General features: G+C 43.1%; 10 protein-coding genes across 13 annotated transcripts in view; 6 read left to right on the forward strand and 4 right to left on the reverse strand.

Annotated features, from left to right (window-relative positions):
• Nucleotides 1–202, forward strand: part of LOC310822044 (thiosulfate:glutathione sulfurtransferase-like) — a gene marked incomplete at its 5' end in the record, with an annotated part of 3,350 nt that extends 3,148 nt beyond the window's left edge. Inside the window, one exon of the mRNA XM_083694333.1 lies at nt 129–202. Coding sequence (XP_083550459.1) covers nt 129–183 — 55 coding nt within the window. The 3' untranslated portion in view covers nt 184–202. The remainder of the gene's footprint in view (nt 1–128) is intronic.
• Nucleotides 203–250: 48 nt separating this feature from the next.
• LOC310819838 (uncharacterized protein) lies at nt 251–3,336 on the reverse strand. Its single transcript, XM_083691248.1, has 4 exons — nt 3,264–3,336; nt 1,435–1,773; nt 1,072–1,157; nt 251–811 (listed from the first exon to the last, which is right to left on the reverse strand). The coding sequence occupies exons 2-4, from the start codon at nt 1,631–1,633 to the stop codon at nt 644–646; spliced, it is 453 nt and encodes a 150-aa protein (XP_083547374.1). The 5' UTR covers nt 1,634–1,773; nt 3,264–3,336; the 3' UTR covers nt 251–643.
• A 1,708-nt stretch (nt 3,337–5,044) lies between these two features.
• On the reverse strand, nt 5,045–10,612 carry LOC310818995 (palmitoyltransferase ZDHHC23-A-like). The gene is made up of 5 exons (XM_083690155.1): nt 10,323–10,612; nt 9,030–9,177; nt 8,232–8,912; nt 6,582–6,749; nt 5,045–6,272 (listed from the first exon to the last, which is right to left on the reverse strand). Exons 2-5 carry the CDS (start codon nt 9,146–9,148, stop codon nt 5,996–5,998), a joined length of 1,245 nt encoding a protein of 414 aa, XP_083546281.1. The 5' UTR covers nt 9,149–9,177; nt 10,323–10,612; the 3' UTR covers nt 5,045–5,995.
• Nucleotides 10,613–13,165: 2,553 nt separating this feature from the next.
• LOC310818551 (uncharacterized protein) lies at nt 13,166–15,085 on the forward strand (the record flags this gene model as incomplete). Its single annotated transcript, XM_083689534.1, has 3 exons — nt 13,166–13,239; nt 13,896–14,378; nt 14,952–15,085. The coding sequence occupies exons 1-3, from the start codon at nt 13,173–13,175 to the stop codon at nt 15,083–15,085; spliced, it is 684 nt and encodes a 227-aa protein (XP_083545660.1). The 5' UTR covers nt 13,166–13,172.
• A 1,050-nt stretch (nt 15,086–16,135) lies between these two features.
• LOC310824577 (V-type proton ATPase catalytic subunit A-like) lies at nt 16,136–21,722 on the reverse strand. Its single transcript, XM_083697240.1, has 15 exons — nt 21,614–21,722; nt 20,995–21,094; nt 20,540–20,668; nt 20,128–20,342; nt 19,874–20,011; nt 19,588–19,739; nt 19,244–19,406; nt 18,972–19,080; nt 18,657–18,779; nt 18,439–18,553; nt 18,032–18,095; nt 17,707–17,910; nt 17,498–17,592; nt 17,205–17,376; nt 16,136–17,055 (listed from the first exon to the last, which is right to left on the reverse strand). Exons 2-15 carry the CDS (start codon nt 21,074–21,076, stop codon nt 16,963–16,965), a joined length of 1,854 nt encoding a protein of 617 aa, XP_083553366.1. The 5' UTR covers nt 21,077–21,094; nt 21,614–21,722; the 3' UTR covers nt 16,136–16,962.
• A 729-nt stretch (nt 21,723–22,451) lies between these two features.
• Nucleotides 22,452–25,071, forward strand: LOC310822056 (protein shisa-3-like; the record flags this gene model as incomplete). Its single annotated transcript, XM_083694346.1, has 3 exons — nt 22,452–22,767; nt 23,288–23,632; nt 24,980–25,071. 3 exons carry the CDS (start codon nt 22,452–22,454, stop codon nt 25,069–25,071), a joined length of 753 nt encoding a protein of 250 aa, XP_083550472.1.
• Nucleotides 25,072–27,037: 1,966 nt separating this feature from the next.
• wasf3a (WASP family member 3a) lies at nt 27,038–30,893 on the forward strand (the record flags this gene model as incomplete). The annotated part of the gene is made up of 8 exons (XM_083688256.1): nt 27,038–27,170; nt 28,217–28,351; nt 28,571–28,724; nt 28,905–29,022; nt 29,344–29,525; nt 29,662–29,916; nt 30,130–30,443; nt 30,736–30,893. The coding sequence occupies 8 exons, from the start codon at nt 27,038–27,040 to the stop codon at nt 30,891–30,893; spliced, it is 1,449 nt and encodes a 482-aa protein (XP_083544382.1).
• Nucleotides 30,894–38,020: 7,127 nt separating this feature from the next.
• On the forward strand, nt 38,021–40,995 carry gtf3aa (general transcription factor IIIAa). 2 transcript variants are annotated; one of them, XM_083688116.1, is made up of 9 exons: nt 38,021–38,364; nt 38,666–38,766; nt 38,852–38,948; nt 39,318–39,409; nt 39,641–39,714; nt 39,815–39,898; nt 40,064–40,293; nt 40,492–40,542; nt 40,787–40,995. In XM_083688116.1, exons 1-9 carry the CDS (start codon nt 38,158–38,160, stop codon nt 40,982–40,984), a joined length of 1,134 nt encoding a protein of 377 aa, XP_083544242.1. In that variant the 5' UTR covers nt 38,021–38,157; the 3' UTR covers nt 40,985–40,995. The 2 variants fall into 2 exon arrangements, with proteins under 2 accessions (XP_083544242.1, XP_083544243.1); XM_083688117.1 differs by having other exon boundaries at nt 40,497–40,542; nt 40,787–40,924.
• A 212-nt stretch (nt 40,996–41,207) lies between these two features.
• mtif3 (mitochondrial translational initiation factor 3) lies at nt 41,208–43,414 on the reverse strand. Of its 3 annotated transcripts, none has more exons than XM_083688138.1 (4): nt 43,284–43,414; nt 42,482–42,960; nt 41,898–42,049; nt 41,208–41,452 (listed from the first exon to the last, which is right to left on the reverse strand). In XM_083688138.1, exons 2-4 carry the CDS (start codon nt 42,957–42,959, stop codon nt 41,210–41,212), a joined length of 873 nt encoding a protein of 290 aa, XP_083544264.1. In that variant the 5' UTR covers nt 42,960; nt 43,284–43,414; the 3' UTR covers nt 41,208–41,209. The 3 variants fall into 3 exon arrangements, with proteins under 3 accessions (XP_083544264.1, XP_083544265.1, XP_083544266.1); XM_083688139.1 differs by having other exon boundaries at nt 43,176–43,414; XM_083688140.1 differs by having other exon boundaries at nt 43,166–43,414.
• Nucleotides 43,415–60,268: 16,854 nt separating this feature from the next.
• Nucleotides 60,269–61,305, forward strand: gsx1 (GS homeobox 1; the record flags this gene model as incomplete). Its single annotated transcript, XM_083686118.1, is given in 3 exon segments — nt 60,269–60,373; nt 60,377–60,791; nt 60,953–61,305. Coding segments are annotated over 3 exon segments (873 nt in total).
• Nucleotides 61,306–61,957: the final 652 nt, after the last annotated feature.

Here is a 61,957-nt window from a genome sequence, read left to right on the forward strand (position 1 = left end):
GAACGTTCTCATAAATCATGTAGCTGTCGGTGGGAGCCTTGCACCAAAGTGCTCCCATATGAAGTTATGATTCAGGCCGAGGTTGATACATATCTCTGTAAATCTCATTCACTTCCCCTCCCTATTAGAGCTCGTCACTTTGCTGGAGGATACATTGATTGGGTTCAGCGTGAAGATCATTGAGGGGTTCAGCGTGAAGATCATTGAGGGGTTCAGCGTGAAGATCATTGAGGGGTTCGGCGTGAAGATCATTGAGGTGTGACTTTGTGTTTATAAGTGGCTGGCTGGCAGCCCCATTGCATTAATTTGAGCCAAACTGAAAACCAAAATTCAGTTTCGAAGAGCACAAGGTAATACAATGAACAGTGGAACACCTGAAACACTGCAACACCCTCGCTGGAATTCCAATATCTTATGATGATGATTATGTCATTCATGATTTGTTCATTACTTTATTTGTTATCATATATATAATCAACAACAAATAACATTATTAAACATATTTGATCACAATTTATCTGTGCTAATGTGTAATGTTGGTGTTTTTAATGTGTGTGTGTGTGTGTGTGTGTGTGTGTGTGTGTGTGTGTGTGTGTGTGTGTGTGTGTGTGTGTGTGTGTATGTGTGTGTGGATTAGAGTAGATTATGGCCCCTGGATTATGGCCCCAATTCTGGGGAGGTGAAGTGGTGTGACATTCAAGTAATCCATTCCACTGTCCTCTTCCTCTTCCTCCTCATCACTACTCATCTGCTGTGGTTGAGCATGAGCCTGGCTCTTCTGAGTGTCCTTCTGAGTCGGTCTTCTACATCTCTATGGATGTAAAATTGTGTCAGTAAAAAGCTTAGTAGGGAAACGTGGTTGCATAACAAACAAGCATCACACGCTGTATCAATAACAGCTTTCAAGCTAAACTGCAGTTCAGAGTTTTAGCCACCTGAGGGCATCAGCGAATGTTATCTCTAGACCGTTCTGTGATTTATTGGGGGGTTTCAAGCCATGTGAAAAAAAAGCAATACTCATTATGTTACTATGATGTTTGATTATAGGCAGCAGCTGAAAGACGTTCTCACCTTACAGACCACCAGTGTTGCTATAGCCAGCAATGCCACTCCCAGAATCCCACTCAGAATCGCCACAATCAGAATAAGAGGGGGTTCTGATAAGACAGACAGAGACACCTCATAAAAAATAGTTTACAAAATGTTTACATTCTTGCTACGACAGTTAGATTAGCTGAAATGTGGGTTATTGTGAGAAGGAAGTAGGACGTATCTGTGGGTGTCATTTTGGTTCAGAGGAACTGTCCTACTGTCTGAGGAAACAATAGAAGTCAACAGATATGTGCAGTGCATGCCGTTTTTTTTGTGATGGAATACCTGTGTCCTCACTCAGATTCAAATTATGTTTTGTCGTCGGTTGTAAGTGGCCAATACCTGTGTCCTCGCTCAGATACAGATGAATGTGCCCCTTCAGGTTCCCATGGGGGAAGGTGTTGAGAGTACAGCAGTATGGTCCGCTGTCATTTTTTTGTGTGTTCAGTAAAGTGTATCCATGAAGAGTTACAGCAGAGACACGGCCCATGTATTTCTTCTCCACATGTTCTCCCTTGTCTGCATTCCAAACGACAACCATACGTCCGTCACACCTGGACCATTGCGTCTGGACAATAGTCCCCTTCACAGACAGCTCACAGGACAGGGTCACAGCAGAACCAATCTTTGCTGTGATGTTACCAGATGTTGTAACCTCCGCTGACAGAGCACCTGAGGGAGCTGGGCAGGGTTATTCAATTAATTCTAATATATTGATATGGGATTTGGTCTTACACCAACAAGCCTACAAATGTAATTGCAATAATTTGTCTCTATGCTCAGAGGAAATTAGAGAATAGTTATACGAAAAAAAGATTCAATAAATGGAGCAGTGAAATGGTCCCCTCATGAAGATGCTTTTTGAGAATGGAAGGCTGTATAGGCTGTTGTTTTTTACCCGTAGACAGTTCAGCTGTAGTGTTCCAGTCTCTTTCGCATACTTACTTTGTTTTCTGTGGACCGTGTTACCTAATGAGACCTCCACTTCCATTCTATGATACAACTAATTCTACAGTAGACATACTAAGAGTACACAGGGAGTAATGTGGGTCAATTTAAAGACAGGCTGATTATTAAACTGGTCTGAAAATATGATGAGTGTGAGAAATACAGCTTGGCTAAATTTGTGACCGCTATCTGTGTTTATGAGCCAAAGGAATCGCCTTGATCAACTGTTATCACTTTACAACTCTTCTGATTCATTGTGTCACAGGAGAGTGGGCGCCTGGACAACGTCTTGCTGGCGACTGAATCATCATGACCTTTTCACATCCTGCCTCATGTAGTTGTTCCAATTATGACATTTAAATGTTTCATAGATGTGTGTATAGTCATTATTTTAACGTGTGTTTCACGAGTAGAATTTTTATGTTATTTTCATTATTGTGTGATATTTCGTCTAGTATTTTGCTGTGTCTTTGATTATGCTCCACGGGAATTCAGTCAATCAGTTTTTACAACGGTCATGGTATCACACCGCCCAACTGAAGACCTGTGGAGGACTCTGTTTATGAATGCCTACAAAGGTGTGTTTTATATTTTATGTATTTCCACTTTTGATTGTATGACATGAAGTAAACAGAATTGCTTACGTTATTGCTTGTCTCTAATTTGATGGGACGCTTTTATCATTTGTCCGAAAATACAATAGATATATCTGTGTGCTAGGATAGTCTGGTAGAATCTAAGTATGCAATATAATTGACCAGGTTAAGCCTAGAAATGACTTTATGTTCCTTAGTTGTGATTTATACACCGGTTGGTGTTCAAATACTTGCGATTCCTGCAAATAGAATCTTATAATCTAATTAGGAGGGACATTTCCGACGTACATATAGCATGACGGGGAATGACTCTTCCTTAAACTAGTTATTTGCATATTGATTCCCGACTAACGTAGACATTGAAAGAGTCTAGTGAGGTGCTCTCGTTATAGGCCATAACGTTTTAAAGGTTGTCCCGACTATGAACCTCAGGCTCATTATATTTGGCTAGTTACGCAAGTAGAGAGCCAGTCCTATTATATTTATTAACATTGCTTACTAACTATCTTACGCTCCTTGATCGATCTAAGATGCAGCAACTTTCAAGCTTGGACAGACTAGACATACCAACTCAGAACATTATAGTGTTATCATAATGAGTCTCTCCAGTTGTATTGAGAGTCTTACCAGAGCAGAAGAGCAGGAGAAGAGGTGCTAAGAACCAGCAGTGGAGATGCAGGGACCTGTGAGGTGGACTGCCACTCATGATGTTCAATGTGGGGTAATGGAAAGAGTCACTTAAGAATAAGTATAAACAGGAAACCATAGACAGGCCAGACATGAATATGATACACCCAGAAACCACTAGCAAGGTTACAGCCAGCTCTGAATCCTTCCACAATCTTTTAGTTCCTTTTAAATCAAAACTGTGTGTGTGCGCGCGCGCGTGCGCGTGTGTGAGCTGTCAATGTCTAGCATTGATTCTGTCAGCATGAGGACCAAAGACACGTCAATGAAAGTCAAGAAAGTAGCCCTCAGCCATCAGAAACATAGCCAAAACCTTAGGCTTGTCAAAATCAACAGTTTGGAACATCACTAAAAAGAGAAAAAAGCACTGGTGAGCTCAGCAATCGCAAATGGGCTGGTAGGTCAAGGAAGACTTCTACAGTGGATGACCAAATTCTCACCAAAGAAAAACCCAAACTGATGTGAATGTGTCAGAGACTACCATCTGCAGAATACATCACCAGCCGAACTACAGAGGCTTCTCTGCAAGGAATAAACCACTAGTTATCCGAAAAAGGAGGTTAGGTTACAGTTAGCTAAAAAGTACATAAAAAGCCTGCAGAGGTCTGGAAAAAGGTATTGTGGACAGATTAATATTATCATGTGTGAGTGATTGCAAGAGGAAGTTTGGAGAAAAAAGCAACTGCCAAAGATTTACAGCATACCACCTCATCTGTGAAGCATGGTGGAGTTGTTATGGTTTGGGCATGTACAGCATACCACCTCATCTGTGAAGCATGGTGGAGTTGTTATGGTTTGGGCATGTACAGCATACCACCTCATCTGTGAAGCATGGTGGAGTTGTTATGGTTTGGGCATGTACAGCATACCACCTCATCTGTGAAGCATGGTGGAGTTGTTATGGTTTGGGCATGTACAGCTGCCACTAGAACTGGCTAACTTGTCTTAATTGATACAGCAAAATGTATTCTGAAGTGTACAGAAACATATTGTCTGTTCAAGTACAACCAAATGCCTCCAAATTCATTGGATGGCGTTTTATCATACAGTAAGACAATGACCCAAAACATACTGCCATAGCAACTAGGATGTTTTTCAGGGCCAAAAAGTAGTAATGTTCTTGACTGGCCACGCCAATCTTCAGATTTAAATCCAATTGATCATGAATTTCATTTCCTGATGAATGAGATTTTAGGCAAAAAGACCACAACATTCAACCAGTGAAGGTGGCTGCAGGACAGACTTGGTAGAGCATCACCAGAGATCATTATTGCATGCAATGGATTGTCGACCGAATACCAAACATGTGTGCATTATATGGTGCCCTGAAATAGGGGGACTATGTATAAAAAAGTGTTGTAATTTCTGAATGGTGAAACCAACATACAAAAATACCCTTGAATAAAAGCTGACAATATATACAGTACCTCATAGTAAGTGTTTGAATTCAAATCCAAATTTTTGGAGTACTGTCCCATTACTTACGGAGGGCACTGCATGTTAATACTATTCATACACGTCAATACGAAGCCTGCTGTCTTCACCTGGTGTTAGACACATTGTCTCACGTTGTCAAGTTGAGCTTTTTTGTGGTGACACAGTTTTGAGATGAGGCGTTCTCTCACCACTTCCTGTGAGAACCGAGCAACTACTTCTCTATCATCAGAGTTGTATTTTGCCCACCTCATCAACATTGTGTCTCACTCTATTCAGTTGGACTTTATTAACTTTATTGGCATGAGAAACAAACACGATTCAAAGACTGAGCATGACAAGTATTGATAGAATTCAAGAGCTGTACACACACACTTAACAATCACATAACAGTGTGGCACCTTATCAAGCATTTGTATGTGTGTGAGAGTGAATATGGGCGTCGGTGTGTTAGAGAATGTGTGGTGTGTGCCTACGTGTTTGTCTTTAATATGAAATGTATCAACTTATTTTCACGGTGCCGTAGCCTACACTCAACATTTAAAAACATTTAAATGTCTTTTTTGTTTCCTGACATGATCTGTTATTTTTCAATCATTTATGTTTCCTGACATGATCTGTTATTTTTCAATCATTTATGTTTCCTGACTTGATCTGTTATTTTTCAATCATTTTTGCTTCCTGACATGATCTATTATTTTTCAATCATTTATGTTTCCTGACATGATCTATTATTTTTCAATCATTTATGTTTCCTGACATGATCTGTTATTTTTCAATCATTTATGTTTCCTGACATGATCTGTTATTTTTCAAACAGTCCTATTTAGTCGACCATGGTTGAGTATCTGCACCATTTTGGTGAGAGAGAGGAACAGTGAAATTGAGCAAATATTTGTCTCTGAGGGAGAAAATATCCATTGCATGACATTCACCCCATGTCATATATTATATCAATGACAACCTGAAGTCATTTTCTCTACCTGAGGTTTTGGAATGTAGAGGTCTCTAACATTACAGTAATGATAACATACTGAACATATGTCTGTTCTTCAAAGAGGCGTTTGTGATCGTGGGCTTTGCAGACGCTGATACAGTAGCAATAGCAATTGAGAGTTAAAGTGTGACTCGCAGTCCCTAACCCCGTACCCCCCATTAACATTGTAGAGAAGAGACTCTGCCAGTTGAAAATGAGCAGAGCTCACAGGTGGGCAGGGTGATGTGGCTGAACACCAGGGCTAAACCAAGTCAGACAGGCTGGAGGAGGTGGGTCTCTCTGCAGCCTCACCCATGGTGAGGAACTCTGCCCAATTCTGGTAGAAGCCACGTGAGTAGACCCCCGTGTCGACGAGGAGGCCACACAGACGAGTCTGGCCGGTTTTGTTCCGCAGGGCAAGCTGTGCTTCACGCTCCGTCACGTTGTAGCTGATATTGACTACTTGCAGCAACAGCAGGTGTAGTAATCCCCCGGTGACCATACTGCTATACCAGGCACAAGTGAAGCACAGTGCGGAGCTAGAAAGATATCGTTTATAAGCTGTTAAAATACTAAATTAAAGTACTAAATACAAACATAAGTCTTACTTTACAGTGCAGATTTTTCCAGAAAAGATACGTTCATACAAAAAATACATGGTCATTTTCCGAAATAATAATTTGACACAGTTGATAACTATCTGGTGCCAAATAATATACAGTGGTGGTGCTTGTTTCCATGACTCCCTGATGAAGATGATGATGTTGATTATTATCACTATTACTGTTATTATCATGCAATTATGTCATTACCATTTTTCCATGTACTGTATGTATGCTTGGGTGTACCTGTACTGATTGTAGACCCCAGGGCAGTAAAGCAGGGCAGTCAGCAAGTATTGTCGAGGACACACGCTGCGCAGCACCAGACTGATCCCATACAGAGAGGTCAACAGGAAGATGAGGAGGGTCAGCAGGAAGCTGCGATGATTGGCCTGGCCCACGCAGCTGTTTATCCTGCCTCAGCAGTGACAGAAACAAAACACACACACACACACACACACACACACACACACACACACACACACACACACACACACACACACACACACACACACAACACACACATACAGAGGGACAAGACACTGTAGTGCCAGTCTTATATCCCCTCAATAGTACCACCCTCAGTACATCTTTGCATGTCTGCAGGTGGGAGAGCAGATAGTTGTAGATAGTCTAACTGTGTATGGTTGTTTTGGTGTATGCTACAGTAGCTACTAAATACCATACGTAACAGATTGTCCTGGTTTGAGGTCAGGTTGCTTCACTCTGCTGAATGGTGAACCCCTGTGGGCTTTGCACATGTCTCTACAGCCTGGTCAGATCTTGTGATGTCATTTTGGCCTGAAAGTGTGAGAGTTCCTGAGATGGTCTAGTGTGGGAGAGAATTGTTTGTGCTTAAAATACCCAATTAAACCAATTAAACTGTGGTTATGGTAGTTGTGGTTATACAGTATCTAGGCTAAATCCTGTCTTTCGGTTTATGAGTTTGCAGGATAGATATACTGACACAGTGCCCTCCATAAGTATTGTAAAGAAGAAGAATTGTGTCTTCTTTTAGCTCTATCCTTCAACAGTTTGGATTTGAAAACAATTAATATGAGGTTAAAGTAGATATTCTCAGCTTTAATTCAATGTTTTCTTTTTTCAGATTGGTTTCACCATTTAGAAATTGCAACCCTTTTTATACACAGTCCCTCTATTTCAGGGCACCAAACGTGTTGGAAAATTGGCTTGACAGGTGTTTCTGGTTTGTCAGGTGTGCTCCGTTACATCATTTGTAAAACATATTGCCATACTAGGGAGTTTTTCATGCCCAAAAAGCGGTAACGTTTTTGACTGGCCAAGTCAATTATCAGATTTAAATCCAATTGAACATGCATTTCATTTTCTGATGATAAGATTTTAGGTAAAAAGTCCTCAAAACAGACCTCAAAACAAAACAATAACAACTCGTTATTGTATGCAAAGGATTGAATCAGCCAAATACTTAACAAGAGTATTTAGTATTTCCCAATACCTTTGGAGCCCTGAAATAGGGGGAATATGTTTAAATGTTGTACTTCCTAAATGGTGAACCCAATCTAAAAAAAAAAAACATTGAATTAAATCTGAGAATCTCTACCTTGACCCCATAGAAACTGTTTGATTTAAAATCCAAACTGTTAGGGTTAGAGGGTTAGGGTTAGGATTAGGGTTAGGATTAGGGTTAGGGTTAGGGTTAGGGTTAGGGTTAGGGTTAGAGCTAAAAGAAGACAAAATGCTTCCTCTTTCCAAAACTTATGGAGGGCATGATAAGAAAGACACATTTTCCATGGTCTAGTTGTTGAGTAGTCTGAATCAATCAGTCTGGTCATCCTGCCTCCACCAGACGAATGATGTAAGAAATGATTCACAAATGACCCCCCAAAACAGACAGAGGTATTTAATGGCACCCACCAGATACAATGGTGGTCCAGGCGCTGGACACAGGCTCCACAGATTCTGCAATGTCCTGCCCGTGGGGGGCGCGTCACTCTGCACACAGGACACCTGCCCCCTTTCATGGTCCGAAACCCTGCCTGCCTTTCCGCTGCTCTCTCAGAGGTGGTTGACACCACTGGCTGGCCAGCTCCACTATGGTCAACAGAGTCTTTGTCGGGCAGTTCGTTATAACTGGTGATGATGCTTTTGTGTGAGTCAGCCAGGGATGGCTTCACAAAGCCTGGCCGCCTCTTGGTGTGTACAAGGCAGACCAGAGTGAGAACCATACCTGCTGTCACGGTCAACAGCTGCAGGTGAGTGACGTCCCCGCGAGGTAAGACCTCTGTGATGAAAAGGAAGTACATGTAGGCTAGGGAGAAAAGGGCCAAGGTGAGGAAGAATAGGGTGCGTCTCTTCTTCCGGTGTGTGGCGTAGTAGTACCACAGCACCAGGCCAGGCAGTGCTGTCAGAGTGACTATGCCCAGCAGGAAGTGTAGTGCTGCCACCCGCAGTAGAAGAGGAAGAAGCACCAAAGCTGGGACCATAGAGATCTCCACCTGCCTGTCCCCTGACAACAATGGCACCCTCAGCCGGTCCATCACTGCAACAATCCCTGGAGACAGTGAATGAAGCTTCTGAGGCTTGCCCTTTAGCCATCTAAAAAAGAGGGTGATAGAGAGAGAGAAAAAGAAAAGAAAGAGGGAAGGGGGTTTCATTTTAAACATGGAGTGTACCTCTCAGTCTCTGATCCTCTTCTCGACCCCACCCTCTCACCTGTTGCAGGCTTCGTCCAGATCCTCACAGTCACAGCAGGATCCATAGTGATTTACATCACACTCACAACAACACATTGGGTCACCAGGCTCAGGAGGTTTAAACTTCTCCCACTTCATTCTTGGTTATTCAGAACCGCTTAGACTTCCTGTACAAATAAACAGTAACAGTAAAAAGAAACAGTCAGGCCACATAACAATCAATGTGACATGATGTCACCTTCCATAATACTTGAAGTCAACTGCCGCTTCTGTAGCGACTTGCTTCTTGCTCTAGAATTGTGTGTGCGTGTGGGTTGTGGCTTGAACTAAACCAGTCTAGACGGCTAAATAAGTGTTCAGGTTGCAGGCAAGTTTACACATCATCTTAGCATAGTTGAGCAAACTACGGTTCAATGTTTTGTCCTGGATGATGCATCTCTAAGCATCATAATAACTTGATTTACTAGAGTAAGCCATTTACTGGTAGCTTGATCTCCCACAGACAGTTCATCATCATGAAGACAGCATTTCACTTAAGTTATCTGAAGGTCTCCATTACTTGCATGAACTCACCCCCCCCCCCCCCCCCCTCTCTCTCTCTCTCCGGCCTCTTGCTCTCTCTCTCTCTCACACACACACACACACACACATTTTCGGTTTCATTAAAGTGGCAGAGGGAAATAGATCTTTAGTTAATTTAATAATTTTAAATGGCTTTTAACAAGTTCCACAATGCAATACATTCCCCTCAGTACTATTATCACATTTAGAAACTAGGCCACTATGTCCTCAGAGACGACCTATCTGGGCCAACCCAACCAAGGTCCCCAACTCACGTAGCAATATGCATTGATGGAATGTACAGCTCTGAGCGGCTGATTGCGTTGTCATCTGATTAAGCCTACTCTATTTCAAATATAGCTTTGTGACCTTGAGTAGATTAAAGTTGCCCTACTGTTGCGCTTACATATGGATTGACTATACATTCGCCCTTAGTAAGTGAATTTAAAGTAAAATATAATGCCGAGCGCATTTGAAAAATAACAGGTTGAATTAATAATTGGACGAATAAAAGTTGATTCATTATACTAAACATAATTAAAATGGGCAAATCTAAAACCAATAGGCCTATGAACGCAATTTTATTGGATGGTATGTAGATATCTAATAATTTCTGGGGGATGTTCAAGTGAGATGCACAAGCACGTTCCATTATAATTAGCATATACAATTAATTATTAACTATTAACCATTCACGTTTGTAATGGACTGAGGCTTTTCATAAATAAAAGTCTTCTCGAAGATAACCAACCTTTTGTTTTCCAGGCAAGCTATTCGATTTCTTCTTTCATCTATGTCCCAATGTAGGCTATTTGTTCAGGAGAGTGACCGTTAACTGGGATCACTCCATGGCCGTGCAGTCAGGTTGATAGGATTAACCTATAAGGTCGAACATTCCTTAGTCAAGAGTCCGAAGTGGCTGCCAACTGCAAGAACCTATCCCAAATATCCCAGTTGAAGAACTTTTTCTCGCAATTTTCCCGGTCGATTTTCAAAAAATATAATTTTCTTCAGGTCCTCCTTATTCCGTTGGATAGTAGCAATATGTCATCGAAGTACTGTTTGAGAGAGTAGTCAGTTAATGACTGGGTCCGGTGACAGTGTTGAAAAAGGAAATTGGCATGCTTGCCGTGGTGGCGACAGTGTTTCTGGCAGCGGGAGAGATGGTGGTGCGCATTTCACGAATTCCCACAGGGACTGTCACTACAACGCTTTCGAATGACAACTTAAATCCCCCAAGGCAAACGCGTAGCTCATTCGAGTTGTTATCTAGACATATAAACACTGAAATGAACATATCTCCATTCATTCAATGAAACTGACATCCTGTGGAGGACTTAGGGAGCAGCACCTATATGCTTACCTGCATAGTCCTTAGAGTTGAAGAGTAGTTGTCAGTTTGTCTCTGTCATTAGCTACATGAGATCATCTACTATTTTCTATCCATTGCCACTGCTGCACTGTATGTTGGTCCTTTCAATATGTGCACCTGTATCATTGTGCAAGGTCTCAATAGAAAGACCTAAATGTATTATCAAATCAAAAACAAACAAACTCTCCCTCTCACACCTATGAATTGACTAGCACCCATCTCTGCCATGGGTTCTACAGTCCTGCAAGTCACTCACTAGTCTCAGTTGCGTGCTCTTGCTTTAATGGCCTTTAAAATTAGTCTGATACCATTTAGGTTTTAGACCTTGAGTTTCCGACATGTAAGTTTAGATTCTACTTTGTAATCTCACTACTGGCTGGTGTGTCTGTAGCAGGGCTCCATGAAAAGGGGTTGGCATTGTTGTCCCCCTGCATGTTTGTCTGATAACACTGAGGTGTGAGAAAGCCCAACAACAACAACTGATAATCCATACAGATGAGTGGGCGTCAGTGGGGGAGACATGAGACAGGCAGTTATGTATTGAATGAGAGGATCCGTGGAACAGCCCCACCCTTTGGTATCATATTTCTTCCCCCTGCTGCAATCGGACCTTTCCTCTTTGCTCACTCAGAAGAGTCTAGAAGTGTCACTGTGGCTGAAACTAGCTCTATGTGACTTAATGCCCTGCTGGAATGACCTGGATGTGTTTGATAATGTCTGAAATGACCTTAAATGTCAGTGTACGCAGAAATGATGGTGGATAGAGGCCATGCAGCACATGTTGTGGAGAGAACACATTTTGAGATTCGACAAATATAGATTTCTAGGGGGTCAAATCATAATCAAAACCCAAATGGCAGATCTGAGCCAAGGCCCAGGCGTGCGGTTACAGCAAGAAAGAGCAGCCAGCAACAAAAACAGGTCACAGACAAGCTTTCTCACATGCACATGATAACAAAAACATACTGTAGGCACATTTGTATCCGTTTACATGTTATTTGGACTATAGTGATGTGAAAAGAATTACCCCACATACCCCATTGACTGGAAATAACACATTTACACATTTCATAATACAGTAGTTTTCACTTCTTCATGAGAGACCTTGACTAGGTATCATACTGTGAAATAAATTGCAGCATGGCCATTACACACACACACACACACACACACACAAATGGGGAGACATTTTAATCCTCTTAATGTTCACTTTAGTGATACTGTTTACATAGACTGAATCAATGCAAACGATGATGCTACTCTTGCCCCTGTGGGGTACGCTCCCATTAGTCAAGATGGAGCCGGAACCAAGAGGCACTTTACCTATGAGATACAGACTCTCTAATCTATTTTTGTCGGGTTAATGCAGTCAGGAGCAGACAAGAAGGGTTATCTAAAATGTGAAGCCTTTGTCAGCAAAAGTGGGATGAAGTAATGTATGTGTAAAGCTTTAAGGTTATACTGTTTTCAAAGCAGGGAAATAGTTTGGCTTCTATGCTGGGGTGTCATGTCATAAAGCCACCACTGAGGGGCCTCAGAGACCCTTGTGTCATTTTCATTTCATCATCTGATAATTTTCATGACATGATGTACCATTTGGCCATGACCACTGTTATTGCTAAAAACAACTTGAGCAGGTTTCACTGAAGTAAACATCTTCGTTCCTTCCCAACATCTTCCTTCCTTGCCCACATTATCATTCACTGAATGTGAATTCCGTAAATCAAAGAGTTAACACTTTTGCCAAGTATAATATGCAAATCATCAATGTTCACTTGAAACTAGATGAGTCTCTCTGAGGTTACATAGTGTCTGAATTTCTGAGCATGTTTGAGTGTAACTAATTACACACAATTCCATTTGTTATCCATGAGTTATCTTAGGAGATGTTGGTGTGTGTGTGTGTGTGTGTGTGTGTGTGTGTGTGTATGTGTGTGTGTGTTTTTAGGTTGTGTGCCATGCAAAAATGAATTGTAGGAAAGCAGATAGCTATGTCAGAGGGTGTGTGTGTGTGTGTGTGTGTGTGTGTGTGTGTGTGTGTGTGTGTGTGTGTGTGTGTGTGTGTGTGTGTGTGTGCGTGTGTGTGTGTGCGTGTGTGTGTGTGCGTGTGTGTGTGTGTGTGTGTGTGTGTGCTTGCATGTGTGTATAATGGGGTGGGAGAGGAGGGGGCTGATTTAGAGGCTCTCCCCTTTGCCACATCTCTCAGTGCTGCTGAGATCTGAGATCATTATGGGCCCCTTGTGTTTCTTCCGACCCCCACTCTTCCTTCCTCACCTGCTCCTTGCCTCACTCGCAGGTAAGAAAGCCTTTCCCCTCATCATACAACTCAAATCGATACAGAACAATTCAGACTAGATTAGATTAGAGACACTTGCAAAGCATATAAACACATACAGTACACATACACATTCCACATCACAACTGCCTTTGATTAATTCTGATTGCACTATTGATGTATGTACTGTAGAACAACAGTTATATAACATCAGATGATTCAATATCCAATGTCAAAACTCCAGCCTCTCACAGTTGTGACGATACAGTAATGTTTTCATTACGTTTTCAATCAATGGAGTACCTTATGTGACCATGCATCTGTGGGTTTCAGTGTGCATGTGAGGCCCAGCATAAATTCAGAGAGTTGAATCCTGATTTGTTTGTTTCTGCCTGAATTACTCCTGCCATGAAAGACAGTTTGTGCTGGGCCCTGAGCTTCGTGATCAGCAGCATTTTGATACTTTAATCCGTGTGACTTTTGTGTCTCTAATTTTAGAAAAGAGATTTAGTGTCACTACTCCAGAGTATTTATAGCAGCTAGACTGGAGTGTGTGCGTGTGTGTGCGTGCACGTGTGTGTGTGTGTGTGTGTGTGTGTGTGTGTGTGTGTGTGTGTGTGTGTGTGTGTGTATGTGTGTGTGCAGTGTGTGTGTAACCGTGCCTCTCCTTTTGACAGGGGGACTTCTCTCTCTCTGTTTAGTCTGTGATGGTGCTACTCTGCCTAACCTCACTCAAGATGCTGCTGTTACTCACGGCCCTGTAACAGACACCCCAGCACAACAAGAGCCCGCCTCCGACACAACCAACACCTCACAGTCCACCGAGGGGGGCCTTGTGGTGCGGCAGCACCCCGAGAAAGAGAAAGCAGTGGCGGGAGAGGACGTGGTCTTCTCCTGCTTGCTGACCGGAGGTGAACCGGAGGGAGTGGAGGTTCAGTGGGTGCTCAACAGGCTAGAGGAGAGGCATGTAGTACTGGAGGGCAACCAGACCTCTGAAGATACATTTGCAGGCCGGGCGTTCATCAGTGGGAACCCAGTGGCTGGAGACTTCTCCATGATGTTGCGGAATGTATCCAAAGAAGACAGAGGCATTTACATGTGTCTCCTCACCCCCCCTAATGGCACCACTCTAGAGGGCAGTGGGACAAAGCTAAGCATCCGTAAGGACCTGAGTTAGGAATGCCGGATAGTTTGCCAGGGAATAACAAGCTTAGCAGTAAGGAGCAGCTGTGGCCAGGCAACACTCAGTGACTGAGCCTGTTCATATCTAAATTATATTGTTGTTTACTATTTGAGAATGGCATAGATCAGTGGTTCCCAACCTGGGTGGGGGGTGGTCATGACACCTTGGTAGATTTGAGGCATTATACAAAAAAATGCAAATAACTACATGAATCAATTCTACGACATTGCCAGAGCGCATTATTTACAGAGGAAACAGGATAATGACAGCATGAAACTGAACAAAATTATACCAAGACACCTTCAGGCAGTGACTGACTTTTTCTGATATATGAATATAGAAAATACAATGTGCTTTTTTCTTCAAAAGGGGGGTGTGTGAATTTGATTAGGTGAAAAAGATTGGGAACCCCTGGCATAGATAGATCTGGCTTGATACAAACCTGTTCAATACATCCTGTAGTTATGAGTATAGCATGTAGCTGTAGAGTCCAAGCCCAGTCGTCATCATCATACAGTTGAATGAGCTCTCACCAGATCTCCTTCCACAGGTGTTCTCGTAATGGAGGACGGGTCAGTGGGCACCTTGATTGGCATCGTCGTGGCAGCTGTGGGTGTGGTTGGGGGGCTTATAGCTGTGACACTGACACAGTTGAAAGATAAGCTGAATTGTATGCAGAAGTGAGAAGGTGAGAGAGTCAACTCTGGGTGAATGTTCAGATGGAAGAATGCACTCAGAAAAGTCAGGGGTAAGAAGAACCCCTTGAAGCCTCAGCTGGAATAAGACACTGCTGTAGTTCTGTCACTGGGAGTTTGTTAGTGTGCCAGCTATGATGATGGAGAGGACCTTTACACTCACTGCAGTCCAAATCATACCCTGCTGTGTCTGTGACACACACACACATGCACATAGATCCAGTGTCAGACTCCAGAACCATGGCCCAGACAGAAATGGACAGGAGCAGGTGACAGAGACAGAGAGAATGTTTTAGGATTCACTACTAGGTCTATACACTGGGTAAATCCATCCTGTTTTCTTCTCTTCACAGGGTGAGACCAGGACAAATGACTATCTATATCCCTTTAATTCCTGTTTTCTTCTGGTGTCATGAGGACTGACTGATTCACTGGTGTGAGACATTTTGTTCTTCTCTTTTTTCAACTGCACCCCTGCTTCTGTTCCTGCCTGGCAAGATGATTCACATCTCATCCGTCTGAGGGACCAACTCCATTTCTGGACACTATTTATGGCACCCTTCCTCTGAATATGTGTATGTGTTTGTGTGCCTTGCTTTGCTTTGTCATTTCTGTGAGTTTATGCATTTCAGAATACTAAGCATATATTTTCCGGTTATTTAGGCTTTTGGACGTTTTTCACAGTAAGAAATGTTAAACTAGAAACATGGTTTATGCTATGTGTAATGCTAACTGCTCAATGGCTGAATGGCATCTAAGGATTCAAATAGCCACAGGAGGAACCATACAACTGTGCTAGGAGTTTCAGCTAGTGTAACTATGCCGTTTTCAAGGCGTTTTGAGTTTAAGTGTATATGTGTTGGTGAAAAAACATGTCAAATTGTTTGAAAACGTCTGCTTGTTTTTAAATGTGTCGAAACACTTCATCAACACATTTGAGTCAATATATGAATTGCATAGCATAAGCGATTTGCTCTCCATCAGTAAACCTGGTCACATGGTGTGTATATCTATAAAAGACCTCCAGCAGAGAAAGATGTCAAGGAAACATGATTTATTCCCATTAATTTATTTTCATGAGACTCAATACAATATATGACATAAATATACCAGAATGATTGAGACAATAAAGTTCTAATACACAGATAATCTCACACATTCACAAAAACATTATCATTGACATCAACAACATCACTGTATCCACACAGAGAAATGGGAGAAAAAAATAAATCACATCTGAGAGGCAGGAAGAGGACATGGGCCTCAACCTCCTGAAATAAACATGGTGCCTCTGTCCCTTTACCCCTGTGTGCATTCCCATTTTTATTAACAATCTCTATTGGTATTGCTCACACCGACAGGCCTGGAAGGTGACACTCCACTGCAAACCCCCTTCATTACAGCTAGTAGTTAAGTGCAAGTGTAGCACCTGATGGGGGGCCCACTGATTCTTGGCTGCAACAAGGGGGTATTAGTTATTCTGTGCTCATGGCTCACAAAGGGGGCTGATGGGATAAGACAAAGCGCGTCCGCGCGATATGGTGAGCTGCTGTGGTGTTGCTACAAATGTAATAGACTGTCTCTCCATGTGAGATTTGGTATCAATGAATTCAAGTTCAAACCCAGAGAAAGATTCCAGTACCGCCTTGCACGAGGCAATATGGTTCAAAAATAAAAATAGAACGTGGGTGTGATGAATAGTGTTGGAATGTGGAGGTGGGGGGGGTAAACACTTAGGAATGACTGAGGTGTGAGAACAGTGAGGACATGTGGCCTGAGCAGACATTCACAAACAGGGGCCACTGAGACACTGCACTGCACACTGGGGCTGGGAGGGCTTTGAGAGGGGACCCAGGAGGTAAGAGCTTACTCCTCCAGAGAACGGAAGGAGTTCTGCATGTCCTCCAGCAGCTGGGCGTAGTCTGCCTTGATCTTGGCCTCGCCCTCCTTCACTGGGTCCTGAAACAACAACAACAACAGAAGCGCGGAGGCACTCGCGTCACAGGGGATTCCCGCAATGCGTGAGCAAAGAGGAGTTTGAAGAGGAGCGTGTCTCCGCAGATGAACGCGGTTAAAGAGGCTGAACAAGTGACTGTCCTGTACGGTACCTTGAACTTCATTGAGCTGATCTTGTAGAGGATCTCTCCCATATGCTCCCGGATCATAGACCAGGTGATCTTGTTGTCGCTCTGGGCTGTGGTCTCCACTGCATGTCGCGCCATATCGTAGAACGCAATCATGTTAGAGAGGATCCCCACTGTCTTGTAGAAAGGACAGAACCTTTGGAAGGGGGGGGTAAAGAAGAACACAACAATTTAAATCGTTATCAAGCCATCCCGAGTGTGATTACCGTCAATGATGAACAGGTAAATGTGTGCCGATGTTTGTGTACTCATCTCACCTGTCATATGGGGTATAACCGTTCTGTTGTAGGAAGTCATCCTTAATGAGTTTAGCCACCTCCAATGTGATCTTGTCAGACTCGGCTAGAGATGCCTGTTATCAAGATGACAGGAAGATGATAGGAATCAATCCGTACATATAATCAGCATCAATCAATCAATCAATGCAGAATATGAAACTGGAATGCTAACCTTAACTCTGCCTTACCTTGCCCACAAGCTGCACAATCTCAGCCAGATCCTCCTCCTCCTGCAGGATCTCCTTGGCCTTGGTGCGCAGGGGCACAAACTCGGGGAAGTGCTTGTCGTAGTACTCATCCAGAGCACGTGTGTACTTGCTGTAGCTGATCAGCCAGTTCACTGAGGGGAAGTGCTTTCTCTGAGCCAGTTTCTTATCCAAACCCCAGAACACCTGACAGACAAGAGAAAGAGTCAGAGAGACATACAGACAGGATAAATACAGACGGGAGTGGGGATCAGGTTGAGTAAAGATTAACATTATTGGACTGAAGAAGTATTTTGAATGGTGTTACCTGTACAATACCCAGAGTGGCTGAAGTGACAGGATCAGAGAAGTCTCCACCAGGGGGTGATACACTGGGAGGAAACAACAAAAGCTCAAGTTACTAACGCCACATGGTGGCCCTTTCTTAACTGACATGAAACATGATCCCTTGCATTCTTTCCTCCGTCCTCCACTTGCTTCCTACTCAACACGCATAGGAGGAGAAGATCTAGGTTCCTCCCCTTAGATGTTCTCCTCCAATACTAGGGAGAGGACGAGGAATCGAGTTTCTAATTGAGAAAGCGCCTCTCTATTCACTGTAATACAGGATCTGAGGAAGCTCAAATAGACCATGTACAGCAGGTATCAGGTGTTGCAGGACTCTAACAAGAGTGGAGGAGGTTCCCCCTGCTGGTAGACAGATGTACTACTCACGCTCCCACAATACTGACGCTGCCCTCTCTCTCAGGGTTGCCAAGGCACTTCACCCGCCCGGCACGCTCATAGAAGGAGGCCAGCCTGGCCCCCAGGTAGGCAGGGTAACCGCTGTCTGTGGACAAGAGCACACAGATTTGTGATTGGCTCACGGTGAGTGACATGTTGCTGTGATGGGGCTTAAAAGACATCACTTGTGATTGGCTCAATGTACTTACCAGCAGGCATCTCAGCCAATCTTCCTGAGATCTCCCTGAGGGCTTCGGCCCATCGGGAGGTGGAGTCGGCCATCATGCTCACGTGGTAGCCCATGTCTCTGAAGTACTCAGACAGCGTGATTCCTGCAGAGGCGCACATGTATAAATCAAACTCAGAAGCACAGACACGGAACAAGATTCAATAAAATCTGTTTTTGATGTATTTTTTTCTGTGAAGCGCATTGTATTGCGTGCGTGTATGAAATGTGCTTCAGAAATAAAGTTTAATTTGATTGGATTACACCAAATGTGATCTTGAAGGTGATTGGCTGGTACCTGTGTAAATGGAGGCCTCTCTAGCTGCGACGGGCATGTTTGAAGTGTTGGCCACAAGAGCTGTTCTCTTCATGATGCTCTCCACCTTCCCATCCACTTCCATTGTAAGCTATTAGGCAGAGACAAATATCATCAATCAGACTGCAGCCAAATTAGACACAATGACAAATCAAACATCCCTATGCAACTTATCAAACTTCATTAACCTACTGTCATTCTCTTTGATTTCATGTCGTCCATCATAGTAATCTTCAACATGGACACTCACTAACCTCAGGGAAATCGCGCAACACTTCAGACATCTCATTCCCACGCTCTCCACAGCCCACGTAGACGATGACGTCACTGTTGGAGTACTTGGACAGGGACTGTGAGATCACTGTCTTCCCACATCCAAAGGCTCCTGGGATAGCTGTGGTCCCTCCCTGGACACATCTGTACAGACACAGAGACAGAACCGTACACAGACAAGGTGCGTCAGTGGCTTTAGTTTCTAGCAAATCACTTTCCATTTAAGGGAGACACAGTCTTGAGAACAAAGGAGAGGATACAAGGTGAAAGTGGGTAAACATTTTTTTTTTTTTTTTTAAAAGGATGTGAAGAGAATTATACTCACGGGAAGAGGGCATCCAGCACTCTCTGGCCAGTAAGCAGAGGATGATTGGCAGGAAGCTTCTCTGTGACAGGACGAATCTGTCGTACTGGCCAAACTTGCAGCATGGTAAACTTCTCCTTCACACCCTCAAACTCCAGTTCCAGCACCACATCCTGACACACGCAGACAAAATGCAACAAAAAAACAGGGATAAGTGGGGTTGATAATCACATCCTCATAGAATTATTCTAACAGAAACAGAATAATAATAGAAAATATGGTTTGGTTTAGTTTTGAGGGCACTCACAGAGACATCATAGTTTCCAGGTGGGGCAAGGTAGGTGACTGTCCCTCTATTACGAGGTGGACACATTAGCTTGTGTTTGATCAGGGAGTTCTCAAATACCAGGCCATAGATATCCCCGCCTGTTATGTGACTGCCAACCTTCGGATGAAGAGAACAGACTTAGTCTCACGAGATGGAACACATTTCAGAGGGGACAGAGATGTGCACGGGGACGCACGCATACTCTCTCTCTTTCTCTCTGCCTCTCTCCTTACCCGAAGACTCTGGCCAGGTGAGAACTCCCACTTGATATCACGGTTGAGGGCTCCAATGTTGACTCCTCTAGGGATGTAAATGCTTTGGGTGAGGTCATTGATGTCTTTTAGGGGACGCTGGATCCCATCAAAGATGGACCCCATGCATCCCGGCCCCAGCTCCACAGAGAGGGGCTTTCCTGTCCGGAGGACGGGGTCTCCAACAGACACACCCGCTGTAGCACACATTCAGGAAAACAAACTCACACAGTACATGCCAGACATAGGCTGGAAGCAGGCAGACAACAGTGTCAGTGAGCTTGGTATGTAGGGTAAACACATAAAGAATTTAAAGACCATCAAGGGAAGGTGTTAGTGGGTCAAGCTATACGTGTATGTAACGACTAGGTGGTATGGCTTGTCAAAAAGATACAAGTCTCCTCGTAGACCTGTATGGTGGCCATGTCCCCCTCTAGACGGATGATCTCTCCCACAAGCTCACTATGGCCCACACGCACCAGCTCGTACATGGCTGCTCCTGCCATGGCGGTGGCTGTCACCACTGTTGGTTACACGGAACAGATTTAAAAAGTGTCATTCACAGAGGACAAAGCAGTCCCAAAATAACCATGCAAGAGTAGCAAAAAAAGATTGACAACTTGGTTATTGGCTTCTTGATTGTCTAACTGGAGATTAGGACTACAAACAATTGTATAATCATGGATTGTCTGTATGAGTGAGAGTCAAGGTTAGCATAATCAGCATAGGGGTGCAGTTTTATTGCTACATTGCTACATGGCATTTTTCTGGCAAGGCTGTGTTTCTAGCCAAGCGTTGACCTCTCCTTGGTTTCATAAGAAACTGAGGGCATCATCTATGATCACTGACCTGGACCAGATACTCCATGCACATATCCAAACTCGCTTTCCCTCTCCTCATCTCGGATTCTGGGAAGCTTGGAGGTGTCCATGATGAAAAAGTGTGTTACCTGTAAAATACAGAGGGGACAAGAGCGAGGAAGATCTAGGAATGAGACATTCCAATGATGATGATATTCAGCTTCAGACCACACACAGAATCATAACACCAATTCCTAAGGCACAGTGAATGAATGGTTGACGTGTGTAGCAGCTACAGAACTACTAGCTAATGAGCTTCGCAGCCATCTGTTCACAACAAGAAGGAGAAAACACACAGACATGACCCTCACATATTAATACAAATCGCGTATTACCGTATAGCAATCTGACTAGCTATGAATCTACTAATTCCAGATTAAGCTTGACGCCAATGAATAGGCTTTTGGGTGAGCTATTAGCTAGCTAGCTAGCTAGCTAGCTAAGCTGATTGCAGTACGAGTCTGTCAGGTGACGAGTAAAACGGGAAGGTAACCGATAGCAAGCTATCAATTCCCACCTCTGTCCGTGGCTAGCTAGAAATAATACATGCACATGATGTACAGCAAACTGAATAAATGCGAGTAGCTAATGTGCTTCGTTTTAGTTACCTTATCTTAGTATGCAATGGTCCAGGGTCCTTCAGAAATGTATGGCCGAGATGGATGAGGAGGGAGGTTATTGCTAGAGTGCGTGATCAGCTGACAGGCGCAAGACTATCTTGGGAAAATATTCTCCATTGTGGCTCGTGGGGGAAACAACGTTCATAGGGGAAGATAGGCTTCCAGTAGCCAAAATGGTGGAACAGCACGACAGTTTCCTCACTTCCTCTTTCGGCTGCTTTGGCTAGAGTGCGGCTGCGGCTGCGGCTGCGGCTGCGGCTACTATCCAATATCCTTAATCCTACCTTCCATGACTCCTTCCCACGTGTCCTTTTATCAACGCCGTGACATGTATTCAATCACAATCCAGTTGACAATCTAGTGATGCATTCAAGGAGGATAGAAAGGATGAGAAACGACACCAAAGCTTTAGTCTTAGCTTCAGATGTACTATCACATGCAAGATGCAGGTTTCCCATAATTTCTATTTGGCTAAACTAGGCTACTCACAACATTGTTTCACAATCATTATCGGCTAGCCAAAACCTATTCGCAGATGTTAGTTAAATGGTGCTTGACATCTGGCTGATTACATTGAAAAAGCATGCGGAGTCATGCACTAACATCCATGATGCTCTCCGTCAATGTCTCATGACTCAAATTATATAGAGAATGGACCCACAGAGTAAAACTTGTTCATATTGACTTCTTGATGCAACATAAAACGTGAAGCTCTGATGGTGCTGTCAAGTAATTTTTTATCTTTATTCATTTTTTGTAAAGACCATGCATATATCCTAGGCTACTTTTGACATTGTTTTGATAGGCTACAAAAGGACACTTTATCATGTACACGTTCTACTTTGATCATCTTTTTGCTGTCGGAGTTTTCATAAGTTTGGCTTTGCTTGTGGGCATGACACATCAGAGGATACATGGTGAGTATTGCCATGGTTGGCGGGACGCGCATTCTACCTGGCGAGATGGCTTTCATTGTCCCGAGCGCCACGATCAGAGGGGAGCGGTGATCTGTTGCGGGACTTGCGACCTGCGCTACTGCTGTGCAATTAATGGAGCGCGACTAGATCAAGGAAACTGCGACAACCACGATGAGATTCTACAGCCTGCCACTGCTAATGGCGAGAATCATGCCATGAGCTCATGTAAGTCGTAAAGGCCTATGTTTTAAAATATAACATAATAGAAATAAGATAATAACTTGCTAATAAGGGTTCTTATGTTGTGGCTCACTGTTGTTCATATTGTTTACTAGGCCTTTTGGATATACTGAGGCTATGAGCAAGTCAAGAATAGCCCCATGTCCAAACAATTATAGCTCCAAAGCCACATCTGGTTAGCTATATTTGATCTCCACGAGAATCAAGTTAAGTCTTAATCTGCTGCCAAGGGGCTTAAAACTTTTTCAGGGAACTGTTGATTATTTGTGTTTGGCATAGCCTGTTTCAGAAATGAATATACGTTTTTTTCTCATCATACCAAATTGTAAGTATGTATCTGAATGGACTCGTGTGCTTAATATTCTGGAAGGTCACTCATCCTTAGATTTTCACTCAATTGTTCCTCCTCTGCCCCCCTCCTACCCCTCCCCTCACTCCCCCCACTCCCCCCTCACTCTACTTCCTGCTTTATCTACCAATGTGCCCTCCGTATTACCCTCTGTAGTCCCTGTCTATGTTCCTTTTGTGATTGTGGGATCTGTGTTTGTGGCCTTTGTCTTTCTGGGCTCCATGGTGGCTATGGGTGTTTGTCTGAGTCGTAAACACAACAACTCACAGAGGACGAACCAGGCTGGGCCCCAAAGTGGGAGTGGAGAGCAGCCGCCGGAGGCTGTGCCCATGACTGCGAGCACAGGGACATCCTGTGGTTCTTCCACGTCACTCTACCCTCCCAATGCCAACCAGGCCTCTACAATTATAACCACACGGGTCCACCAAACCTTACAGAGGCAGGAAACTCCCCCTATGGCCCCACCTTCCACCTTACTCCCCTCCATGGGATTTCCCACCCGTGTCAATGTCCACCCCGCCATGATTCAACCTATATTTCATCCTTACATGGCTCAAATGACTCTGTACAGCACACAAGGAGATATCCGTCACCTTCCATCTCCCTGTCCTCCTCTCAGCGAAACCAGCACAAAACAAAGACATATTGAAGTGATAATATAATGTCAAATCTGACTTTGGCAAAACACTCTACATATTTGAAGTCCAGATGAAGTATTCAGGTATTCAAAAAGAAGAACGATCATAAGCACAGGAAACAAAATGTAAATCTGAAGCAGCCAACTTACAAATTTTGAAATGGAAAATTAATGTGTTTCTGAAAACCATTTATTCCCAGTTGCTCGAAGTATGGGAGAGTAAAACCAATGAACAATATGTTATAATAAAAATATTGAATAGAATAGAATGGCCTTGCAAATTGGCACTGTCCTATAAACTTCATAATGTATATATTATGTGATTCTTTTATATGCTCATTTTCATATTTACAATTGAATTGTTAATCTGTTTCTCCTGTTTATTCTGTAATAAATAATAGTTGCGTGTTTAAGCTTGTTGTTCCAATGGAAAGACTAAAAATGAATACTTTTATTATTGATATTGCTCTGTGTAATGGGGAGCTCTTCTGCTTAAGCTGATACTCTTCTGCTACATCTGTATTATTATTTTCTGGTGTGTCATAAAAGTATCATATCATACAAAGCTGGGTCCTGTCTATGGAACTACTGAATCCCAGGACACCGTAAATACCACAGATCTGTTCAATACTACATCACCAGGAACTGAAAACTATGGTGATTGGATGGCTAGTGATACAAACATGGGTACTCTTGAGGATGACTGGGATGTTTACCAAGAAGGAAAGAAGCATAATTGTGGAGGTAATGGCAGTATACCATCACGGTAAACATTACAGGGTAGAAAGCAAAGTGATACATGAAGGATAAATGTGATAATGCAGGGGCTCAGTGTCATGGATAATGGAAGCATTAGTGGCTTGGTGGTTCTAAGTGGGGGAAATAGTGGTTGTGTTGTATGAAAACATTGGGGTCAAACAACGGTGGTAACAGTCAGGTTAAATACTGTATTAGGGTTATAATGGTTGAGCTGGCAGGAGATTAGGGGGTCTATCCAAATCACAGTCCCAATGAAATGTGTAACGCTCCTGTGCCCTCAAAAAGCAAACCCATTAAGCCATTTAGCTCATATTGGGGATCAATAGCACATACATCATGTGCAGTGTAATGAGTGGCACCATGACGTTTTTCAGTGACACCAAGCCATTGAAAAATCAGACCTCCACATCACTGTGCCTTTAAGCCCCAAGACCTCTGACCCCCTTCCCCAGTCCAGATGCCATTCTGTCAGGAGGGCATTATTGAGAGGGTGGTGCTGCTGATGGCTCACACATGGATGGCAGGGGAGGCTGGTGGAGGTTGAAATCTGAGGACGGCTCAGTGTAATAAATGGGATGGGATGAGGAATGTTATGAAACAGCCTGTCCTCTGATGTCTACCTCCACCAGCCTCCCCTGATGGGTGGTCAACATCCCCAAAAAAGATAAAATGCTCCCTTTGAAGGATAGTATGCTGTAGGAATGGAATGTGACCTGAATCCTTCCAAGAAGGTATGACAATGTAAACGTATCTGTTTCATATCAATTTAACAAATATATATCACTACAAATTCAACCATCAATTACTCATCCAACAAAGGTCTGCTTCAAGTCCATGACTGTTTTCCTTTTGTAATTGAAGTCAACAATTTAACGAGAGCTGCCAGACATAACGGTCTGAAATAAATGGGTCGTCTGGCACAATGATATGCATGAGTCTGGCGGTCGTGAGGATTGCGCATGGATGCTAAGGCGCGCGGCGCGCGCTCTAGCTTGGGGGTGTAATGAGTGCTCTTGTTCAACTCTTGCATACCCCTTCCGAAAATATCAGAAAGTGACAATTGTCTTCATTCTACAATATTTACATACATTATGAACAACTGAACTAAAGTCATGAGGACCTAATAGACCTAAATAAAATGTTAATGAAATCAATTTGCAGTGTATCCTGGAACAGGGACCGGTTCATCCCATATACTTTTATTCGGTTCATCTTCCCTTTAACTCAATCACGTCAGTCTAACAGCTCAGGGTTGTCATGGTGGATGTTTTGGCGAACCTGATTGGACGACACAACTAAATCTGCTAATTAAATCTCCGAGCCTGAATCCTGATTTGCGCCAGAGATTGTTTCTCACAGAGGGAATCCCGCCCTGGTGAGATGAGGGGACAGAATGGCAACCCGATCGTTGGACAGTAACTGAATACTCCTCAAAGGACACTTTTGGTGAGCGCCTAGGTCTTTATCCTAATGTTTTTCCTGTCATATCCAACTTCCCACTCTTTGTTGCGTTTATTTCAAGTACATTATATGTCTCTGTGCAAAATTAGGATGCTGTTTTTCCAAGCCCTTGGTTACAGGGTCACAGAGCACACTGCACTCCGATAATAAACCGGTTATATTTGACGACTACTGTATGTGTTGCTTTGTTACTTCGTCTGGTATCGCTGTCAGAGTGGTTTGTAATAAAACATCCATGAAAGGCGCTGTTCGTACTAGATTAGAGCAGCCCCTCTGCTCATCCCAGATCATCTTTGTGACCAGGACAACCTTCCTACTCTTACAAGCTAGGCAACATGTATTTCCCAAGTGCTCTCAGGGGTATTCTTGATTGATAAAGTGTGACGTTTGCCATGGTCGTTGTGGTTCTGATACAATGTTTGTATGTGCAATCTATTATGGCACATGTACTGTAAGTAACCATTCACATGCACCATGTTGAAAGGCCCATATGATGGACAGTGTTATGTTTTTATGGGAATTAATGATATGCACATTGAATTTAACATTTTCTCTTGCTCTCTGATTTGTTCAGTAGGGGGTGATAGAATTCAACAAATAGTTTAACTATCCTCTGAATTTCCAATGAAGCTTCATCCCTCACTCTTGTGATGTCACAAGTTCATTTCAAATATGGTTTGCAACAATTCTGATTATGGGTCTGGATACAAGTCGGCTATCTAGCTTGGTTGAAGGGAGTGCACTTTTGATTGTGGTAGATTTCCATTGATTAAATTATAGACTCTGGGATGATGTGGAGAGTAGTTTGGTGCTGAATGAGACCTGTTTGTTCCCCTAATGGAATTACATAAGGACGAATAGGATTTGGCTTGCGGTGTAATCCGGAAAGGTTTGGATCGACGGCCTCTGTCTTGTGACTTAATCCGGAGAGGTCTGAGTTGTCTGTTTCTTTCTGCGTGTGTCGGGCAGAGCGCTGTCTGAGGTGATAGTCACAGTGGCCCTGTGTCTCCCAGCAGGCGGTGTGTGCCGGGGTGTGAGGAGGAGAGGTCATGCCGCTGGTCAAGAGGAACATAGAGCCTCGGCACCTGTGCCGCGGTGCACTGCCCGAGGGGATTGGGAGTGAGCTGGAATGCGTCACCAACAACACACTGTCTGCCATCATACGTCAGCTCAGCAGTCTAAGTAAGACACACCCTCTCATCAACACAATCCAATCTTTGTTGTACATTTTTTACAAAGGAAAATAGCATTCTGCTGTCTTCGTACCCAACCGGAGACACCTATTGCGTACACACGCACACACACGCACACAGAAAAGCACACACACACACACACACACACACACACACACACACACACACACACACACACACACACACACACACACACACACACACACACACATTAATTTCATGAATGTGTACATTAATTTCATGAGAGTGGTATGGTTGGTCTCCACCTAAAGCCATGTCCAGCCATGTTACACTGCCAGATCAGCTTAATGCAGAGAAATGTACACACCACATTGTTTTTAATGATTGAATTTTATTTGGCCAAATTTTGATATTGACAGATGTGGTGTGTGTGTGTGTGTGTGTCTGTCTGTCTGTCTGTCTGAGTGTGTGTGTGTGTGTGTGTGTATGTGTGTGTGTGTGTGTGTGTGTGTGTGTGTGTGTGTGTGTGTATGTGTGTGTGTGTGTGTGTGTGTGTGTGTGTGTGAGAGTGAGAGAGAGCGATAATTAAAGGAAGAGAATTTACCAGACATCTGGCACATAGATACTCACATTAGAGTGTGCACATCTGCAAGCGTGTGTGTGTGTGTGTGTGTGTGTGTGTGTGTGTGTGTGTGTGTGTGTGTGGTGGGGTGGGGTTTTGTGAAGTCACAGCAGATTAGAGCTTACTGTAGGGCTTAGTGTCACAGACGCAGATAAAGAAGACAGCGAGGGAAAGAGAGAGAGAATGCAAACCGCTTTCACAATTACTTCGCTCTTGTCTCAGTGTTGTCTGACATGACATGTGTAAATCTCAATCATTTGGTTGTCTGGCCAGTCACACATGTGACCATCATCACTCGCCCCTGTCTGTTCAACTCACTTGACCTTTACAAATCTCTGTTGTTTGCTCTTATCTGTGTAGTGTGACTTGTGTAACGCACACACTGACCCTGCCTGGCCAGTTTGAGACATGACAATCTTGATGAATGTCTTCTGTCTGTCCTCTGGCCTCAGGTAAACATGCAGAGGACGTATTTGGAGAGCTTTTTAATGAGGCCAACACTTTTTACCTGCGTGCAAACGGTCTCCAGGACCGAATTGACCGCCTCGCTGTCAAGGTCACCCTGCTGGATTCCACTGTGGAAGAGGGTCAGTTGGGGTCAGGGGTCAGGGGTCATGGTTTAAGGGAAGGTATAGATTGCTAATTACGATGACGCTAAAGGAAAAGTATACTATCCATACTTTCTCTGGACATCTCTTGTACTTTGTTGCCCTTGTTGCTGTTTGCTTTCTCGTCCATCTCAGTGTGTCTCTTCCCAACATTCAAATGTCATATATCAATTTGACTTTCTCTGTATTGTTCTACAGTCTCTCTGCAGGACATTAACATGAGGAAGGCCTTTAAGAGCTCTACCGTCCAGGACCAGCAGGTGGTGTCCAAGAGCAGCACCCCCAACCCTGTGGTGGAGATGTACAACACCAGCGACAAGCCGCCTCCTCTCAGCGTCCTCTCTTCATACAGGTAAACACAGGGGCACAGCACAGCAAGATATAGGCTATGGCTTACGCTTAGGTTGTGGGTTCGATTCCTGCTGGGACCATATATACTGAAAAATATATGCACTCACTGCAATCTAAGTCACTTTGGATAAAAGCGTCAGCTAAATGGCATATATCACCAGTCTCTGTGTGTTTGACTCAGGGATGACCACACTGATGGGATGAAGTTCTACACTGACCCGTCATACTTCTTTGACCTATGGAAGGAGAAGATGCTTCAGGACACCGAGGACAAGAGGAAGGAGAAGAGGAGACAGAGGGTGAGAGCAGCTTCCTTCTCCTTCTCCTCATGTCACACTTTTGAAGCCTCTTTTCTAAAGCTTACTTGTGGCTCACCTGTCTCTGTCTCCCTATATCTCTGTTATCACTCTCATCTCTCTCTCTCTGTCTCTCTCTCATCTCTCTGTCTCTCTCTCTCATCTCTCTCTCTCTCTCTCATCTCTCTGTCTGTCTCTCTCTCTCATCTCTGTCTGTCTCTCTCTCTCTCTCTTTGTCTGTCTCTCTGTCTGTCTGTCTGTCTCTCTCTCTCTCTCTCTCTCTCTCTCTACCTCTCTCTCTACGTCTCCTTCTCTCTCTCTCAGGAACAGAAGCGATGTGTTGACGGCACGCTTCAGCGTGAGGTGAAGAAGGTGAGAAAGGCACGGAACCGGCGCCAGGAGTGGAACATGATGGCCTTCGACAAAGAGCTCCGTCCAGATCATCGCCATCCTCACAGCCTCCACCGGGGGGCGTCCTCTGAGGGCTCCCTCTCGCCAGACAGCAGGTCTGTGTTTCCGGACTAAGGTCCTGATAAGGCCTTTTGGTAATGCACACTGTCGTCTCTCCTGAGCAAAGGGTTCCTTCACTGCTTCAGTGTGTAAAGAGATCAATGTAATGAATTATTTTCTGTCTGGCTCTAGATATGGTCCAGACCTCCCAGACTACCATACTGCTCAAGGCCCTCCCCAGACTCTATCCAACCATGGCCAGGCTCACCTATACCTGCCTGGGGATGTCCAGTTCTCAGGCAGCACTGCGACTGTCGAGCATGAGTACCACAGTATCGGGGTCAGCTACAGAGGAGGGACCCACAACCGCGCACACCACTCCCCACCTCTACTTCGCTCTTCTGACAGAATAAATGGCAATATAACACTTCCACCTGCAGATTACAGGTAGCTTCATGTTATCGTAGCATATTATCATACTGTCTGCTTTACTAATGAGGTACGGTGCACTAAAGAGCTCTTCGCTCCCAGGTAGGAATGGATTAATTTGTTTATAATAATATGTTGGTACCTCAAATTGTGGTCTGATTTGAATGTAAATCTCTCTCTCTCTCTCTCTCTCTCTCTCTCTCTCTCTCTCTCTCTCTCTCTCTCTGTCAGTGTAATGGAGTACTATGCCAGCTCTGGACCACCGCCCCCTCCTCCAGCCCCCCTCATCCCATCCGCACAGACAGCCTTTGGCTCTCCCCTGGGTGCTGTATCCCCTACCTCCCATACTGGACCTATGCCTGGGGCCACAGGCTATCCTCTCCTACCTCCCCCAGGACCTCGTATGGTTCCACCTCCGCCAGGCCCTCCACCACCACCAGTTCCTCCTGTTCCCCCCCAGCTGGCAGGAATCAGCGATGGGAAGGGGACAGACTCTCAACCCGTCACTGGTGCCCGAAGTGATCTTCTATCCGCTATTCGCATGGGTGAGTAGAGGTTTGGTTCTCAAAGGCTTACTATTCTTACTTGTTCTCTACTGGACAGTTGAAAGCAAACTGTTAGAGAGGTGCACAGCAGTTTAAGACTAGCCTGTGTGTCTGTCTGTGGTCCTCTGTGGCTCAGTTGGTAGAGCATGGCGCTAACAACACTTAGGTTGTGGGTTTGATTCCTGCTGGGACCATATATACTGAAATGTATACACTCACTGCAATGTAAGTCGCTTTGGATAAAAGCGTCAGCTAAATGGCATATATATATATATTATATTGTGTTTCCCAGGTATCCAGCTGAAGAAGGTGCAGGAGCAGCAGGAGCAACAGGCCAAACGGGAGCCAGTGGGGAACGACGTGGCCACCATCTTGTCCCGCCGCATCGCTGTGGAATACAGCGACTCAGAGGATGACTCTGAAATGGAAGACAACGAGTGGTCAGACTGACCCGAACTGCGCCCCACATAGTGACATCACACCATGGACACATCTCTCCTTCAGTCCTATCCTCCTACGATGGTGATTGATATAATTTATTGAGACTCAGCTCAAATCCCTCAAAGCTAAACAGACCAAATAACCAAGAGACCAAAATGTTCCCCTTCCTCTTTAACTACATGCTGTACACACTGTGGGATTTCCTTATTCAGCTTTCTACCAACATTATTACTTCATATGGTAGAACGAGCTCCCAATGTCACTAGGCATTTATAAACGTTGTAGATTTATGGGTTTCTTATCATGATTACTCCTATGATGTCTGCACCATGACCCGTGTGAGAGTGAATGTGTACACTGTTTTGGTTAGTCAATTCAATTAGGCATCCATTGTCCATGCCCTCGGAAATGTTGACGTGTCAATAAATTTCCAACCACACCTTCCCATTGTTTCACTAACTGTATAAGATGTCAGGTTCTCTCTGTAGCAAAGCAAATGATTGACTGACATGATTGTCAGTGTGAAAAGTTGTCCTCAGTTGTATTCTACACTTCAAGTTTTGGACCTGATGTGCAGGTAGCAAGCTGTCCACCGAGTGGCAGTGTGCTCACGGCTAGCAACAGTGTGCTCATGATGACTATTTGATTGAGTCACTCTTGATTCAGAAACAGTTCATCACGGCTGTCGCACTCAACTCTTTAAATGCATTTATTTCAAACTATTTCCCTGTTCTGGATATCATTCCGCGGCAATAGTGCTCTGAAGAGAGGTAACCAAGTGCTAAACCCCGGTGCCTGTGAGGACTAGGATTACCCAGTTCTGAAGGAGCTCTCAATCTTTACAGACAGAACAGGTGAACAAACAGAGACAAATGAAGTCAAGAATAGAACTGACTAACGAGTGACAGGGAGACGATGTGGGTAGAGGACCACAGACAGACCTCAGACATGTCAAGGACTTCATACTATTAGAACAGTGCAGGCCAGGGTTGGGGTCAATTAATCATCAATTATGGAAGTGATTTGAATTTACAATTTAAAAAAAAACTAAAAAGGCTAGACGTTGAAATTTTCAGATTATTGAGAAATCATTAAGAATAATATACTTCCTGCATTGACTGTATTGAAATTAAACTGATCCTGGTGTTAACTGACGAGGAATGAGGAATCCATGGATGAGGAATCCATTCCATGCATTCCAATGCGCCCATCCTCCGATTTCCACCTCTACCAGCTTCCCCTGCTCCAGACAGTGTTAGGCCCTCAGACAGAGAAGGCTTAACAATGTTTGAGAGGGTGCATACCTTGGACCCTAGACACTATGGTTGTATTAACAAGCCTCCCTACAGGTGCAGTGTAAGCTCTCGCCTGTTCCCCAGCCCTAATGCCTCTTTCACACATCGGGAGGTGGGGGGTAATCCCCCACCACAGACAGACCTACTGTATGCAAGGGTCAGGTAATTCTTAGTGCATTCTCAGGAGAGAGCAGGGGGATGGGGTGGGGGATGGGACATTTATTGAAATTCTTGCAAACCAAAACCGAAATGCAGACCTGTTGAGGAAATGAGTCCCCCACTACTTCCTACCAGGAAGTTTTCCCTCTTGCCTTGTGAGGTTGAGTTCATTTTTTCCCTCAGTTAAAGTACCATAGTTTCATTATTGAAATGATTGAAAAATGCAGTGCAAAAAGAATGTTGTTTTATAGCATGTGATCAGCAAATGATGAGTAGTAGGCTACTTGAGTTGGTTTTATTGAGCAAATTTAGTCAAACTAAAGTACACATTAAGTTAAACTGTACTGCACTGTGAATTTCTTGTGTGCACCACATTAAATGTATAGTAGTGTTTTATATGAAAGAAAATAGTGTTGTTAGCCAGCAATGCCGTTTGGCATTCAATCATTTTTATTATGATTTTTTCACACTATATCTAATGACTCAATTGTTCATCCAATTGTTGTCTTTTTCTTCAAATAGTTGTCTTCCCTTTCAAGTACTACAAGAAAAAGGACAACCATTAGATCGAGTGTGAAATGTCTGATAGTCTGGGGATGAAATTAATTTCATATTAATTGAAATGTGATTTATCTGTATTTATTAGAGAGAGAGAGAGAGAAAGAGCCATAATAAGCTAGTGTATAATTCATCATTCACCAAAAGTCTATTTTTTCCCAGAGCAGTCCAGACCAAACCAGACCATTATGGGGGAAAAAAAGAGCTTAAGCTGCATCAAAAGCCTCACACAGTCCCCTGAGCGCTGCCATCAGAGGGGGTGACTCCCAGAATGCCTCAGCTTGTTTGTCTCATGGTTTAAGTGGTGCACACAGCCATGGAAAGATCATTAAATCACTGTTTTACCACTCGGCTTAATCCCTTCAACAAAAAGAAAGATACAAAAAAGGGAGAATGGAGAGAGAGAGAAGTGGAGTGTGAGATTAAGTAGAAACTTGATGGATCTAAACTGACGGCTCAGTTTCCCAGCGTTGCTAAGGAGAGTGAGGAATCTTGATTCCAAATCTCCCAGGCTGGAGAGTGGCTGGTGATCGGACGTTCCCTGTTATCCCTGTAGTGGCCAGCCGCTCCCGTAGTGTCCGCTGCTGTGACCATCTGCCGGATTACCCAGCAGGATATATTTTTATAGAGAGCATCCTATTCTTATCCTGCCTGCTAAGGTTTACATTAAGGTTGAACTCGGGTGCGCTTACAATGGCAGATAAAGTAAGCTCTATCCTTTTAACAGCACCCCTCCCCATCTTCTCACTGTGTGAGAGACTGGTTCCGCCGGGTTTAAAAGGACTGCTTTGCTGTGGCATGAAAGAGGATCAATGCCACTGTCTGTCGCAGATTCTTTTTTCATGCACCGACAATAAAGTGGTGCCCAAGATAAAGAAAAAAACCATTTGTACGTGCCAAGTGTAATTGTCTCATTCTAATAGGCATCAAAAGGCCAACTTTTCTGTGTTACCATACAGGTGAACTCATTCCTGGGAAAATGTTTTTTTTTCTCAGCCTTGTAGGAGCGATGGCGTCTCCCTTTTTCCCTGGCCTAACGGGATTAGTCGTGCCAGCGCTCCCCCGGCTGTCACGGTACTGTCTACTTCCCATCTCTCTCCTGGGCCTCTAACGTGATTAACCCAGCTCCTGTGGTCCGCACGGTTCTGGAGGGTGGGTAATGGGGGGCGGGGGGGGGGGGGGGGGCACCTCCCTGGCATGTCCCTCCCCAGGCCTTACTCACCATCCATCATTGGCACCTTTGTAAGACAGGAAGAGTGGGGATGCATCAGGGTGAGGAGCACCAGTTAGCTGAAAGAGAATTTACTGAGAGAATGTGAGATTGAGGACTGATATGTCCGCATTTAATCTGCATCTTAAACAGCTACTATGGGCCACATCGATGGCATAGATTCTTACCCATTGCTGTTCCTTCTTGTGATAGTTGTCTTGGAAAAGTGAGTCCTTGTGCGAAGTCTCATCTGCAACAACTCCATGTTATTCATGCATCCTTCATCTAGAAAAAGGGTCTTGGTGAAAACTACTTGATCCTTTTCCCAGAAATGTATCAATCTATGTGTCTGTCAGTAGCCTGTATCAGGAGGATAACAAATCTCAGTAACAGCGTATGAATGTCTGACAATGGAAGTCCTGAGAATTATACCATTGGATTTATTCAAATATCGACCACCGACAATCTGTTAGAATCGTTTGCATCCTGACATTCGTGGACGTCTTTCAGAGACCAGTGCTGAATATTCATCAGAGGCTTAAGTGGAGGTCATAATGATTGCTGGTGCTCATCATCTTGTCAAATGTCAGCGTTATGGGGCTGCGCCTGTTTAACACGTGTCACGCTCATTCGTGTCATCTGTTGCAAGTCTTCCATCAGGGCATCTGTTCCATAAAGAGAGGTGGGGCATAAGGTCTCCCAACCACATGCCCTTTACCAATCCACTGAATGAAAAGCTTCAGTGTGGAATCAAAGCTCCTGAGAGTAGAAGGACCAACGGAAATGGCCCAAGCTTCAAACACCTTTCAACTCAAACAAACGTTCAGCCCATTTTCTGAACACCTGCAAGCGTGATTGATTCTCCGAATAAACCAAGGCGGAACAAACCAGATGTGTGCTGCAGAGTTGATGCCTCATTAATCTGAATGACTGAAAAAGAAGAGTAGATAAATGATTGAGGATGTGTTAGTGGGTAAGCACATTGAGGCAAGAATCTTGACTAACTTGGAATATACACATACTATACAGTCAATAGAACATTTGACTTTGAGATCTTAAGTTAAAACCATAAAAATCCCCAGTGATGCAGATAACTGTTATTCAGCTTGATAGAGCACCACTGAGCCCAATGTAAAGAATGCTTAGGCGTTCTAAAACAAAGATTTGTATATACCGTGTTGTTTGGCAAGGTTGGCAATAACTATAATCTACAACCAACTGTTGATAATTGAAATTGAAATAATGCCTTCTAGAATGATTATCAGGTTAGGGTCTATTTCCACATTTGCCTCCCCACTTTTGATATAGCTGTCTGGCACATGACCTCATACTGTGATGGTCTCTCTGGTTGGCAGTCTTATTAAAGCTCTTTGATTACCATTATCCGGTGCTTAGTTACTGTTTGTGCATGAAGATATTGATAAACCGAACTAAACTATATCAACCTAACAGTCAATCGTTCTGCTTGTTTACACTATGACAGTAATGTGCAGTAGCAGCATACTATAGAACACACTGCTGTTTACATCCTTGTGGCATACACTCTGAATTACTGTAGAACACTTATACCACACTTTCAAAGTGGATCAAAATGGAATGTTTTTTCTGTTAATCTGTGACCCGATTTGTTTAGTGTTTTTGAAGCCTAGGAACAAAAACAGCCTCCCTCTCATCCCTACCCAACGAATGCCAATGCAGAGGAGCCCTGTCCGCCCCCCCCCCCCCCCCCCCCATGCTGTGTTTTGCTGAATTTCACGTGAGCACACAGCTTTGGCCAGGCGATGGCACGGAGGATTAGGAGCCTTAATTAAGATTTTGTTACAACTCAGCGTGTGCTGTCTATATGCAAGACAACGAGATGGGCTTGGTAGGGTGGGGTGGGGTGGGGTGTGGTGGGGTGGGGTCGGGTGGGGTGGGGTGTCTCCTTAAACAGCTGCCTGTCGCAAACGAACCCCTAAAGATCAGTTGATGACCAGCACAATGATGGAATCTGATGTTTTTAATCTAAATTCAAATACAGTCCGTGAATGAGAAGGATATTGTTAATGTAGCGTACACACTGGGTTTATGTGTATATCTGTGTGCCAATCACAGAGAGAAACAATAGAGTAAACTATCCATTTATTGTGTCTTCTGTGAGATGCAGTCTTACAGTGGGAAGGAGCTATAGCACTCCATGTATGGAGTGGGGGGTGTCCCAATCCCAATATCCAACACAGCACCGTGTAATGGGAGCTGACACTTATTGTATTAATATGAGCTAATGAGTGTCTGAAAGCCTGTGACCGTGTGCATGGAGGAATCTCATCGTGTGTACGTGTGGGGGTGGGAGGAGATCTATAGCTATATTAGCAGAAAGGCTGAACACTGTAGTACAGTATACGTGTATCAGATCCTGGGATGGGGGAAGCTCTAAAATAAAGATTGGCCAACTCCAGAAGTGTTGTGTTGCTCATTTTGAAAAAGTGCACATTTTCACAAGGGAGATTACTGAGAGAAATGACTCCTTCTGATTGTTGATTACTTATCTAATGAAGTAAATACAGCATATACTACACATTTTCCTCCTTTCACATGGGTGTTAGACGTTCTTTAATTTTGTTAGAAATTACCACCCTCAATGTATAATAGACATTGCTGCTTCTGCCTCTTCTTTTTACCTTACCATATACAGTATTTCTCTAACTAAAACAAAAATTCTTACAATATCATCTCTCACTTACACCACAGCAATGTGCTTTCACACACCGTTGCTGTAAGAGTGTTGGGTGTACACAGTACACCTTTGAAGGATGTATTGGCAACATGTAGCCTATATTATACCATAATATGCTAATCCAACAATGAGTTGTTATTTCATAATAGCAATAGGCCAATGCGATAGTATTACACTCAGATACACACACGACAGGTAGGTTAAAGAGGCCGGCCAGCAATCGGAAGGTTGCTGGTTCGATCCCCGCTCCAGGAGGAATCTGGATGTGAGCTGGTGACTGGAGGGTTACTGGCATCATATCCAGGTCCCTACCACTGCCGTTGTGCCCTTGAGCAAGGCACTTAACCCCGAATTGCTCCAGGGGCGCTGACTTGGCTGACCCTGTGCCCAGAGCCCAGCGCTCTGTTCTCTCTAGGGGGGTGTGCACGTGTGTTGTCTCGGAGGGGGGGTGTGCGTGTGCAGTGCGTGTGTGTTGTCTCGGAGGGGGGGTGTGCGTGTGAAGTGTGTGTGTTGTCTTGGGGGGGGTGTGTGCAAAAAGACCCATTCCATTGCATGGCAAATAAACAGTCTTTCTTTCTTACACACACACACTTTCAATGGGATTACATTCTTCTTTTACACAGGTAAAAGAATACTATACTACCCCCCCCCCCCCTCTCCCCTTGATCAGTAGACATCTGACATTATTGCACATTATTATTGCACATCTGACATTATTGCACATTATTGCACTATTACTATTGTCACTTTTGTTTTGCTATATTAGATTATATATTGATTTGTTGATTGTTGTCGACTGTTGTTGAATGAGGAGTATGATCCCAAAGCTCCATTTCACTGTCAATTATGGCTGTATGCGACAAATAAAATTTGATTTGATTTTGAAAAAGGTTTTGATGTAGGATTTTATGCGCTCCCATTGCCAGAATTGGCCACTTGATGGCAGTCTTGAGTAATACTTTCTACAGCATTTTACACACATACAGGGGTCGTGTTTATAAGATAAACACATTCAGTCTTGTGTGTATTGCTAGATCATGTACGGTATTGATATTACTACTTCTACTACCAGCACCACTCTTTAGTTTACCCTGCTACCTCACTGATCACACAAACGAGACATTCCGTCTAGTAAAACGAGTGAACCATGATAAGGAGTGAACCGGTAATGTTCCTTCTTTTGACCGGATCAGCCGATTCAATCTTCGAAAACATTCCTGTATCACATAAATAGTGTGCATATTTTTAAGCGATATAACAATGTATTAACAGCCATTTTGAGATGAGGTTTCAGTTAAATAATTGCTGATTATAATTATGACCCCCAGTTAGAAAATGGTAGCGGCGAGACTGTCACTCGCTGTTCACCACGTGCGGCACCAGGACGAAAATACACGTGCATTGCGCGCGCGCTGCCAGTTAACAATGGAAATACAACAGCGAGGACCGCCTAGAAATTTCATATGTTCATTCCCTGACTGCCCGGCGACCTTTTACAAAGCATGGAAACTTGATGTTCACTTGTGCAAACACACGGGGTTGGTAAGTAGCGTTTCCGGCTGTTCTAAACAGCTAGCTTGCTATCTAGCTAATCGCAGCACTTAATGCTAGCGTGGCATCAAAATGTACGTTGGATAGCTGCACTTGCACATTAAATTGATTGCTGATGCCTGCTGGCTGTCAATTAGCTAGATGTCACAGCAAGATCGTAAGCAATGCTGCAGCCCTGCTGAGAACAGATCGCTCAGCTGTTCAGGTTAGTTACCAGTTAGCTAGTCGTACTTATGAGGTATGTAGCTATAGCCCACTTCAATTCATGACATTGCGTTGGTGTTGATTGCAGAAACCTTTCAAGTGTGAACGCGACGGCTGTGACAAGTCGTTCATCACCCAGTACCACCTAGCACGCCATGAGCTGAGCCACAGTGGCGAAAGACCTTACAGGTAAAAGTGTGTGTCAGGTCAGCTGTGAACGTGCGACCTGAATGTCTATGGAGTGTCGTCCCAATCGTTGTTTTCTTGTTTATAGATGCACTGTCGATGGATGCAGTGAAGGCTTTACTACGAATTCCAACTTAACCAAACACATCAGTCGCAAACACAACCGAGAGGAGAAACAGTATGTGGTGAGTTAGTTTACCCGTTTATAACATATGACAGATATTTGGTCTATCAGTCTCCCAGGTTCGCTATATTGAGCTGCCCTAGTACCCCTAAAGTGCACTTCATCCGGTCTGCTGCAGTGAACAGGGTTTGGAACATGGGTCTCCTGCACACCATAAGTAGCCCGCTGAGCTACATGTAGCCCAGGCATTAAGTTCTGGAAGCTAGCACAAGTCTTCAGGTCTCAGGCAAAAGTCTCATCATGTGAGCATGCTTTTGAACCTCTCCACTTCTGTGGAAGCCAGATTTCAGGAAATGCAAGACTTGAACCATGGGGTGGAATTTGTTGTCACAACTAACTCATTTTATTATTGTTTTTGCCATTTTAACAGTGTGGATTTGAAGGCTGTGGAAAAGTGTTCAAGAAGAACAATCAACTGAAGTCTCATGAGTGTGTGCAACACACAAATCTGCCCCCATTTCAGTGAGTGAGAGACATTTTTACGATTGTGTATTTTGTGTTGAGGGCATTATTTCCTTTTAGTCTGATGCATGTTTTTTAAAACTATGATATTCAAATCTGGCACATCTTGCCAGCATTAGTGGTCTAGAAAATAACTACCACTGTAATCAATATCTGATTTGTTTGACGTAGTGAAAACTGCAAGAATCTGGAAGTCAGCATGTTTCTCATTCTATGTCCCTCTATCTGTAGATGCACCTTTGAAGGCTGTGGAAAACGGTTCCCTTTCCCCAACAAACTACGACTCCATGAGAAGGTGCACAGAGGTAAGCTCCTAATTTTGCAGCAGCCTGTCTGTGAGGGAGTTTGACTAGAGTGCTGTCAGAGGCCAGATACACCCACTGCTGTACTGTGTTTCTCTTGCAGGTTACCCCTGTGTGGAAGATGGCTGCTCTTTCACTGGAAAGAACTGGACTGAATATCAGAAGCATCGGAGGGAGTCACACAGAGGTAGATTGGCTCACACCCTATATGCACACGCCTTTTTAAATCGTACTTTTAAAGTGTTTTGATCATCTGTATAATCACAACACAATTGCCCCCCTGCCACTGAGAGGTGGGCTGGCTGTTTGAGTATACTGCTGCTATGAGATATTTGTTTGTTTGCACCTCCAGCCCTTTTCCAGTGCAATGAGTGTAACAAGGTGTTCCGGGATACCTGGTTCCTACAGCAACACCAGCGTGTCCACTCTGACGAGCGACAGGTGTTGAATTGTCCCAGGGCAGGGTGCCAGAGATCCTTCACCACAGTCTTCAACCTGCAGAGCCACATCAGTTCCTTCCATGAGGAGGAGCGGCCCTTTACCTGCCCTTATGAAGGCTGTGGGAAGACCTTTGCCATGAAGGTATGTATATATTGCCATCAGATTACTCAAATTGAGCCACGCTATCTCTGGAGGTGCATTTGGATGTGAAAGTGTGTTGGTGGACACTCTATAGATAGACAAATTGTCATTTCAGTTCAGCATGCATATATATAAAAACTTTGAAAGGATGTTGGGTTCATAAGCTCCCTCTAACAGAGAACTGCCTTTCTTTCATAGAAAAGCTTACAACGCCACAGTGTTGTCCATGACCCAGAGCGAAAGAAACAGGTATGATAATTAATACATGGGCATTACATATTAACTTAATTAGAAGAATTGGAAATCACACAGAGAAGTATGTTCATTTATTGTCACACTTGGAACAGTTCTCAGACCTAACGATACATCCCATGTAAATGCACAAATCAAAGGCTTCCTTATGTATGTATTGCTGTGTTTAGTAGCATCGAAAAGTAATGAAAATGTTTTAGTTCAATAGCTGACTATTGACTTATTTTTTTTATTACTGCAGAAACCCAGACCCAAGCGATCCCTCGCTTCCAGACTGAGTGGTTACAAGGCCAAGAAAATGACCGGTCGTCCCAAGCCTTGTGAAATCTTGGAATCAGAATCCATCGTAAACTGTCTGTCAGAGCAAACCAAGACTGGTCGATCAGAGCCCAAAGAACTGGCATGCCTTATGCAGGACACCATCATTGAACTCTGCTGAAGAAATCAAGTACCAAGACCATCTAATCTGACACTGCCTAATTACAGTATTACCTGTATAAAGCCCAGAAGTAATTCATCCCAATAATGTTCCTCCCCTCTTTAGAAACATACATGATATGGCATTTAGCTATTATTGTTTTCATGTATTGTTTAGCAATTCTTGTGCTCGTTCTAGTTTACATATACACTCATGACAGTTCAATATGCTTTATTAAGTTCACTCTTAAGAGTCTTTCGTGAGGTCTGGGGTTTGGCCAGGAGATAATGTGTCAGACTTGGTGGGCTGTGAGCTGGAGTCCGTGGACTGCGCTGCATCCCCTTGGCTTTGCCCCCGTTTGGCCAATTCCTTGGCGGAGGGTGGACGGAGGACGCACATGGCGGATCTGCCCTCTCGAATGACTTTGGGTTTGGACACAAATCCCACCATGACCTCTATTTGTTCAACCATCTTCTCAAGGCTTGTATCCTGTGGTCAAAGCCATAAAAGAAGAACATTAACATTTATGAACACTTCACATGTTCGGTCCTGGCAGGTTAACATGCAGCCGTTAGGGGAGAGGCTCCTGCTGCATCCGTCCATAATTACATAATTTATTTGTATGGTCACTATTGCACTATATGATTTGTGAAGATCTTTTTCTGTGTACATATGAAAATTATTTCACACTTTTTTTGTTCCTATCAAATGACAATTCATTAAACAGTTCAAAACTAACTGACTTCATTTTTGCTTCATCCAACAGCATGCATTAGAAACAGTCATGAGAAAGGTGTTATGACATGTTAACGGACATACTGTTAACAGTTATGGTTTGGCTACAGCTAGAAATGTCAGTGTGCAACTGACATTAACAATTATGTCAATAACAAGTTCACAAATAGAGACACCACCACCATGTGATATTTCTCACCAATGGTTGTGTATCTTTCACACGTCCTGCTCTCAAAGTCATTTTGACATGGTGCTTCTTCTCCAGCCAGCTCTGAACCTGTTTCAGCTTGGTAACAAGATCATGAGTAGCAATATCGGAGGAAAGGGTCAGCTCCTTCACCTGCACAGGGCCTGTGGCGAGACATGGTTTATAAATTACCACCTAAGATACTGGCTCTCTAGGCTCTTTAATCTCTAATTTAGAGAGAGAGGTCCTCTGTGGCTCAGTTGGTAGATTTTGGCGCTAACAACGCTAAGTTTGTGGGTTTGATTCCCGCTGGGACCATATATATACTGAAAAATGTCTGCACTCACTGCAATGTAAGTCGCTTTGGATAAAAGCGTTAGCTAAATGGCATATATATATATATATAGAGAGAGAGAGACAGAGACAGAGAGACAAATCAATGTGTAGTGATGGCACCTCAAAGAAGGGAGAGGTTTGACAGGGCCATGGAGTACACTGTATGCAAGGCATTGAATTGAAGTGGGCCTGTATGATGCAAGGCAGGTAAAGTGTGAGTTTGAGTGTTTGTGTGAATGAATGCACACGCCCTTACACACCTGCCATAGCTTTCTGTTTTTCACGCAGCTTGAGCTGCTCTTCGTGGATCTGTTTGCCACTCATTAGACGGTAGACAGGTGGATCTTTGTGTTCATTGACAGGCACCAGTTTGAGTCCATGCACATCCATGAGTCTGAGGACATCTGATCGATGCATGGTGCCGAGGTCCTCTCCTGTCTCATTTATCACCTGCAGGTGGCGCTGGTGGATCTTTCGGCCAACACTGCCAATGGTCGCACGAGCTCGGGGATCCTGCTTCTTCTTGTTCTTAGGGACCAGCCCCTCTCCAGTGTCATCTGCTGTGGTGGAGAATGGAGACCATCCCCAAGAGAGAGCAGTAGTAGTAGGAGTAGTGCTGCATCTCCCACTGTATAATAGGAGTCTAGAGGCTGGTCTCCAGGAGCTGAGAGTACCACCACCTCCATACAAGCTTCTGGCTGCATGGCTCAGCGCCCACCTCAGACAACCAGTAGACATTCTGGGAACAACAGAGAAAGAGGGCATGATAATGTACACACAAAATAGACATACACACGATAAAGAACGTCTTGTATGGTATGCATAGTTTAAGACACTATCAGTGATGTTTTGTATCACAAAAAGATATAGCGACCTTGCAAATAAAAAAAAAAACATTCGCATTTCATCTATGAGTACAAACTAATACAATCGCAGTAACCTACATGGACTCACGTGGGTTCTCAACAGCACTAAATGTTTAGTCTAAGTAATGACATGGAAGCCTGGCTTCAGCGAACATGCGAGGGAAGGCAGAAATACTATAAAGGTAGCTGCACATACTGCTCAAGCACGTGCCGTCAGATTCCAGGTCCAGAAACATAGACAAAAATAGAGACGCAGAAAGAAGTAAAACAGGACTTTTCATTGCATTGCAACGGGTGTTCTTATGGCATTCGCTGCCATTAATATGGGGGTCCTATCTCCTTACCAGTGCAAGGCGCAGTGTGATGACATCGTCGCAGAGCAATGACCTACACGTATTTGTAGTTTTACTAAAATCGCGCATATATTTGGACTGCACCCTATAGTTTAGATATCTCAGCATACGCAGGGAAAACAGAATGTGCGTTGATGGGAAAGTAGCCAATCTGAAACCCCCAGCATGATGATCCATTAAATTGGGCATAGATCACTAGATGAAATCTACAATTAAGGCTAGCCTATAACCTAGCCTATTTCTAGACTTGTTGCAACCTGTCGCTTCTAATAATGATGATAGCCTATGGACTAGGCCTAACCGTTTTCGAATGCCACATATAGCCTGTCTCCCAAGACAGCGATGCCATTTAGGCTACATAACCCTGGCCTAGATTTTGCATGGTCAATAGGCCTATAGGATATTGGTCTTTGAAGGAACAAATCTAGCATCTACTATAGTCTACATTTAAAATAAACTCCATTCAATTGGCAGACAAAAGCAGCTATAATGACATAAAGGAATTTAAATAAAGCAGGATCTTTAAACCAGACCGGTGCAAACGTTGCAAGCGCGCGGGTCAGCTTCCGTGCGCTGATCTGAACATAACTCGGGTTGACACAGTTTGACCCGTCAGTACCCCTCTCTTTGCCTCTCTTTGTTTTGTGTTTTCTTTCATAAGAACAGCACTTTATATTTCTAACTGATTAGATCTATTTGATCATTCGTAATTATCAATATCCTACGCTTCCCTACCCTACATTTTATTTTCTCCTATTTTCTCATTTGATTGTAGTTTATTTTGAGATGGGAACGAACTTGCTATGCCTATATGTTCAAAAGCAGCATGGGGCCTCTATTAAAAAGTCCCTTTATATGTTTAGTGTACTTTGCTAGAGCTTAGTGAGGGAAAGAATCTGACTGATAGACAAAAGTGCCTTTCTATTAGCTCTCAGAGGAGAGCACTTTGAAAGCGGGCAGCGGGAATGTTTTTGTTGTTGTTGGCTTGCTTTAGATGTTTGCAGACATTGTATGCAATCAGAATATATTTTGCTCCTTAAATACCACTGGCTCATGATCTATATTGTGTTTTTGGACACATTTAAAGAAGTCTGCAGTTATAGACTTATTGACAAGAAAGTTTCAGAGATGTGTTTAGTGGCTCTTTAGGGGGGTATCCCCTGCCTAGGCCTTAGTCTATAGAAACAGTAATTCGAGAGATTTTACAGTCAGATGAGCAGCAATAGATTAATTTGTTTAACGCTGCCTGGTACAAAGACAGTCTAATCTTTGCTTTCTTCAATGGTTTTAACCTCAATGTCAGTGAGCAGAGCAGTGCTTGGAGACCAGTCTCTCAAAGGCACACTGTCACCTGCCCAGCCACAGGTGCACCGCCTTAACTCAGACTCCCTCAATGTCTTAGCTACAGGAAATGCAAAAAAGCACATGCAGGTCAGAGGTTGCAGGGGAGGCGGTTGCTATGTTATAGCTTGGTTTGAGGATCAGAAAGCGGTCGCTCTCTGGTGGGTCGTGAGAGAGGAGAATAGAGAACCATAGCTTGGGAAAGCTTTGGGGTTTCATTTGTTGCAGAAAAGACAAAAAAAATACAAAGTTGAAAAGAGGCCTCTGACATGTAGCGAAATATCTGTCACTCATGGGTGGGGAGTGTATGTGTGTCTCTCTTAGCAGTATTTTAGCTTCATAGAGCTACATTTAAAGCAATATGTTGGATTTGATCAGAAGTAAAAGATTCAGTAAAGTTCCTCAGTTAAGGATGCAGTGAAGTTCCTCACTTTTGCATCACCTGTTTCACATAAAGACAACTCATTGCAAAATGTATATTCTAGTTGTGTCCAAACCATCCATTTTCTACTCAAGTGTACAGTTTTGGCAGCTGTACAGCTTATACAAGCTATATCTTATTTACATGGTGAAGGTAGGACTCTCTCCATTTCCTATTAGTAGCCTAAAAAGCATTTTATGATGAGGAGCATAAAAGGAAGTCTTTGGCTGTCTACAGTGCTGTGGTGAACGACAGCTAAACGACATAATGATTAAGCTCATCCATTCAGTCGGGCAATGGTCAAAATGCAGATAGTCGTGGGGGCACAAACTGCCAATGTTTAAGAACTCTATTTAAATAACATTCTTTACAAGAGAATCTGAACAAAAAAGTGCATCATTTGCGAGTGGCAGGTGGATGATTGTACACGGTTGACTGACTCGAGAGAAAGATGTGCTCCCCGAAAAAGCATTCACGATGAAGAACGCGAGCTTCCTCATTTCCTAATTAGCGCAGGGATTCTGCTTCCTCGTGCTGGCACCCCGCATAGTTGTGACACCCCAACAAAAAGGTAAGTTACCACACGAGAACTTTTCTGTATCCTCTCAAAAGAGATTGTTACAATTCTAGACAATGTGTCTTTACATCTTCTTTTTTTAGTGCTCAACCCCTTTGGTAGGACTACTATGTGAAGCTGATTTTCCCAAGGACACATCTTTAGCCATGTATCTGCAAATACACGGATGTATGCTGGCTGACAAGCAACTTAATGAGATGGCGTTAAAATGAAACGAAGGATAACCGCGCTCTCTCTCTCTCTCTCTCTCTCTCTCTCTCTCACTCTCTCTCTCTCTCTCTCTCTCTCTCTCTCTCTCCCCCTCTCATTTAGCCTTACGTATACAAAGCCTATAAGAAACCAATGTTATTTAATCTTCATCTGTTTATTCTACCAATATAATCGTCAATTGCAATACGAAATACTGCTTTTTGCTATCATGCCTACTTACTTATTTACTTGGGTCTTGTCTCTAATCATTTTTATTGTCATGTTTTAGATTGATCATTCGAAATTATGAGTGAAAAAGAGTGAAACCTTTGTATTAAATCAGAAGCAGAAGATAATTACATCATTTATTTAAATATGAATGTCAAAACTTTATATTACTTTGCATTACATTATCATCATTCATTTCGTTACCCTGCAAGGCTTTATGGCAGGCAATGTATACTAAACAAAGATTTAATTGTAAATACAGGAAATTGTACATAATCTATTTCAACTAAGACAAAATACACCAAGAAATTTAAATTCATATAACATCTGTGAATCTTACAGTATATGTTAAGGGTAATTTACCATATGCTTTGTTAAGAAATTGTTTCCAGTAAATGTAACATTGTTACACATAACTATACATTTCTATCATTTTAATTGCCTATTAGAATAGGGACAGATATAATCAAAAAAGGCATTTGGCCAAAGAAAATGATACAAATCATACAATTGTCTTATTACTAATTGTGAAAACTGTAAATGCTTTTATTTAAAATAGATGTTTTATATCATAACAGTATATCTGTCAGTAATTCTCTTCATATAATAGAATCAAGAATCACAGTTTTGTCTTTTCTTTACTGCCTCTGAAACTATTTAGAACGGTATACTTGTACTTATACATATTTTAAAATGTTTTTTTCCTGTTAGTCAATTAAATGACTGTGAAAGTGCAGCAAAATGTGGTAAAATGCATCGAAACATGTGACAGTAAAAATAAATCTCTGAGTTAAATGTAAATGTGAAATGTAGCTACATTGACTGTTTTGGTATAATTTATTGTTTACTGTAACTGTATTGATAATTTGTACAATATTCATTTTCTATATCAATGCTGACACATCAGGAATTTATTCTATCATCAAAATAAATTAATTCACAGATGTACAAACATGAGTGAATAGAACAGATTGCTGCAACAATTTGTAATAGAAATATGTAATATAAAAACTTTAATGCTGTATTTCAACCCCAATATCATCATCGCACTGTCGACCAAAACACTGAAAGTTTCTCCAGCAAAACTCTTGGACTCCAAATCTCTCAAGGATTGAGAAAACTTTATCTCCTGACATTGTCTCAGTGCACTCGGTAATAAAGCTCTCACTTCAGCATGTTTATAACTGTTTTTAATCCAAATAAATCAACTAATGTGTCATTAGCAGGTATTTTTACATAATGATCCTTATGATGTGGCCGTTCGTTTTTTTGTTACAGCAATTACCAGACTCTCAGTGGATGGGGTCTAAAAGGTCTAATTACCCTGTGGCATGCTGGGAAATAGTTGGAGGTGTCTTTGGGCAGGTGGCCCAGGAGGTGAGAGTCAGGAACGGGGCATGCCGAGGCGGGCAATTACTGGATGAATTTCACTTTAATAAATGTTGAGCTACATTAGGAAATGCAGATAACAGAGCTTTTTGACTAATGGGTGCCGCACTGAAGCCACTTGAGCAAGGGAATGATCTGAAAGAGGGTTTAATTAACACAAGCTACATGATCCAGAGAGAGACAGACAGAATGCTAGAGTGAGGGGGAGAGCTCACAGGGATAGCGTGAAAATTAGCTAAGGGGGGGAGGAGGGGGGTGGGAGCATAATGTTTTGTACCAGCTGTGTTTTCACTGGTTTATAATCTCACACACTCATATTTTGACATTGACTGACACAGCACTGGCACACATATACACACAATCGCACACACAAATATATATATATATACGCACGCACGCACGCACACTCACTCACACGCAAGCAAGCATGGGAAAACACACACACAGACACACACACACACACACACCATATTCTCAAGGCACACAGCCACTGGATTCATTCAAAGATATTAATTGGATAGCTACAATCCTTGCATATTATAATAACTATTGACTATATTATAATCTATTATCCCCCTGTAAAAATATAAAACACTTCTCTATAAAACCCTAGATATCATGGAGGTATGAATTGTGTGTCTGCGTGTACAGTATAGGTCCTGAAAAACTAGTGTGAAACTACAGTGCTGTATCGAACCAAGCACCAAGTTCATAAGCAATCCCCAAGAACCCGTACAATGAAATACATTCTTAATTATACCTCTGAAGGTTCAGTTGTATCTGCTCTGCAGCCACTGTTATGATTTGATTTGTACTGTACTGCCCCAAATGTTTTAACTATGCTGCAGTGGAGGGTTACTTTTGGATGATACTACATGTGTACACAACATGTGTATTCTGTATAGAATCTCTTTACATGCATGTCTCTGAACATACAGTCTGCAGTGGTCCCTGTCACTATGTATGATGTGTATGATGTATGATGTGCATTTGGTCTTCCATATTGTATACTATGTGTGTCTTCTGTGGACCATGTGTTCTTGCATGAAGGTACTGAAGAACCAAAAGTGTGTGTGTGTGTGTGTGTGTGTGTGTGTGTGTGTGTGTGTGTGTGTGTGTGTGTGTGTGTGTGTGTGTGTGTGTGTGAGAGAGAGAGAGAGAGAGAGAGCGAGCGCATAGTGTAGATGTGTGGTTGTGTGTGTAGGGTGCTCCTGACTGTGCACGGCCTGGTCTCCCTCCACTCTGATGGAGCTAAAAGCCCTGAAACGGGACGGTAATTGCCCAATTAGGCCCCTCGCTCTGTGGGCCGCAGAGCACTACGCGCCTCCACGCGCTCACAGAGTCAGATAATTGAGCTGAAAGCAAACGAACGGACGGCAGACAAACAAGCTACTAGAAAATAATTACTTGGAGTGTTTCTTTTCAGTACCTGTACAGCGGATTTCATTATCGTCAATAGCCTCTAAAGCTGCTCGAAACGCTGGTAGTTGTCATTTTCATAGAGACTTGATAATGACATTAATTTGTCTTAATGGGTGGTTCTATTGTTATAAATAGTAAAATGAGCTGAAATTGTCTTGCCTCGACAGGCAGAGAGGACTTCACCACGCTCCCGACAGACATGAGGAGATAATTTGGTGTGCTTGTCAAATTTCCAATAATTTGTTATATGGAACATGAGTAATGCGAGTGCCATTAATGTTCATTTTCCTGTAAATTCATTACTGCCCTTTTTCCCTTTTATGTTTTTAATGCCTCTGCCATTTTTCTCTGCTTCAAGTGGTTACACAAGGGCTGACTAAAAACATGCACATTCAGACCCCACACACACGTATGCGCGCGCACACACACACACGCGCGCGCGCGCACACACACACACACACACACTCAGAAGTACAGTACTACTAATACATTGTACTTGCGAACACAGGCACAGGTAGACACAGAATCACACTTAGCTGCATACAAACTAGATAGATTCCTCAATGTGTTAAAGTAGATTTTTGTTTGTGGTGGTGCAGGTGCATTTGACTTGAGTGGTCAAGGGGTTGAGAGCAGGTACATGAAACTTGTCTACCTTGTCTACCTAAGCATTCTAACATGTCTGTCTTAGTGTAAGCATGGCTACATTTTTCTGTAGAAATTGATAGCTAGCAACTGCAGAGACCAAACCAGTCATTTGATGGGTTTGACCAGAAAGGCAGATTACTTGCTCTTTGGCTTGATATGATCATTTGCTGGTGGCTATTCGTAACGACAGCTGGCCTCAAAGCAAAGCCTGATAAATGAGTGAGTCTGACAAGACTATGATTATTGCATGAACAACTAGCATCTACTGCTGTAGCTAGTTTGTGTGTGTGTGTGTGTGTGTGTGTGTGTGTGTGTGTGTGTGTATGTGTGTGTGTGTGTGTGTGTGTGTGTGTGTGTGTGTGTGTGTGTGTATGTGTGTGTGTGTGTGTGTGTGTGTGTGTGTGTGTGTGTGTGTGTGTGTGTGTGTGAGTGCGTGTGCGCGCGTGCGTGTGCCTGTGTCAGCCTCTGTCAAAATATGTTTCAGTTTGTGTCGGTATGTGTGGGTGTGTCTGAGTCTTTTTAGAGTGTGTATGATATAATTTCTAAGTGAGATGAGCCATTGAGGTGGGGACTCAGGAGCTGATTCTGTGACTCCTGTTAGTGGCTTGTTGTGTAACTCTATCTATTAATAGTTTTTAAATAGCCTTTCTTTGACGTTTCTATAAAGCCTCAGCAGATCAGTGAGAAAACCGCTGTCTGATAGAAAAGCATCTTAGAATCCCTCATTATCGTGCCTCACTTCCTGGGCACTAAGGCAGCACGACACCACGCTTGCTGGATACGGTTTGTGGAGTAAAAAGACAACTTTTTAGAAAACTAGGGGTGGTGTGGGATTAGACCAGGAGAGCACTTCTTCTTCTTCAGAACCCATGTCTGTTTTCTCTTTTGTGTATGATTGTGTGTGCGTGTGTGTCTGTGTGTGTGTGTGCGTGCGCCTGTGTGTAGAAATATCTCAGCTCGCCTCTATTTATACGCATGTGTATTTATTGGTGTGTATGATGTGGGTTTGTATAGTGATGTGTGACACACTCCAGATGAAAAGTCACAGAGCCTCTCAGATCAACACAACAGCCGATGAAGAATCAGTGACTTTTATTGGTGTAGAATAAAAGGATGTGATGAAAGAGTCAAAGCCTAAAGGAGAGAAAGAGGGATTCAGAGGGAGGGGCAAAGGAGTGCAGAACAAGGCCCCATCCATCACAGGCTTGGAGGAGACGCATTCCAGCGCTCTGAGCAGGAGGATACACTCACTCAAAGCCACAATGGAAGGGGAGTCTGGGAGAGGCTGGGAGGGGCGTCCATCAATACACAACCTCACCCATGGGCTTTCTGTCCACACAGTCTCAATTCAACTCCCAGTCCAATTCACTGCCCTCTATGGGCATGACAAATGTACATTTCTTCTGCCAAAAGCATTCTTACCCACAGAATGTACCAAAAATAAAATCCCACATCCCTACTGCATGGATATCTCATGGACAGTTCCAAGTTTAGGTGGTTAGTTTCTGTGTCACTTATTTCCCATTTTGTTCGCTCTACTTCTCAGTCTGTTAATGTGTGGGTGTCATTATTTTGCTGGATTCCTCCCTGTGTTTCTTCTTCTCTGTGTGTGTGTGTTTCCCACTCTCTCTCTTCTACACACACACACACACACACACACACACACACACAAACTCTCTCTCTCTCTCTTTCTCTCCAGTCAGTCAAAGTAGGCAGTGAGGAGCAGGGGGTGGTAGGATGGCTCGGGCTGGGGGGGTTGGAGGGGATTGGAGGGCGGAGGGAGCAGGTGATGGCTTTCTGGAGTGCACCCTTTCACACCCCTCTCTTTCTCTGCTTGAGCAGCGTGAAGAGGTGGGAGAGATGAGGGGCCTCCTCCTCACGCCCCCAGGGGCTGCACCTGCCAGGGGTGAGGGGTGCCAATTATGAACTCTGACCTTGCACCCTCCGGGCCCGCTCACTTGATGTCTTTACACAGGTAATATACACATACACATACTGTTATCGGCAGTTCTTCTCATCCAAACAAGCACATCTTTTTCAGCAGCGCAACCACACGGAAGTTTAAATACACTCTACAGGTATCCATTGTTAAACATACAGGCAAATACACTGCAGCCAATATGACAAGCATATGGGTATGCATTTGTGGTTAACATGTAGGCCTATCAGTACATTTACACACACACACACACACACACACACACACACACACACACACACACACCCACCTCAGCTTGCCTACTGATGAATTAACATTTTCTAATGTTAGAAAATGTAAATGTACTTGCTGCTGGAGTTTTAGGCACTACTTTTCAGAAGTGTTTTGGAATGAGAAATAATTGTGCTAGTTTGTTGTCTAGCACTGTTTTGTGAAGTGGCTGTATCGTTCTTGAATTGTTCTGAATTGCTCTTTCCACCCCTGAAAAGTGTCATACTGCACCTGAAGGTTCTGCTCTCCCTGATGTGAGACTCATGTGTGGTCATGTTTGGTTCTGCACTGTGCCGGGTGATCTGTGGTCATGTGTGGTCATGTTTGGTTCTGCACTGATCTGGGAGTTGTTCTGTCTGGTTCTTTTCCATGTTGTGTTATTCCACTGTGGTCCATCATGGGAGTGTCTGCTCAAAGAGTAGGTCTCATTTATAAAAGTCATCTGTGTAGACAGGCTGTCATAGCAATGCTGGCAGCTCTTGTTATGTTTGACAAACTGGGTACAAATGGGTATTATTCAGTGCGTGGAGGTCCGTTTGGGTTCTGTCAGGACTCAGAGCACTGCAAGGGTCGGTGTCAGTGGACCCCTGGCCCGGGCCAGCTGAAAGCCAGTGTATTGGTTTCTATGGTAATGGGGGAGCAGCAATCCCCCCCCAGCAGCGTCCCGCCGCGTGTCGCCTCCTCAATAGAGCGCATCTGCAGAAAACTGGGGACCCTCTGAAATGGGCAGTGACCCGTCTCCAGCAGCCACAAAAAAACACAACAAATTTTATACCCGAGAACCACAGAGCTGGGCTTTTTCTCAGCGCTTACGTCATAACTCAGAGACAAAAAGCTGGGACAGAGCCCTGCACTGTCAAATGCACAGAGAGAGAGAGAGAGAGAGAGAGAGAGAGAGAGAGAGAGAGAGAGAGAGAAGAAGGAGTAGGGGGGAGAAGAGCGGTCGCCCCGGTCATTAGGATGGGGGGAGAAGTCAGATGCAGGAATGAAAGAGAGAAAAAAAATCAAACGAAAACTTAAACAAAAGCTGGCTCCAAAACACAATGCCCGCCATAGAGATTTGGGAAGAAAAGGGGATATTGGGTTATGAAAATGATTCAGGGGGCTATTCTTACTCATGCAAATGTCTCCAAATTTCTCATTCATTACCCTGAAAGTGTTGCTCTCGCCTTGGCAACGGCTTCACTCATTTCAGGACTGGGTACAGTTTTAAATTTCCATCAAAAGTTACTCTGCATTGAGAAACTCAACTTCTACAACCTAACTTCCACACAATACCGTTTCTGCTATAGCGCCAGTTTTGATGCCTCAAAGACACTGACTATAACATAATGTACCATAATTATGCATATGAACAATAACAGTTTTCTCAAAATACAGCATCTCATCCAGAACACTGCTGAAACATATTATAGTTGAAAGAAATACTGCTTTCTTGTCACTTTGTCTTTTTCTACCACTTGTCTCTGAAACAATTCTGGAAACAATATTGTCTCTTAAAAAGAGACTGATGGGGGATGAATGGGAAGGAAATAGAGAAAACAATAGGGGGTCGAAAATGAAAAGGATATAAAAGGTCAAGGAGTCGTAGAAGCACCAGTGTTCACAAAAGCCCTGGGAAAGCCGGAGAGTATCATTACACAAGCCCATTATTGCAATTAAGGTATTTGTAATAAAAAATACAGATAATCAAGTAATTACAAACAACATAGTTAATTGTAATAAGAACATAAATAGTCTGTAGGCGGTGTGGGAATACCCCCTCCCCTCTCTTTCTCTCTGGCTGCTTTATCACCCTACCCCCTGGTGGTTTAGCTGTCATTCCCAGGGGGTTCCAATTAATTCAATTAAGTGAATACACAGCCTCCTACAAGACTATATAACATAGGTTCACTCAGACTAGTTAAGGGTATCTAGTTAGCTGCTTCTCTAAGAATATTGGAAAATAAATTCAACAAATCTTTGTAAAGTGCTTTGAAACACACTCATCTCTCCCTCCCTCCTTCCTACTGTCTATCATTCTTTTCAAGCACTCCCACCCCTCCCACCCCTCCCTCTCTCCATCTCTTCATGAGCCAATGCAGACAGGCCATAGAGAGACATGAGAGAGGCAAAGAGGGATGATGAGGGAGAGATGGCGACAATAAAGGAGGGGAAGAAAAGAATGAAGGGAGGGAAAAAGGGAGGAACAGAGAAGTGAAACAGTGAAAAGGAGGGAGGAGTAGAGAGGGACAGACAGCACTTGTTTTGGGCCATAACTCTGTGCACATGAGTCGTTTCTGAGGGTCTCTTATGACTTTCTGTTCGGAGAGGGAAGGAAAGTGATGGAGAAAGTGGTTTGCATTCTTTCACTTTTGTTGTTAGGGAGTGTTTGGGTGTGAAAGAAGGACAGAAACAGAAAAGGGAACAAAGGAGGTACCTTGGCTGAGGGCACTATCACTGACGTCCCCAACACTTTGAACAACTTGTCAATGGAGATGCTGAAGTGGCCGCATTCTAAGCATTCTGTCACATTTGTGTACAAACCCCTTGAAAGAGCTTGCTGACCTGCCCATCGCCCTTTATTGGGGTTCAAATGGCAAGACACATGCATTGTGTCTGGAAGAGTTCATTAAATTCATTGGTTTGACCTGTTATTTTTAAAGTCAAAAAGTCTACTGAATTGGAAAAAACTGAGTCAGCCATTGAAAATGGCCTGCTGACCTCCATAGGGTAACAAACTCCTTTGAACAGCATGTCAAGGCTTTTATATGAATAGGGCCAAAAGGGACATTTTTAAACATATCTATACCATACCAAATGGATTTACATCAAAAGGGAATTTGCAATCTAGCAGTGATATTATGTATGCAAAGCTTCATTATAGAACGTTCATTAACTCAACTGCAGTTGCATATTGTGCACACACATAAAGACTTGTGGAGGGCATTCGTTCAAATGAACATGATCTGTGGTGAGCTTGAGTTTTCCTGGTTGCTGTAAACTACACAGATTGATATTGTTGTAGCTGCATCACTTGCAATCTCACTCACTGTACAGTGTGCAGGACAAGGGATCTAATCAGGAAGACATAAGTCACCAACGACAAGTTTGTGTGTTGACACTACTATAGAGATTTAGTCAACAGGATACCATCATGCTATCTGTGTTAGTAGCACATACCATCAGTAGTATATAGCATGTTTTGGCAGATTATGTTTCAGTGTGTTAGTAGTACATACGCTCAGCATCAAAATCCAGCAGCGGGTACTCCAGGTCACAAAGGAGCCCTACGACATATTCCTCCGTAGACTCCGTAGCCGCAACCTCTGTAGGTACCCCCCCAAGACGCCAAAGACGACGCTACATGAACTCATGTCACGGCTTTGTTAACTGAGAACCGTGATAATTATTGTCTGGTGTTATGCAATGATCAGTAATATTTAGCTTGAGGCATATAATGGAGAGTCATATTTCATTCTAATACCCTTCAATGATTATCACATTACTGTTTGTAGCTTATATAAGAACACAACGTGTGTTGTACAGGATATGATATCTTGTGATTATGGCATTACATGTGACAGAATATGTCATGATAACATTTGGAATGAACTCCAATTGAGGAGGTGAAGGCGGGGATGATTGACAGGGGAATGCATGGACAGTGAATATTCCCTAACTATTATATAACAAGCCTTAAGACGCTGCATGCCTCAAGCAAAGTATTACCTCATGGTCATATTAGCCTAAAGACATATTTATGTTCATACCCTCATCAACCACCCACCCCCCCCCCCCCACCACCACCACCACCACCACCACACACAAACATACAAGCACACATAGACACATACATTTCATACATACATTATGCCAAAATTAATTTTGGCATAACAGGGTATTACGGTAACACTTTACATTAAAGTATACCTTATAAAGCGTTTCTAATGTGTATTAAGACAGTTCATCAGCTACTGATATATAGGTATTTTTTAAATCCATTATACACAGTTATAACTCAATGATTAAAATTGTGTAATCATCTCTTTGCTGCTTGCAGGTACTGTACCAAAAAGGCTTGGTGTAATCTAGCATAGATTTTATGCACAAAGGATTAGAGAGCAAGCCACTTTGTGGCACCCCGAGCATTGAAGTGATGGTCAAACAAGATCAATCATTGAGTTATAACTCATTGAAAAACTATCTATGAACTAATTATAAACAGTTTTCTCTATTTATAATGTAGGCATATCCCATAATATGAAGTGAAAATGGCTCAACAGAATTGTGAAGTTAATTCTAATGATCGATTAGGAGTCTTGTCTAATTTCCTACCTTCTACTCATAAATTCAAGTTATTTATCTAAGTAACAGGTGTTGAAGAATATCTCATATAACAAAAAAAATCACACATTTCATATCGTTCTGAACATTCTTCTCTTGTTTGTTCTTCATTTGGTATACATATTGATAAATTGTTTCACCATGCATTTGTAAATTAGCTCAAATGCTCTCCAAGACTGTGAGTCAGTTGAGCCAGGATCACTTTTTCATCACAAAATAATGATGCACATTTGTCCTCATCTCTATGTTTAAGTTCATCTTGATAGCTCTGATTGCGACTAAGTGGAGCAGGATAGCACCTTAAGTTAAAAGTACACACACACACACACACACACACACACACACACACACACACACACACACACACAAACACACACACAAACACACACACACACACACACACACACACACACACACACACACACACACACACTTAAGGATTCATTAGTCTCTACATTGCACATATTGCTCTACTCAGCTGGTAGTTAGGTTAGCAGTGTCATCTGTTGGACTGGTGGTTCTGCTGAGCATATGAATGATAATCAGGCTTTTGTGTGCATGTAGTGGTGCAGCAGGACCTGAAGTCTGCGGAGTCGCCTCAGGGGAAGATTAGGAGGGGGCAGCCGGCCCTCTGTGTCACATCGACAGTCACAGCGCCGATCCTACCCTGGCCAAGCCCCACTGGGACCTTAAATCCTGTTACACTGTCAGCTAAAACCATCACTCCTATGAGGGATGTGTGGGTGTAAGTGTGTACATATTAAGTGCGCAGGCATAGTGTTTCAAAACTATGAATAATTCATTCCATAAGAAAAGGAGATATTGACTCCCCATGAACAGATTGCCCTCTTTATTTTATCAAACAGGAGACGTTTAGATTCACACACACCCATGAAAATGTCCTTTTATGATGGCACAGCAGGCACTGGCCAATATATATAGAGCATGAAAATATACGACTTAAGGCTATTGTTTATTGGAACATTTCACTGATGATTTGCATAGTATATTTTAGTGGTAATGCTGTAGTATTTACCTTATTATTCTACTGGTTGTTTTAATTAATGGTATTGTTTAACTCATGAAGGACTTTTTTTTCCAATAGGCCTACAACACTAGCCTGGCCGTCCTAGATGTGTGCTTTAGGCAATTATGACTGATATTGTCATGTCATAGAAGTTGTCTATATGCACAAACACGTCTGTCATAACCTGGCTCCTTATTTGTAACCAAATGTCTGTGTGTCATATTGGAAAGTTACTTTGCTGAAGTACGATTCTTAACAATCTGGAATGGTGGAATGGTGGAAATATCTATAGGCTATATCCTAAAGTAACTGTTCGATTTGTTTCAGTAATAGTCATTATGATGAATGAGATTTCTTGCACTTCTGGCCCGCGCCTCCAGAGGGCCACTTTCTCTGAGGTCAAAGCTATTTGTCGGTCTCCAGTTGGGAGTACAAATGAGGATGAGCCTCCCTAAGTAGCGACCCCCAGCAGCCCAATATTCCAATCCACGAGATGACTGCTAGGACCGTTATTTTGAAAAGTATGCCCTTTGATCATATTTTTAAGCAATAATAACCTACATTAAAATGCCAACCAGCTATCCATGTTAATGATATAAAAGTGAACAGATAATTCAGTCCAATCCTCCTCCGCCTGTTTAAAAGACGGGCACATTTTTGTTGTGCCTTGTGAGATGGTTTTAATTTGTGTTGTGTAAATAAGGAAATGCATTCATTTAATCATTTCTTATATTAACACATTATTAACCAATTTTGTCATTAAGGTTTAGAATAAAGCATTATTGAGAGGGGATGGTGGGTCACAGAGCTGGAGTGAGATTGGCCCATTAGTTAATGGAGGACGCCTGGCATGCGGCGTCCAAGAGAATGAAAGGCCTAATCCCACTCTCTCGCAGATAACAGGCTCTTGTCCGCATGACTCCGTACCTACAGCTTGTTTAAGGGTTTAATTGCTCCTAATTTGTACGGTAAAGACCTGCTATTATGGCGCGGCAAAGTTGTGACCAAATTATACCCTTTATGCGAGTGGAGTGGTATTTTCCATGGAGCAGAGAGTCTCCTGGTCATTTTACAGGAGATAAAACAAATAGGTCCGTGGGCCATTATACGGGAGGGCTCGGTTCTGGACTGAAAAGCCATTATGCCTGTGGTTCGGTTCTGAAACTGAAAAGCATGAGCAGAGCAGACAGGTAATTGTCATGCTTGTCAAGGACCACCAGTGACACTGTAATCGTTTTTTACTCTGCAACTTCACAGTGCGACAGGGGGTATAATATCTCATGAACACATTTAAAAGTTATGCATTATTTATTTGTTGGCAACATGTAAAATGTCTGCTAGGATACGTTAAATGATAACCACTCGTGTTATTTTATTTTAAATAGATCGCGTTGCATGCTTTGAAATACTCTATTGAAATAGTCTCCAACCACTAATACCATATGTTCATTGATGTGGTAACATATTTTGCCTTTTGGATTCAGGCCTGGATAGCTTCCTGACATACCACTAAAAACGATCACAAGACGAACAATGTATGTATCTGCTCATCTGCCTGTAGCCTAACATTCTGTTCTTGGTTGGCATAGGCTACAAGTGGTCTTGGTATATCGTTGTAGCTATCTATGTGTCTCATTTATGGCTTTATGATCATCATGTGTGGCTATTCCATGCAATTATTATGCTGTTATAACCACTTTCTACGTCTTTCTTTCGTTTCCTCCCAAAAATATGCCCTATTAGGTTTCTGAATGAAAATTCGAATTTGCTCACTCTTCAGATAAAGGGACACTTTTGGGGACTCAAATTCAAGATAGAGTAGCCTACCGTATAGGGGGAATGGGAACCAAATTCCACTGTTTACTCACACATTAATGGTTCCCATCCCTTTGAAGGTCTTGTTTAGAAGGCCTAAAGTGAAAGAAAATGTTTTCCTATTACTTAATTCAATCAGAGCGAGGCGGGGGCTTTCACGCGCCACGCATTCGGCCTCTCTGTGACAGAGTCGCCTTTGTGTGCGTCTATCCGCCGCTGTCACACACTTTAATTCGAGTCTCTTTCTCTCGCATTGAAAACTCTCCACAATGACATTCAATAAGGGCTGGCGAGTGAAAACCTGGTTATTTTTATATATTCTTTCCCGGACTCGACGGGGGCCCGCGCACAGGAATTAATCACTGGTTTTTAACCGCATTGCCTTCAGGCTGTGACTTGTCCATTCTGTGCCTAGAAATGATACATTGGCCTCAAAATGGACAAGTATATTCACACGTTTTAAATTCAATTACTTGCGTTCACTCATACTTCACTCATATCAGAAAATAACGGTGATTTACTATTCTTAACTACAAACTGTAGTTTGTAAATCATTGAGGTATCACATTAGGCTAGGCTTTAATTTGCCTAATGTTCCACAAATTCCATAACCTGTTTCATAAATTGCATAAGCCTGTATTGCAGAATCCACATAAGCATGCAACGATAATTCAGGATAAGGTCCTCTTCAAACATTTGATGTAGCCTAAGCTTTTTCTCTGTGAGACTCATTCTTGTCTGCCATGCATAAAGCTACTCGTAACATAAAGCATATGCATGTTCTGCCTTATAGTCTACTGAAACGATCTGTAGGCTACACTTTATTCCAACATTTAACAATATATTCGCCACCTGTTTAAAGAGGTAAACACAACCCTGTTGCTTAACCCTGTTGCTTGGTTATGGTGAAAGTACATTTGGCAAGGACATACAGATGCCTTCTCTTCACATTATTTAGGCAAAGGGTCTCTCGAATTTGATACGCACACAATCACAAAATGTTTGTTTCACAAATGATAGCCCAGTTATTGAAACTTAATATAATAAATAAGAGTTAAAAGGGAGAATGGGCATTGCCGCCTCTTGCGGCGTGGGTGGGGCTGACAATAATAGACTACATTATGCAGTTCATTTAGTTAACAAGTGAAATAATGGGGAAGCGTGCAGTGTGAATGCCAAGAGAAAAGGCACAAAACCCTATTGAGAGCTCTTAGGCGCTCACAGCGTAACCGTCACATGGCCGAACCGGGTCTACAACTATTTAAAGAGCAACAGTGTCCTTTCAGCACCACTCCGCTGTCCATCCTCGACGCAAGCAGATCAGAGACAGGACACGCAGACTGAAACAAAGTTGATCAACTACTGAACAACAATATTGAAAAGATGCCGAGGTCTTTTCTTGTGGATTCCTTGATTTTGAGGGAGGCAAATGATAAAGGCAATGAGAACAATCCACCTTTATTTCCTTACGCTGTGCACCCGTCCCATCTACAAGGGCTGTCGGGCTCTTGCCACTCACGGAAGGCGGGCTTGCTGTGCTTCTGTCCGCTGTGCATGGCCGCATCCCAGCTGCACCCGTCTCCACCGACCTTGCCACTCCTCAAGGCATCGTTCCCAACCTTCGGCTCCCAATACTGTCACTCTGCGCTATCAAGGCATCACTCGTCCTCAACCGGCATCAACCTCAACCATGGCCCGGGGATTTATCAAGCAAGCTATCCAGTTCCAGATCCGCGACAATTTCACTGCATCTCCATTGGTGAGTAAACTTTTCGAATGCGCAAATATGGCTATGGCTCACTTCTTAGTTTACAAAGTATAGAATTTGCTCAGCAAGTTTTCTTTGGAATTTCAAAATTTACATTGTGGCTAATTTCATTTTGCATTTAACTAATGACTTTATTTGCTATGTTTCTACAGAAAACAACAATAGCCAACTTCAGAGCAGCAAGCGCATGCGCACAGCTTTCACCAGCACACAACTTTTGGAGTTGGAGAGAGAGTTCACCTCCAACATGTACCTCTCCAGACTTCGGCGCATCGAGATCGCCACCTATCTAAACCTGTCAGAGAAGCAGGTCAAGATCTGGTTCCAGAACCGCAGGGTCAAACACAAAAAGGAAGGGAAGAGCAGCGCGCACAGGACGGGCTCACACAGTTGCAAGTGTTCGTCTCTGTCATCGGCACGATGCTCGGAGGAGGAGGAGGATGACATCGCCATGTCTCCTTCCTCATCAGGGAAAGAGGATGGAGACTTGTCCGTCTCCCCCTGAATGTCCCTTTACCCCTAACAGAGACTTGGTCCTCATGGCACCTGTGAAATTTTGAATGCAGCCAAAAAGTCGACTGTTCTGATTGTGTTCAGTCACCTGTACATAGGGAGAGAATATATAATCAGGGAAATTGCCCTGTAATATTGTATAGTTGTATACATGTTGTACGTTTTGTATGTAGTTTTTTTCTGAAAACGGCCTTTTCGTTGTTGCCAATCCAAATGGATTCTGTTACAGCCACGCAAGATTGATATTTGTATAATGACATACCCAAATGACAAAATGAACAGCAACATTTGTTAGTATTATGTTTGGGAACCAATAGCAGTATTTTGAAAAAATTGTGAATACTGGCTAGCTTTAAGCGCATCTATTTGGATGTAACGTTGACGGAAGTATGGAATGTGGAAATATGTGGAGAGTTGTTTCCTCACAATGTCAAACTTATTATATCTTCAGTGTAATTGAAAATATTTATTTATTTAAAAATGTTAATAATTGAATAAAGAATATTTCTTAGTGATACACTCTCGACTCTTGGTCAAATGGTTTACAGTTGCGCACCACTGGGAGCGCACACACACACACAGACGATATGCACACAGTTCATGCGTATTTTATGAGATACAAACTCGGTACAAATAATACATAA

This window comes from Argentina silus (genome assembly GCF_951799395.1).
Source record: "Argentina silus genome assembly, chromosome: 2".
Lineage (NCBI taxonomy): Eukaryota > Metazoa > Chordata > Actinopteri > Argentiniformes > Argentinidae > Argentina > Argentina silus.

Bases quoted from the DNA above. Each gene is read 5' to 3' on its own strand.
- LOC310819838 (XM_083691248.1), bottom strand. From the start codon at position 1,633: ATGGTTGTCGTTTGGAATGCAGACAAGGGAGAACATGTGGAGAAGAAA. The intron at 1,158-1,434 runs GTATTGGCCACT...CTGTCTTATCAG, and splicing joins GTATCTGAGCGAGGACACAG to AACCCCCTCTTATTCTGATT. The intron at 812-1,071 runs GTGAGAACGTCT...TTACATCCATAG, and splicing joins CAACACTGGTGGTCTGTAAG to AGATGTAGAAGACCGACTCA.
- LOC310818995 (XM_083690155.1), bottom strand. From the start codon at position 9,148: ATGAAGTGGGAGAAGTTTAAACCTCCTGAGCCTGGTGACCCAATGTGT. The intron at 6,750-8,231 runs GTGGGTGCCATT...CTGCTGAGGCAG, and splicing joins CTGGACCACCATTGTATCTG to GATAAACAGCTGCGTGGGCC. The intron at 6,273-6,581 runs GTACACCCAAGC...ATATCTTTCTAG, and splicing joins GGGGTCTACAATCAGTACAG to CTCCGCACTGTGCTTCACTT.
- LOC310824577 (XM_083697240.1), bottom strand. From the start codon at position 21,076: ATGGACACCTCCAAGCTTCCCAGAATCCGAGATGAGGAGAGGGAAAGC. The intron at 20,669-20,994 runs GTCAGTGATCAT...TGTAACCAACAG, and splicing joins GCATGGAGTATCTGGTCCAG to TGGTGACAGCCACCGCCATG. The intron at 18,096-18,438 runs GTGAGTAGTACA...GTTTCCTCCCAG, and splicing joins AGCGTCAGTATTGTGGGAGC to TGTATCACCCCCTGGTGGAG.
- gtf3aa (XM_083688116.1), top strand. From the start codon at position 38,158: ATGGTAGCGGCGAGACTGTCACTCGCTGTTCACCACGTGCGGCACCAG. The intron at 39,410-39,640 runs GTGAGTGAGAGA...CTCTATCTGTAG, and splicing joins ACAAATCTGCCCCCATTTCA to ATGCACCTTTGAAGGCTGTG. The intron at 40,294-40,491 runs GTATGTATATAT...TTTCTTTCATAG, and splicing joins GGAAGACCTTTGCCATGAAG to AAAAGCTTACAACGCCACAG.
- mtif3 (XM_083688138.1), bottom strand. From the start codon at position 42,959: ATGTCTACTGGTTGTCTGAGGTGGGCGCTGAGCCATGCAGCCAGAAGC. The intron at 42,050-42,481 runs GTGTGTAAGGGC...GTCTCGCCACAG, and splicing joins AAAACAGAAAGCTATGGCAG to GCCCTGTGCAGGTGAAGGAG. The intron at 41,453-41,897 runs GTGAGAAATATC...CTTTGACCACAG, and splicing joins TGAAAGATACACAACCATTG to GATACAAGCCTTGAGAAGAT.